Source organism: Orcinus orca, chromosome 8 (assembly GCF_937001465.1).
Source record: "Orcinus orca chromosome 8, mOrcOrc1.1, whole genome shotgun sequence".
Taxonomy (NCBI): domain Eukaryota; kingdom Metazoa; phylum Chordata; class Mammalia; order Artiodactyla; family Delphinidae; genus Orcinus; species Orcinus orca.
Window position 1 is genome coordinate 27,840,624 of NC_064566.1, and position 72,089 is coordinate 27,912,712.

At 40.4% G+C, this 72,089-nt stretch overlaps 2 protein-coding genes across 2 annotated transcripts; both read right to left on the reverse strand.

Annotated features, from left to right (window-relative positions):
- Positions 1-13,891: 13,891 nt before the first annotated feature.
- FSHB (follicle stimulating hormone subunit beta) lies at positions 13,892-16,190 on the reverse strand. The gene is made up of 2 exons (XM_004263951.2): positions 16,003-16,190; positions 13,892-14,370 (listed from the first exon to the last, which is right to left on the reverse strand). The coding sequence occupies exons 1-2, from the start codon at positions 16,159-16,161 to the stop codon at positions 14,140-14,142; spliced, it is 390 nt and encodes a 129-aa protein (XP_004263999.1). The 5' UTR covers positions 16,162-16,190; the 3' UTR covers positions 13,892-14,139.
- A 28,782-nt stretch (positions 16,191-44,972) lies between these two features.
- LOC101284367 (transmembrane protein 168-like) lies at positions 44,973-48,755 on the reverse strand. The gene has a single exon (XM_004263950.3). The coding sequence runs from the start codon at positions 48,523-48,525 to the stop codon at positions 46,432-46,434; it is 2,094 nt and encodes a 697-aa protein (XP_004263998.1). The 5' UTR covers positions 48,526-48,755; the 3' UTR covers positions 44,973-46,431.
- Positions 48,756-72,089: the final 23,334 nt, after the last annotated feature.

Below are 72,089 nucleotides of genomic sequence, written 5' to 3' on the forward strand. Positions count from 1 at the left end.
CTCAGAACTCAAATGGAAGTTAACATGAAATATTTGAAGTGGACATGTATTTCTCCTTTCTTCTGTAGCTTTCATCATCTGTACTGTACAACCTAGCACTTGATTGTATTTTGTTTTCTAGTGTTTATTATCTCCTCTGGTTAAGTATTATTTTACTTGACATTATATACAAGCTGCTTATGAATCAGAATTAAGTCTCATAATTTTTCTGCTTTCTCCTTTATCCCTTCAACTCTTCCTTTTGATAAGATCTTGTATTTCAGACTTTCTGGCCAGCAATAATTTTAAAGGTTCTACCATGCTGTCCCACAAACCATCAACATGTCTCAAAATTCCAACACCCCAGTGTTTAAACTAGATCCAACAAACTGGATCTCATAATTGAAGTAAAACTGCAATTCTTTGGCAAAATGAACTGTATTAATATTTGTGTTTTCTGCTCTGCTTATGGAGCTAACAATAGATAATCATGCTGATATTGAAGGCAATGGCCAGAGTGATGTATTTTATTTATTTTATTTTTATTTTATTTATTTATTTATTTATTTATTTACTTTTTGCAGTATGGGGGCCTCTCACTGTTGTGGCCTCTCCTGTTGCGGAGCACAGGCTCCGGATGCGCAGGCTCAGCGGCCATGGCTCACGGGCCCAGCCGCTCCGCGACATGTGGGATCTTCCCGGACTGGGGCACGAACCTGTGTCCCCTGCATCGGCAGGCGGACTCTCAACCACTGTGCCACCAGGGAAGCCCTATTTTAGATCAATTTTTGATTCAGAAAATACATTCTTCTATCCACAGTTCCTAGTTCAGTACCTGGTTACATTATAGGATGTTAGGGGATGAAATATCATATTTATCACGGTTTCCATTGTTGCTGAAACCTAGGGGAGAGGAAAGAAGGAGATAATTTCACCAATAGTATATTCAAATTTATATTATAATCTTAAAAATAATTTTCTATATCTGTTGACTTTAAGTGTGGGAAATGAATATTTTTAAGAGTGGGTGTGATAAATTCTGTTTTGTTGGTGTGTCTTTGGAGAGATCTCTTAGGTAAGTGGAAATATATTTTAATGCTGTTTTCCCTGGGTGAGTAAGTGACATTCTCTCATGAAACAATAATCTATTAGAACAGAAAGGAATCATCAGGACTATCTAGTTTAAAGATCTGTATTTACAATTTTCAATTTTAGTAATGGAACCATTTTTCAAACAAGGGAGAGGGTCCTGAGGACATAGTGTGAGAATTCTTCTGGACTTAGGTGTATTTGAAGCTGGTACCATGCTAGCCCTTCTTAATTATGTGTATTACAGATCCCCTCATTTGCTTGAGTTTCTGGCTCTTGTAAACAAACAAAACAAAACAAAAAAACAAAAAAATTCTTGACAAATGTAATAAGTTTATTTATAGTAAAATTGAGAGTGAAAAATTATAAAGTATCTTAAGGCTTATTCTATCAAATTTCACCCAAAGTCTGTGATAGTTACTTTATTTAATATTCAGCGAGTAATTTTTGAGTGCCTACCATATGTCAAGCCCTGAAATTTTAGGCTCTGAAGACAAAAGTACAAACAAGTAGTTCCTATCCTCAAGGAGTGCTTAGAGTCTAGAAGATTTAGCATCAAAAACAGACATTAAATTATCTCCTGAAAGCATCCTGAATTTTTTATCATGGAACTGTACAGACAGCCCATAAACTGTCCTGATTCAGGTCCCATGTACCTTGAGTCTAGCCAGTCATGTTTTACATTTCACAAAAGTATTCGTATTTGAGATATGAATCTTGACTGGAAGAGTTGGATCCACTTTTGGGGAAGGAGGATGAGAGCCTTTGACAGGTGTGTTAGTTTTCTATTGCTGCCATAACAAATAATCACAAACTTAGTGGCTTAAAACAACACAAATGTATTGTTTTACAGTTGTGTAGATGTTCAGCACAGGTCTCACTCAGCTAAAATCAAGGTGTCAGCCAGGCTGTGTTTTTTTTTTTTTTTTTTGAAGCTTTAGAGGAGAATCTATTGCCTTGCCTTTTCTAGCTTCTAGAGGCCACCCACCAGCCTTAGTTCATGGCCTCCTTCTTCCCATCTTCAAAGTCAGCAAAGGCAGGTCAGGTCATTCTCACATTGCATCACTCTGACTTTCCATCTCTCTCTGACTCTACTCTTCTGCCTCCTTCTTCCACTTTTTTTTCTTTTTCTTTTTTTTAAGACACACCATGTGGTTGCAGGATCTTAGTTCCCCCAACCAGGGATTGAACCTGGGCCCCCAGCAGTGGAAGCACGGAGTGCTAACAACTGGACCCCCAGGGAATTACACCTCTTTCACTTTTAAGAATCCTTGTAGTTACATTGGGGTCATCTAAGTAATCCAGGGTAATCTCCCCATTTTAAGATCCTTAACATTAATCACATCTGCAAAGTCCCTTTTGCCATGTAACATAATATATTCACAGGTTCCAATGTTTAGGGCATGGATATCTTTGGGGGCCATTGTTCTGCCTACCACAGTAGGTTATGTAAGCTTAAAGATAAAGGGTCCTGATATGGCTTGTGATTCACTATTAGAAATTCAGGACCATGTCACCTTCACATTTAGCCTTTCCAGCTACAGAGGCTGCTAGTCATATCACAACATGGAGTAAAATAATGTTAAGTTGGCTGGTGTTATAATCATTTCTATTATGGACCAAATGTTTTTGTCCCCACTCACCCTCCCTCCCTCCAAATTTATATGTTGAAGTCTCAACCCCCAATGTAACTATATTTGGAGATGGTGCCTTTTTGGAGGTAATTAATTAAATTAGGTCATAAGGGTGAGGTGCTGATCTAATAAGATTAGTGTCCTTATAAGAAGAGACATGAGAGAGTCCTTTATCTCTTTCTCTTTCTCTCTCTCTCTCTTCTCCCTGCTTCTCTCTCTCCCTCCCTCCCTCATTCTCTGTCCTATAAGGACACTGTGAGAAGGTGGCCATCTACAAGCCAGGAAGAGAGCTCTCACCAGGAACTGAATTCGTTGGCACCTGATCTGGGACTTCTAGCCTCCAGAACTGGGAGAAAATAAATTTCTGTAGTTTAACCTACCTACTCTGTGGTATTTTGTTACGGCAGCCCAAGTGACTAAGACAGACTATGGGCCAAGCAAGATGATTGGCCAGAGACAACCCAGAAACTAACCCCATTACCATAAAACCTGAGACTGCGAGCCACGTTGGCAGAGCAGTTCTCCTGGTTCCCTTACCCTGCTGCTCTCCACCTGGGCACCCCTTCCCAGTAAAGTCTTTTGCTTTTTCAGCACGTGTGTCTCCTCAGATAATTCATTTCTGAGTGTTAGACAAGAGCCCACTCTCAGGCCCTGGAAGGGGTCCCCCTTCCTGCAACAAAATCACCCAGTCTGTGGTATTTTGTTATGGCAGCCTGAACTAAAACCGTTTCCCAAACTGCTTTATTTCCTTCTTCCTTTTTCACTCATTGGCCCGTCTCCTTGCAGCTTCTTCCCATTTGTCTTTGTCCCAACTTTTATTTAAGAAAATAGAAAAGGACATAAAACATGTTCAAGGTTAGATGAGAATGTAACATATTGCCCAGAGGAAAATTAAATTGGGAAGCAGCATTCTGCAGGTGCATATTAAGTGAACTGGTGGGGGAAGTATAATTTAGGAGATGGTGAAATTGCATTTGAGTGGAGATGTCATCTCACAGTGCCTGTGTTGATCTAGAGATCATTTTCATTTTAGTTGCTTGCATGTGTCATGCACCAGCACTCCCCACTACATTTCTTTTGGGATCATCAAGAATAGATTACTCAAGAATGATTTGCAGATCAGTGTACAGCTAGGAGAAGGTTCCTGCATTGAACTAAAGACAGGGCAAAAATAAAAATCATGAGCATAATGTTTTTCTTTCATTTTGAATCAGTTGATTTCTCACAATGTATTAGGCAGTAAAACAGGATGTTTAAAATTGGGATTTCAAGACCTCAAAATGTAATAGATTTCAGATATCAAAATGAGCCCTGAGATAGACCATCCTCTTTGAATATCAGAGCAGATGGCCAAAAACTTCATAGAGAACCTCTAACCCTCATTAAGGATTAAAAAAATGCAGACGGTTGTTTTGTCAAGCCCAGGTCTGTGTGCCTGATGCACAGTGAGGCCAAACAAACTGAAATGTTGGAGTGTGGAGCAGAAAAAGGTTTACTGCAGGGCCAAGCAAGGAGAACAGGCAGCCCAGGCTCAAAAGATCCAAACTCCCCAGTGGTTTTCAGGGAAGAGTTTTTAAAGGCAACGTAACAAGTGGTGAAGGCTGCAGGGCACATGACTTTCTTCTGAGTGGTTGGTGGTGAGGTAACAGGGTGGTGTTCCAGAAATCCCAGTCAGCAGCCCTCTGGTTCCAGCCAGTCTGGAGTCTCAGCATGTAGTTAGCATCCTCCACCTGGGTGGGGGCCTTAGTTCCTGCAGAACAGCTCAAGGATTTGCATCAGATTGTTAAGTACATCCCTTGAGGAGGAACTGAGACTCTGTCTTATGGCAAAACAGTTGTTTCTTGACTGATTTTCCTTTGTTTCTGCACTCCTTCACTTCCCTAATTAGCAACTACTTGAATCTGCTGTTTGGAACTCAGGGAAGACCTAGGAAACTAAAGGTTTTTTCTACAAATAGGAAACAGGGGGACATGGAGGGCCTTTTGTACCTGGGAGGGCCCCTCTGGGCCCTGCTCGGTTTTAGTTGGAAATGAGATTTTACAAAGAGGAATACTTTGGAGAAATTCCCACTCTATCAACTCCTGCTGAGGAGGCAAGACAGAGAGGTACCCTCTCATTTCAAGTTCAAGGGTGGGAGGCTTCAATGTAACCATTCAGAGAGCTTGATACACATTCCCTAGAGTTGGTGGATGCAGCGGCTGATTTCTGACTTGTGCCTGAGAAAGCCAGAAGTCAAGAAGCTGGCTAAAGCTTCCTGTGACCTCAAGGTAGAGGGCTGGATCTGATCTTGGGTGGCCTCGGCCTGCAGCGGCTTGAAGAAAGATTTCAGTTCCCCGGCCAGAGATTGAAGTCGGGCCACGGCAGTGAGAGAACTGAATTCTAGGCCACAAGACTACCAGGGACAGTGGCCAGTGACAAGACCCTGACCTGTCAGCTTTGTAGAAATGAATTCCCACAAAGAGATGGAAAGTGGTGAAACAAGTAAAGTGTTTATTAGGAGGAAAAAGGATATGTGTGGACAGATACACAGGCGGGCTCAGAGAAAGAGTCATGCCCTCATGGTAGTTTGAATCACATATGGGGCATTTCTTCCAGGTTTCCTTTGGCCAGTCATCTTGCTTTGCCTGGTTCTGAGTCTGAATTTGGTTTATCTCAGGGTCCTCCCACGTGTGTGCACGCATCCGTTAGCCAAGATGGATTCTAGCGAAGAGGCCTATGGTTAGGTTGACAACACCTACTATAGGGTGACACCCCCCCTCCCATTTTGACCTTCAAGGAGGCTTTCTGTGCACGTGAGGTCGGGAAGGTCTCCTTGACTTGGAGATTGAGGATTATGTGGTCTGTTTGTCTCTTATCTGGGCAGTGCTCAGCTTCTCTTCCCTCCTGTTATTGCCTTCATCTTGGACTATCTGTCCACAGGGGACAAACTCCAGCTGCTCAGCCTGGGGCCCATCTATCTCCTGCCGCAAATCTGGAAAGCAACTGCTCTCGTCTCCAGTATTGGGCCAATGATTCAAGAGTTCTGGGATCTGAATAGGAAACCCACTTCAGGAGTATCTATTTAATAAGGGATCCTGCTTAAGAGGGTTTTTTGCCAGCGGCTGGAGGTGTAATGTTGGGTGAAGGAGCTGAGGGAGGTCAGGAAAGGCCTGCTTATGGAGATGCACTACCCACGTCAAGGGAATTGTGTTGGAGGGTCCGAGCAGAGGAGCCTCTGAAGAACACAGACACATTCTCAGGAAAGAGTCAGCTTCAAATGATTGTCGGGTCCTAAGAGCAGACAATCATCTTTTTTGTCCTTTCTTTTTTCCCCACTATTCTGCATCCTAATCCAGAGGGGCCAGCAACCTTTGGGTGCAAATCCCAGATGGAGAGAGAGAGTTAAGAATCATGCCCCCACTCCTCCAACGATTGGAAAAGTTTAATATCACCTCCCGTTGAAGTTTTTGGTATTAGCTGGAACTGAAGCTTTGGGGTTATTGTCATGTTTGTGGAGTAATAATGAAGATTTTATTACTCAAGAGTGACCAGTGGTATTCTGTAGCCTGATACATTTTCATGCAGTGGCTGAAGAACGACAGCTACTTCTGAGCAAATTCAAAGGGACAGGGGGGAACAAAATAAAGTTGCTTTTAGGATTATACTCCGTGAATCCTGCTTGTTTGGTGTACCGATGACAGAAGCATGTGATATTCATCTTTCCTTTTTTTTTTAATTTCAATTTTGTATTTTTTGGCTATGCCGCATGGCATGTGGGATCTTAGTTCCCTGACCAGGGATCGAACCTGCGCCCCCTAAGGTGGGAGCGTGGAGCCTTAACCACTGGACCACCAGGGAAGTCCAGTAGCATGTAATATTCATCCCTTGGGGCCAATGTACAGAAAATAGACTGAATTCAGATCAATATGCATATCTTCAAAAGGATGAGTCACTTTTTCTTTTCAAATGCAGAACGACAACTTAGAGCTTTTCCATGCCATTGAAATCGTTGGGTCTGACTTCAGATAAATATTTATTTTAGATACAGCAATCAATCTGCCTGCCATGTTCAACTTCCCCTTCTAAACTGCCTTTTCACTTCCCCCTTGCTCAAGAAAACAGCATCAGGCTGTTCTTTGCTGGTAAGAGGCCACTGTAGGAACAAAGGTTGTATCCTTTGTTGTATCCTGCTTCCAGAGGCAGCTTGATACTAGGGTACTCAGAAGTCTACTGTTGGGGTACCTAGTGGCCTTCATCATAGCTTTGTGTGAAGAGCTCTACCAAACAGAGATAGTAACATTTGAGTCCATCAAATCCTTTCTCTTGGAAATTTAAGCTGAGAGACTCTAAAAGAAGTTCTGATGGATATTGGGTGCTGTGTTGAAAGGAGCCCATGATTAACAACACATCCATACTGAGGATATTGGAACTGCTATGCAGAGAGAAAGGCATGCTAGTAATGAACCTTGGGGGCCCCTGACTGCCTTGATCCCTTTGGGTGTTCTCATTTTAGTTCCAATTCCACGAACATCCTTACAATAAAAGCTTCCTTTCCTGTAAAAGAAACTTGATGAGTGTCTGTCCTTTGCCAATATAAAAGCTCTGGCTGGAAGAATATGGTAAACTTCACCCAGCAGCACTGAGTTCACTGCACACTCATTGCAGCCACATCTTCAGTATTTACTTGTATCTCAGCTCCAGTGTGAGGGGCCCTTGTCTTTCTGCTTATTTTAAGGACAACTGACTTCCTAGATGCAACATCTATTATTTCAGTTGGTTCTGAATGTTTATTATTTTCATCATTTAATGTGAGCTGATTGTCTAAATACCTGTGTCTTCACATGGGCCAGCAGACCATATTCTATATACAGGCTTTACCTGTGATCATTACATATATTGCTTCAAAGTGGCTCAGATTTTTTTTTTATTATTGATCTTATTTGCTGATCTTTTCAGCATCTATATTGAAGATTGAGAAAGAAATGCTAATGGGGTAAAGACACTGTGCTCTAGATTTTGAAAAATTATATTAAGCTGGAAATAGATATGTTCCATGTACAGGAGCCTTCGAAGACTTATTGCTTAATAACCCCAATTCTTTTCCTAGCTCCTCTGTGCTTCACCAGTCTCCCTGGTACTAATCTTTAATATTTGGTCTAATCAATATTACCTCTCCCCCAGGATCAACCACTGTTTCCCCAAAGTGGGTTGAGGCCTTGAAGTAATCTCATTTGAAAGGCAGCATTTAATCCTAGTGCCATGTGAGTTCCTGGATTCATTAAAACCTTATCAGTGAACTGAGGGTGAACAACATTTTAAGTTCTAGCCAAAGGTTGCCCAGAGGTCTACCTCTACATGGACCCCACCCCCTAAAATACCCTTGCAGTGAAGCTTGTGGAGAAACAGTGGAGCACAGTAGATAGCACGCAGGCCTTGAAGTCATGAGAACTTCCTGAATTCTGTATTCCCCAGTTAGTAGCTCTGTGATCATACTGCCTCAGGGAAAGGGACTTTCCCCGGGGAACAGGCAGGAGGCACTAGCTTGACTTTTTATGTAGGGTTTTTCACTAGACAGCAGGGCTCTTCAGTGTCATTCCCTGAATCCATTTTCAGACTGAAAGACAAAGGAAGTTCCATTTAGGGAAATTACACACACACAGGCACATATATCTGGGATCAAAGTTAAAGTACTAATTAACAAGTCTTTTTCTTTTTTGACCAGAAGCTGGTGATCTAGGGTGTATATGGGAACAATAGTAGATAACTTGTTTTGTGCTTGGTTCATGTGGCTTGGTGTGAAACATTGTATTTAAGTTCCTGAGATACTGTGGGTATCTGTTAAGGTAGCATTACCTGCTGTAACATAAACCCTCAAGTCTCAGTGACTTAACACAAGAGAAGTTTATTTCTTGCTGACATAAAGCCCTCTCAGAGGGAGCAGGTGAGTGGGTGCGTGTGGGTCCTCTGGTCATTCAGGGATACAGGCTCATGGATGGTCTGCCGTCTTCTATACAGGGCTTCCATGCTTGCTTTAAGCATGAACATTCAGCCATTCAAGAGGGGCAGAGAGTAGATTCACCTGTGGGAAGGGTTTATGAGCCAGACCTAGACATTGCTAGAACTCAGTTACATAATCAAACCTTCCTACAGGTGAGGCTGGGAAAAGTACATTATGTATGTCCCCAGGAAGACTAGAGAAAGGGTTTTGGTGAACATGTAACAATCTCTGTCACAGTCCAAATCTCTGAGAACAAATACAGTTTCATCTTTCTCCCTCAGATGGAACCACCTCCTTCCCTCTCCAAAGATCTCATCCATCTCTAAATACAATTCCCCATTTTCCAGATGAGCCTCCTTATGGGCTGGCAACCCATGAACTAAAAAGACAAGTTATCTTTTTTGTCTCCCTCCATTCAGTATTCAGTGATGAAGTTGGGACACTTCCACACAATAACACTGTTCACAGTAACACTTCCATTCATAAAAAGGAAGACTAGAAAACATAGCTCACTGGATTAAGCAATGATCAAACCCTTCTTGGCAAGCTCTATGGAATCCTGCTTCTTGGCAGTGGAGGAAGTTCCTTAATTAGATGATGATTCTTCTGGAGGAACATTCTTTCCTTGTCCATTATTCTCCATAGCTCCTGGCTCCATCATCTAGAAGGTTCTTCCATATCCATTATCTTCCACAGCCACATTTGAAGTAGGTATTGGAGAGATGCCATCCTTGGGGTTGTATAGATTTAGTAGCCTACTTCCTGCTTGTCAAGTTAGGGGACCCAAAGGTTGTGCAAACAATCAGGCAATTTTAGTCTGGTCTTAGTTTTGTTGGCAATAAACTCCCTTAAAAACAACCTTCATTTGGTTCCTGGTGCCTATAAACACATCTAATGTTCTCTTCTTAAACATAATTATCAATCTTAATATATGTATTTTTTTGCTTCCTCACAATTTAATGGTTCTACCACAAGATAAAAGACCTGGGTGGGAAGGCCACACCCTAAATCTGTCGTACCTCAGGCCTGAATCTTAATGGCTCTTTTTCCTCAGATTTATCTTATCTCTTATTATTTGGGATCTAGAAGCAATAGGCTTTGATATACCACCAAGGCGCCAAATTCCTGAACTTTCTCCATTTCCTTTTACGTCCCATTGTAAACAAGCCATCTCTTTAATAACTAGGAAGTAAAAGTCCAATCCCATTAACATTCAGACTCTCTGTAAACCTTTCCCTTACAGCATGAGTTGTCACACTTTTTCTATTAAAGGTCTAGATGTAAATATTTTAGACTCTGTGGACCATATAGTCTTGTCACAGCTACTGAATCCTGCTGTTGTAGTACAAAAAAAGCCTTAGACAATATGTAAACAAGTGGGTATGGCCGTGTTCCAGTAAATTTATTTTGAGAAGAGGGTCAGATTTTGCCTCTGGGGCATAATTTCCTGACCACCAAGCTAAAGGTTCAGTAGGCATGTGGTTGTTCTTCGTGTTTTCGCAGGGGAAATTTTTACTCTGATTATCACTCTTATTCTGTTGCAGGACCACTAAGCCAGTGCCATATACACTAAGTTTTTTGTTAATGCAGCCCTCCACATCCAGTACCAATTAATGTATTATTAAAATAATGCAATTTTTTCCTAGCATATAAACCCACAAAAATCAGCAACTTAACCGATAGAAGCCAAGTCCATCTGGTTTGCTATAAAGGGTTGTTGATGTTGGGGCACACCATTCCATGTAGACATTCAGGAATCCAGGCTGCTGACGATCCTGTTCTCACCAACACAAAGCTTTCAAGGCCACTGTGGGTGGTGACATTCAGCCAATAGAGGAAGAGAAGGAAAATCCTTATGAGAGGATTTTGTGGGCCAGGTATGGAAATATCTCATTGTACTTCTGCTCACATTTCATTGGCTGGAATATGGATATACCTGATTATGAAGAAAGCTGGGAAATGTAGTCCAGCTTTACAGCCAGGAAGAAATAGGCACAAATCTTGGTGCACACTGAATTCTCTGCCACAGTCCCCAAGTGAATATTAATGCCTGAGCCTTTCCTCACTAGCTGTGTGACTTTAGGCTTAGAGCCCATTTCATTTTTCTTACAGTAGACATAAAATCAGAATTAAAAATATAAGGCACATAAAGATGCCTTGTTAGTTTCAACTCGCAAGCACTTTACATGCCTGCAAGAAATAGTAAACACCTGCATAGCCCTCTCCCAGATTTATGTATATTAACGTTATACCGTATTTGTGACTCGGATTTATCTTAAGATGTAAACATTACAGATATAGTTTGAGGCCCCCTAAGTACTTCCATTCCTCTTTCTCTTTCCTCACTGTCATGAACCCAGGGTTTATTAATCTTATGTACTGGCATCACTTTTTTTTTATCACTTGGAATTCAGTGCAGCTGACTTACTGACTAGTTTAAAATCATAGCCACATCTCTTGTGGGATGAAAGGCATGGTATTATGGCTAAATCATTTCAGGAGTGGAAGACACAAAATGCTCCCTCAACCCTCACAGCTGGTCTCCAGGTCTAGCAACCTCTTGGGGAAGAGGGAGATATGAAGTTAGAGGTAATCACAGGTCAGACCATGACGGGCCTTATGTGCTAGCTAAAGATTAGATGGGACTTCCCTGGTGGTCTAGTGGTTAAGACTCTGCGCTTCTACTGCAGGGGGCGTGGGTTTAATCCCTGGTTGGGGGACTAAGATCCTGCCTGCATGCTGTGTGACACATGGCCAAAAAAAAAAAAAAAAGATTAGAATTTTATCCTCTTGAAAACAATGGGAAATCCCATTCATTATTAAGCATGGTCAAGGTTGTGGTTTAGAAGGATAGTTCTTGTTGCTGTGTGAGGACTGTCCAGAGCTAAGAGAGACCCTTGCCATAGTGCTGGGGAGAGATAGTATGGGCTTCATCTCAAATGGTGGCCTGTGGAGGAGTGCCTTTTCTTCGCATGGCCCTGGAGGGCTCACAGATTTTCTCTCTTGCTGCTTCAGGAAGGGTTGCACTTCAGTGTGGCATGGAGGGGCCTCAAGCAGAAGCTGCTGCTGCTTCCTAGCATTTTGACCTTGACCTTTTTTAGCTAAGTGGTGAAAAAGTCTCTCTTTATCAGGTTTATATCAGGAACTCCCAAGCACCTTACATGCATTATCTTTTTTAACCTTCACAGCAACCTAGTGGGATAGTATTCCACTTAAAAAGGTAAGAAAAGTGAGACCCAGAGTAGTTAAATAGTTTACCTAAGATTACTAGAAAGAGGCTAAGCTGGGTTGTTTTTAAATCTGATTTACCAACTTGCTACATTGTCTCAAGGCATAACAACTAATATTTACTGAGGAATTACTATGTGCCAGACATTATTCTAAACTTTCTATATGTGTTATTCTGTTTAATTATCAGTATAATCCTCTGAGGCAGATAATATTAGTATCTTCACTTTATAGTTAAGAATCTGAGGTCCAGAAAATTCAAGTAATTTGTTCAGGATGACATACATCTGGTCAAGATGATTAAGACAAATTAACTCTGGAGCCATTGCCTTCTAGTACCTCTAAAGCGAAAGCAATTATTTTGATTTTCAAAAGTATAGGGAGAAGGAAAAGGCTGTGTTATAATTTAAAGCATCTTATTAAACATTGTAAATATAGCTCTAATTTCAATATATCAAAATGTTGTAGAGAATATAGCTATAAGCCACACTCAATAGCAGATTTGAATGGACATAGCTGATTATCAGTACCTGCAATTTTGCTTCAATCCTTGCCAAAATGACTTAATATGATAGAGTAGCCATAGGAGAGCTGGGCTAAGAGCTGGGAAGCCAGGATTCTTATCCTGCCTGCCATAAACAGTCTTTGTGATCTTGTCTGGGTCACTTGACATCTTTGGGCTTCAATATCAAAAATCCAAGGAATGAACTAGAGACTCTCCAGTGACCCCATCTACTCTGTGATTCTCTCTTTGCTTTTTCTTTCCCCACTACATTAGAAAGTGACTTCAAATAGTGACAGGAAATTTAAACAAGGAAACAAGGAAATACTTTTAGAAATGCAACAAAATTAATTTTAATATCTCCAAAGGTCAGGACAAGTAAATATTACAGATGCACTAGAAATTTTTTTGTAAGATTCTTTCTACTAATATTATAAACATATAGACATTTTAGTCATCTTTTATGTGGGAAAAAAACTCCAAATCTATGACTCTGGTGGCGAGTATCTTTATTAAAAAAATAAGATTTAAATAAATTAAACAATCTGAAGATGAAACAAGTAAATAACTAAAAGAGGTAACATCTTGAAATCAACTCATGAAATAGTTTCAATATTTACCCTGTTGAAAGAAACAGATTTGAGAGAACATTGATAGACAAAAGACTGATATAGAGAGGATTATAGAAAACAGCAGTTTTTTTTTTTTCTCATGGCTAATTCTTCCTAAAAGAGTTATTTCTTTACACAAATGTATTTGTAGGTAAGATAAGTGTACTTATAAAGTTGCCAAAATTGCTTTCAAACCTGCTTTCAAATCCACCTCTCTCCAAAGGTGTGGATCCCAGCCTGGAGGGCAGGGCGATGTAGTTTTTTTCCTACTTCCCAAAGGGAGTTTTGCAGGAGCCTGACAGCATTTGTTCAATTTATTTAAATGATGGAGTAGATATGGGCTAATTTCCACAAGCCCACATTAACATTTCTTGCTTTTGCCCTTAACTAAAGGGGTTGGCAGTAATAGCTTGTAAATCCTGAGCTCGTTAACCACCACCTGCCTGAGCAATTCAGAGAGATGCATCCTGTCTCCATCCACCCTCCATGTGCCAGAGAAGAAGAGGTGAAGCGGAACTGGAATGGATGCCCCGCTTCCGTGGACTGACCAGCATTGCTGAGTACAGCCTCATCAGATAGCCTCAGACATCCTCTTTCAGTGTTGTCCTACCCGCTACCTTTCTGCTCTTACTTTCCTTAAGGAAGCCATTATTGAGTTTCTTACTAAAGGCTAGTCACGAAGTTAGGCATTGAGGCTACAATCACGAAGAAGAGACTGGGACTGCTCTTGAGGGCTCAGGAGTCTGGCAGGAGAATGCTACATTTAGTACTTTCACCCACTCTTAGCTCATTTCCTTCCTCTGGTCCCATATCCCTATGTCTAAGAGGAAGGGATTGCCTGAGAGGATTTCTAAGATTATTAAACAGGAAAGCAACCCCATGTCTGTAAGTTAAGTAAGACCGAATAAAACTTATGGAACCAGACCTAGAATACAGGGTTGGGTGGTGACAGGCCCCAGGCCCCAGCACTCTCCATTCCAGGAGCTCCCTTATGCAGGAGAGCAGGGATCAGTGGGGTCTCCCACAATGGTTTGCAGCCTGGGCACATGTACACACAGACGTCTTGAATGTCTTGGTCCTTCAGGTCAAGGGTGGGCAGCTCAAAGTGTCCACTGCTCTTTATTCTTTCATTTCACTGAACGAGCAGTAGCTGGGTCCCAGGCCTCGCACGGTGCAGTCAGTGCTGTCGCTGTCACACTTGCCACAGTGACATTCAGAGGCTACTGGGTACGTATACAGGGAGTCTGCATGGTGAGCACAGCCAGGCACTTTGACCGTCTCATACATCAGCTCCTTGAAGGTACACGTTTTCTGGATGTTGGGCCTGGCTGGATCCTTGTACACTAGATCCTGAGTGGTTTAGGAGAGAGAGAGAGTTAAGTTACAGTATTCTGGAACTTCCTGTTTAGCTTAATCAAAATGAGACAGGGATTGAATACCGCTTGCTCTAACGTTTACCCACTAAAGCTCACTTATGGAATTCCTAACCAAGGAAACATGATCTCAGCAGTGACCTATATGCTATACCAATGTTTCCTGATTGTTTTGGAAATCTTACAGAAAATATAAGTTGTTCCTTTTCCTATTCCTTATGTCTATGTCAAAATATTAATTATTTCACCAACTATAGAGATTGAATTTTAATATAGAAAAATGATGAAAAGGGAAATATGACAAATTTTAATGGCTTTTTATACTTAGTTGAAAGCTATAATAATGACAACTTGAACCATAAAACAATGGAGTTTAATTTCTCAGAAAATTTTTCCAAATACATTGTCCCTGAGGATTTATAAAATATAAAACACTGAAGTTTAATTTCTCAGAAAAATTTTCCAAATACATTGTCCCTGAGGATTTATAAAAAGTCAAAAAAATATATAATGTGGAATGTTAATGCTTAGCTTAGCATGACTATGAAAGCTTTCATGAAAGCTCATGAAAATCATGAAGATTTTAAATATTCCACAGTCCTGTAGACATCTTTCCCCCTTAAATGCTGTGTATTTTGCAGAGCTCTCAGTTTCAAAGGCTACATGGTTTGCATATAAAAACTTTAATCCTGGTAGTATAGGTTTATTCTAACACTTTCTAGTGAAAAAAAAAAATTCACTGAGGGAAGAAGTTGGCACTTCTGTTTATTTCAATATCATGCCACCAAGTCTGTATCCCAGGAGGGTATGATAAGTGGAGTTTGGTCGAACTCATTTACCACCCCATAAAGTAGATTTCATTAAAAATTGCTGTTTTCAATGTCAGTTTATAGAATGAAATGCTGCATAGATAGCCAGGTGCTATAGGGGAAAAAAAAGAAAAAGGAGAAACTGCTTCTTTACTTGGATTAATTCAAAGAAGCTGCGTGAACACAAACTAGTGGTTTTATGCCTCTGTGCCTTGGTTTTCTCAACGGTATAAAGAAGTGAGTGGGTTTGCTGATTCATTTTGGTTCTAATAGTCTGCAAGGACTGATTGTGTTCTCAGGATGCTTGTTGACATTTGTATTCAGGTGGGCCAATAAGACAGTTTTTATAACATGGCTGTGTTTTTATATGGTTTGCAAACATATTTTGGTACTATCTCTATTGTAGAGATATGGCTTCAGTTACAGAAATTGGCTTTTGGGGAATATTGTAGCTCTTCTATTATTAAATGTGTGTATGTTTATCTCTATGTAAAATCTAGTATAGAACAATTTTTAAAAATTGTTTTAAATTTTAAATAAAATTTAAAAAATAGATTTGACATATTACTAAATTGATCAGATCAAATCTGAGGCTTTCTTGCATTTACCCTAATCAAATATAAGTCCAAATGTTTAACTGATATCATGGTAAATAACCCCAATCATAATACAGACAGTACTAGCTAAGGGACTCATGGCTATTCCTTGGGAAACTTAGAATATTGATAAAGTGGGAGTTAATGAAGCCCGCCTCGTCCAGACCCTCAGCACCCTCACTTCCAGCAAAGCAAAGTACCTACCCGGGTGTAGCAGTAGCCCGCACACCATGTGGTGTTCATGCTTATGCAGAAGCCACATTCCTCTTTCTCCACTGTGATGGTGATGTTGGTCAGCTCACAGCAGTTGCAGCAGATTGCTGTCCAGCAACAGAAGAGAAAGCAAAACTGGACCAACTTCATCCTGGGCTAGGAAGCAAACAATTAAGGCCCATGAGAAACCAAGACCAAAGCATTATAATTGTTATGTAAGTTGACCAAACCAAAAATCATTGGTCTACCCATCCTCTCCAGTCACATTTTGCTCCAGCAATGTTTTCTCCTTTTCTTTACGTCTTCGTTTCTTGAACAACGATTTCTTCTTATTCTCCTCCTCAATTTCTTTTTTGTCAAAGTAGGAACATATTATAGATCAAAACTCTAATATAATGATTTAAGCAATGTTTAAGGATTAGGGTGGTACTGCTGACTGTCTTAAAGTGAATACGCTGAAGCAAGTAATTTTAATCATCATATTTGTCCCTTGATTATCATTTTAAAGACTAGTTTTATTTAAAAAGAAAAAGAAACTTCTATATTACAAAATTAGTTCTTCATTTTTAGCAGCTCGTAAGTATTATCATTTGCTTTTGCCCCAAGCTCCCCCCCACCCCCGCCATTGTTTAAAACAAGACTCTTTCAGAGGCCAGGTGAATGGTCTATGTAAAGTCAATTACTTGCTAGCAGTGATTACAATTATTAACCATATTTAAGAAGCCAGGTTGACAAGCAAAAATTCCCTATACAACAGAAGTCGGAAAGCTCTAGATTTGTTCTCCAGATCCTGAAAAATCTGTAGATTTCAGAAATAACTGTCACTGCTTGATAACTATAGATGCTGAGACTCACCTGTGGTTGGCTGCCTTGTCTGGGGAACGTTGTAGGCTGAGTCTAGTCTCAGTTCACCTTTTATACAAAATCGTCTGAAACTAACACCTTGTGGATTTGTTGGGTATTAGTAAGAGCAATGTTAGCCTGAAGCTTACTGTAAGTGAATCAGTGTTTAGATAGACAGGGAGATCAAGCCTTACTAAAGAAGTCTAAACGCAGTAGATCAAGAAAAATGTTACCAGAGATGATTATTTTATACAGATTAAATTTGATGTAGTAGAACACCCACTCCTTTACCTTGTCAAATTAAATCTGACTCTGGGTTTTTCTTTTGTATCTTTAACTCAGGGAATTCAGAATCCTTTCCAGGTGTTGCTTTGGCCCTGTTGAGTTTCATCAAAAAGATATGGTTAATAAGTTACTCCCAGAGTAGACTGAAAGCTGTAAGGGAAGAAACAAATAGAAAGTCTTTCATGATCTGATTCCTATCTAAAGTATAGACTGTATTTCTGTTTACTTCCCACATCCAGATCCTCTAATCTCAAATGTTATTCTTTGATGCTTTACTTGTAATTCTTCAAATGTTCTGCTGATTCATTTCTCTAGGTCTTTGCATGTGCCATGTTCATCCTGCCTGAAATGTCCTTGCTTCCTCCCTAGGTCTCCTACACCACTCACCCCTGGCCAATTTCTCAACCTTCAACACTCACTTGCCAGCGTTTAGGATGGGAGATAGAGGAGAGCTTTAATTACCACCTTCTTTTTGTAATCCTTTATATATCTCTGTTTCTCCCAGTAGACCAAGAGCTCCATGGAGACTGGGATTGATTTGTTTAACAAATATTTATTAATTAAGCAGTGTGGCTGGAGCAAAGGAACAATGGTGGAAATACTAGGATATGATGTCAGAGATGTAACGGAAGTCACATCATGTAGGACCTTTTAGGCCGATATAAAGACTTTGGTTTTAACTGTCCCTGACTGGGTACCAATTGCAGGGTTTTTTGTAGAGGAGTAACACAATCGATCTGATTTAGGTCTGAAGGGATCCCTCTAGCTGCTGTGTTGCTAATGCAGGGGGAAAAAGGTAGAAACAGAAAGTCCTGTTAGATGCTATTGCAGCAATCTGGGTAAGAAATATTTGTTCAGACTAGTATGGTAGCAATGAAGGTAATGAGACAATCGGATTCTGGATATATTTTGAAAGTAGAACTGACAGAATTTTTTGAGGGATGAATGTTGGATGTGAGAGAAAAAGTCAAGGATGACTCTAAGGATTCTGGTCTGAGCAACTTGAAGGATAATTTTGCTACCACCTGAAATGGATGGCTGTAGACATAGTAAACTTTGGGAAAAGATAAGGAGTTCAGTATGCACATGTTGAGCTTGAGGTATCTTTAAGACATCTAAGTAGAATGCTGAATCTGGATTTTGGGAGGAATATATTGGCTGAAGGTAGACATTTGGGAGTTGTTGACATGAGCCTGGAAGAGAGTACCATGGGAGTGGGGGTGAATAGAGAAGATAAAAGGACCAAGAGTGGAGCCTGGTGTATTCCAACATTAAGAGGTCAAGGACAAGATTAAGTTTTTTTCTTCCTTTATCCAAAGGAAACAGAAGGGTCATTGAGGAAAGAAGGGAATGGAGAGGATGTGGTGTACCAGAAGTCAAGTAAAGCGAGTGTATCAGGAGGAGTGAGTGACAAGTGTACCAAATGCTGCTGACAGGTTAAATAAGAGGAAATTGCACACTGCGTGTGGCAATGGAAGGTTGCTAGTGTCCTTGGCTAGAGAAGTTCCTTTGGAGTGAGGGGAACAAAATCCTGATTGGTATGTGTTTAAGTGATTGGCAAGAGATGAATTGAAAAAAACAGTTGAATATAGATAACTTTTTTTTCCAGGAATTTTGATCCAAAGATGAGGAAAGAGCTAGGTGATTTGGTAAAGCGGAAGTGGGGTAAAGATAATTTTCTTCTGATTTTTATGTTTTAAGATGGGAGAAATAACTGCTTGTTTTTATGGTGATGCAAATGATTTAATGGAGAGTGAAAAATGATGATGTTGGAGGAAGAGAGGAGAAGTCCTGCAGTGTTCTTGAGTAGGTGAGAAGAGATGAATCTTAGAGCATAGGTGGAGGGACTGGCTTTAGACAGGAGAATGGAGAGCTCATCCTGTATCAGGCAGGAGGCCGTCTTGTGGGTGCAGATGCTACTGGATGGGGAGGTATGGTGAGTGCAGAAGATGGTGATTGGTAGGTGTGGTGATAGTCTCTGTGCAAGCTCTCCTGAGATTAATTTCATTTTCTCAGTAAAGTAGGAAGTAAGGTCATCATTTCAGAATTAGGATGGTGGATGAATTGCTGAGGATTGAGGGATGAAAAGATCTGAATAGTTTTCTGAGACTGGGAGAGGGGTTGAGTTATCAGTGAGTTAGGCAGAGTAAAACTTCCTATCAGCATTAAGGGCCCACTTGAGGTTTATGGTAAAAAAGTTAACATGAGGCCACTAAGCATGGATGTGCATTTTTCTTTTGACCAGTTCAGTGGCAGGGGTTCAGGCTTATAGGTGACAACTAGTTGGATTTACCCAGGTTTATGATTTTATCAAACATGCATGACAAAGATAAAACTTAGCAAAGTAGTGGGCACTGTAAATAATAATTCAGCATTTATGTAAGTGATATCTGGAATGGAGAAATACTTTTGAAATCTGTTAGTAATAGGTAAATAAGCATATTATCAAAGTTATAGAATGGATAATTAAATTTCATATAATGCATATTAAATGACATATACTCATGATTCCTGGAAAATTATAAATCCTTTCAATTTCTATAAAAGAGTACTAACAATGTAATGACTATTAGTTACACCCTGTGTTTGAAATTAGCTCTTTTTATGTTATCTATGTGTGTTCACAAAGTATATTTATATGAATATATGTTAACCTATGTGTTTTAATGACTAATGTGTATACAGTGTTATTAGCTCTTTACATATTCAGTTTGAAATATTAACAATTTCTTTTTATTGAGCACCTACTGTGCCCAAGGCACTTAACTAAACACTTTAAATATATGATCACATATTATCTTTACAACAACTTTTTAAAGGGGTTACTATTATTGCTCTTTGAAAGATGGGAAAACTGAGGATAAATGACTTTCTCAAGACCATGGGACCTGTAAGTAGCAAGGCTGGAGTTCATATCTAAGTCTGTTTGGCTCCAACACAGAGAGCTACTCTTCAAACCATATTGACCTCAGTAGTTTATAATTCTCACCAATCCCATTAGTGGGATTGGGGCCAAGACAGAAGCCATTCAGAATTTGGACAGATATTCCTAATGTCCATGTTTATACATCCATCCACATTTAGGTCAGAGGTCCCCCCAAATAACTCTATTTTCCTTGGCCTGTCAAGAGGTCCCCCAGACCTTTCTCCTAACATCAAGCCTCCTATAGCCTAGTTTATCTGACTAGTGTATTTCCTAATTAGGTGTTATTGTTTTCACAAAGCTTGTCAAAATATTTTATTGGTGAAAATTTAGAGATCTTTTTTATTTACCTTTGTATTCCCAATAGGAAAAGAGTTTCTAGTCCACAGTAGGCACTAATACACTTTTGTTGAACAAATTGAAACACAAATCACTCATAGTTTTCCTTATGCTCTGCTGGTCCATAGTCTGTTTGCTAGCTGATGCATTCCTTGTTCTTGCTCTGTTCTGCTCTTGGGAGAAAGGACCTCTGCAGGCTACCTTGCCCAAGCTGCAGTGTCAGCAGGCTTTTGCCTCTGGGAAGGAAGACTGGAGAGTGAAAGGAGGGGGAAGTCAGAGCATCTGTCTCCTTTAAATATTTTTGGCTGCACAGCGTGGCATGCAGGATTTTAGTTCCCCGACCAGGGATTGAATCCAGGCCCTTGCCAGTGAGAGTGCGGAGTCCTAACCACTGGACCACCAGGGAATTTCCACATCTGTCTCCTTTACATTTTTTTTTGCTGGTGAGTAGCTGCATCTTTTCCCTGGGTCCAGGCCACAACAGGTAGCTCTTCTCTTAGTTTTCCCAGCTTTTGTGAGGAAACCCCTTTTGTGGTTTGAGCTTCTGCTGTGTGGTCTCAGGTTTTGTTTCTGGAAACCCCACTTGTATCCCTCCAATCCTGAAGGTAAATGGGGCTTCTGATCTTTGGGTTATGTCCTTTCTTCTGTCTGGCTTCTCAGCGGTTCTAACACTTGCATAATTAATTCCCTGGATTAAATTCCCTGTTTTACATATTAGAAGTGGTTTCAGATTTCCTGGTTGGAAACTGACTGATAACACCCATCTTTATTTCTAGCCCTTTATTACTGGGTTTTAGTATAGTAATATTAAATCAATATTTAAAAAAAATAGATTATTTAAGGAGACCCTATGTCAAATTCTTACTTTATTGGCTTGAAACACCTCCCCACTTCCCATATTCACATGTATTTTTTTGTTGTTGTTGCTGTTTTTTTTGCGGTACGCGGGCCTCCAACTGTTGTGGCCTCTCCCGTTGCAGAGCACAGGCTCCGGACGCGCAGGCTCAGCGGCCATGGCTCACGGGCCCAGCCGCTCCGCGGCATGTGGAATCCTCCTGGACCGGGGCACGAACCCGCGTCCCCTGCATCGGCAGGTGGACTCTCAAGCACTGCGCCACCAGGGAAGCCTGATGTATTTATTCTCTCTTACTTGAGAGAAAAAAGGTTCTATTCCTTAGGTCTGAGATACGTTTCTCCTACAAGTACTCCTACAAGATTTCCATTTAGATGTAGCTTCTTCTAGGAGTCATTCACTCATTCCACCTTACACAGTAGTCAACATTCAATACTCATTCCAGTACTTTCTGTTTCATTTCCTTAGTTCTTAGTACCTATTTCAATGTTAACATTCATCACATTATATTTTAAATGAACAGCAGACTTCTCTTGTAAATTCTGGTGAACCAATGTCCACAACTGTGTGAGCATCCTTAGAATTTCTACCTGTGCATACGCTCAATGACCTACATCGTTTTTTCACTTGTAAAGATTTTTTTTTTTCAAACGATTTCTTTATGTTTGTGTTTAAAAATAGGAAATTAAGGACCTGTGCTCATATCTTTATTTGCTCCTTCTATGGTCTGGTATCCTTTTCCTCCTTCTCTTTTGTCCATGAGCTATATGTGTTGTAATGTAAAATTTTAAAAAAAGTTTAATATATTAAATTTTCTAATTTAAATTTATTTTAGTCATTTAAATTTATTTCCTTTATTTAAATTACAAAGTAATATATAACATATATGATGTGATAGTTCCATATAAATTTTTATTAAGTTTTTACCCTACCAGATTACCGAACAATAGTTGAGTTGCACTGTCCAGTATGGCAGCCACCAGCCACATGTGGCTATTAAGCGCTTGAAATGCATCTAGTCCAAATTAACATGTACTGTAAGTGGAAGATACCCATTGGATTTCAAAGACAAAATAAGAGTGCATGTAAGCTATCTCAATGATTTTTGTATTGATTACATTGAAATGACATTATTTTAAACAAAATTTATCATTAAGTCAATCTCACCTACTTCTTTTTCTTTAAAAGTACTTTATTTTAAAATGTGTTACTAGAAAATTTTAAATCACGTAAGTGGATCACATATTTCTATTGCACAGCACTAGTATAGAACTTGTCAGCTAATGTAAATTTTCAGAGGTCATAAGACTTACTCACTGGTCTAATGTCTGGTCCTTGTTCATTACACATTGCCAGCCTAGGTCAATTGGTAAAACCCTGAAAAAATAATAAACTGAAAAGCCCACTGGTTGTCAATATTTATAAATATGAAGATACAGTAATGTACTTTATATTTTTCAGGGAAGGGATCAGGAAGGTCAGTCTCCATATTAGCAGGTAAACTTCTTGTTCTCATCCACGGGGGCAGTCAGATGGGCCTCTAATTCATTTCATCATAACAGTTTATGATGTTTCGCAGCTTCCTTAAGCTCATGCATGTCCTTTAAGTATTATTGCCCTCATTTTACAGAGCATAGACATTTATCGAGCAATTACTCTGTACCAATCACTGTGCTAAATGTGTACATCAACAGCCTAATGAATTACATATTACTATTATCTGTACATTATAAATAAAGAAATGAGGGTCAGAGCAGTGTATTAACCCAATGTCACAGTAAATAAGTGGCAGAGCTTCAAGTCCAGACCAGGCAAGGAGACTCCAGGGTCCCTGTTATTCTTCCTTCAGTCACATAACTATTTGCTAGACAGACTGGACTAGTGGAGGAGAAGCACCCAGGAACTAAAAGGCATTGCCACTTCTCTGCATTAACATTGTGTGTGTGTGTGTGTGTGTGTGTGTGTGTGTGAATTTTAGAGAAGCCCCATTTGATTCCAGACAAGAGAGAACCAGCAACTAGGGAGATTAGAAAAGCAGAGACTTAGAAAGAAGAGAGAGGAGAAGGGTGTGGAAACTATACAATGAATCATTAATCCAAGGAGACGTGTTAGAAAACTGGAGTCTGAAACTGAATCAATGGGGTAAAAAGACGGGACACTAAACAATGAGTTAACTTTCATTGAACATGTAAGTGCTAAGCTTAGTGCTAAATATTTTACATGCACAATTTTAATTTAATCCTTACAGGAACCATAAAATAAGTATTATAATCATCTTCATTTTAAATATGAGGAAACTGTGACATAGAGAGTTCAAATATCTTTACCAAGTTCATGCAGCTGGTAAATGGGGGAACTGAAATTCAAACCCAGGCTGTCTGGTTCTAGGGCCTGTGCTTTTACCTATTACACTGTTCTATCAGCCACTCTCATCAGAACACAATTCAGACTATTTTAGAATAAATACACGTATACTTCCATGCCCTTTAGAATAAATTTTTATTCTTTCACTATGTGTGCAAAGAGGGAGTCATACTGGAAGACCAAGATATTGTCTTACCTTCTACAAAAGAAGAAAGTTCTTCAAAATAAAACCTGTCATTTATAGAAAGCATGAAGAAAAAATGAGGCAGGAAGCATTTCTTAGATAATTCAACCATCACTATGGCATAGAAAAATCGCCAAATATTCCATGTACTTGCCCACATCGTCTAGCTTCTTTGCATTTAGATTGGGGCCATGTGACTAGTTCTGGCCAATGGGCTGTGAGCAGAAGTGACGTGTTTTATTTGTGGGCTATATTTTATTTGTGGGTAAAAATCTCTTGCATGACTCTCCAGTGCTCTCTCTCCTTTCTGTGGGTACAGCAGAGGCTTTGTCTTCCTGGTGATGCACCTAGAAGTTGATAGAGCCTGACAGCCTGTGTCCTTGGACGGATGTGTAGAGCACAGTCTCCTCTGGCTTAGGTATGTAGCCTGGGAAAGAAATTAACCTTTATTGTGTTACATCATTGAGAATTTGAGGTTCTTTTGTTAGTGTACCATAACCCAGCCTATTCTGACTTAAGTCTTTACCAGGTTACCTAGAGGGCATGACAGCCTGCTTGACTTTGTATGTTGCCAAACCACAGGAAGAGGATAAAAACATACAACTGAAGCCAGAAATCTGCTCTAATATGATTTTCAGAATTGTCCTTTGCTTTTCCAAAACTTTCAATCCCCCCACTCTGTGCTCTCTCTGTTCCTCCTGCAGAGCAGGGCAAAACCACAGCATCTATGCAAGTTATCTTTAACAAGACTCCTTTGCCCGGATTTGTTTCCTTCCTTGAAGCAGTTTAGAATGCTTAGGTGCTTTCTAGACATTCCATCTCTCCATTGCTTTTCAACAAACAACAACAGAAACATCAATAATGGCAGCAAAACTAAACCCTCCAGAAAATTATTAAAAAACACCAGCTGATTTTATAGCTGCTTTACTTGTTCGAAATGGCTAGGGCAGCTTCCTTTGCAAAACAGATTGCTAGAACCTAAAATTTGTCCGAGGGATAATAACTTCTGGTATGAAGATCTAATCTCATATCTAATAATAACAATTAAATATAGGTGGAAGGTTGAGAAACCAGGTTGATGGTGTGAGTCTTCATAAATATTGGCAAATTCTAGAGAATTTCCTTTTCTTTCTCAATATACAAATGACCCTATCTGAATCGATATCAGACCACACACCTTTGTTTCTGACCCTTTGCTCTCTTGACATCTATCTGCCACATTTCACTAAGAAACCTAAAAGGGGAATGGAGATGCTTTGAAAGAGAGACATATATGTTTAAAGAAGACAAAAGATAATTTATTGCTTTAATTCCACTTTGCCTCAAGAGTTATTTATATCACATTTAAAAAATTACTTTCACCTTTATTATCTCAGTTTATTCCCAATCAATCCTCAGAACAATCTTTTAAGGTGGCAGGACAGACATCCCTATTACAATAAGGCAAAGAATTAAACCACTGAGTGACTTGCCAGTGGTTACACTGAGTGGCAGAATTTTGACTTGTAGCTCAGCTTTTTATAAAAAACAGGGAATTTAAAGCATTCTATTTTAGGTGACTCCAGGGTTTATTTTTAGCACAGAGAAAGAGAGTGATTTCAGGAGCACAATATGACAGAGACTTCTATTTGTCCCCTGATATCCATTCTCTTTCTAGTCTCCCACACGAATAGACTTTGTAGGTGGGTATATGTCTGCCTAGAACAAAGAGTAAAACACCCCTACCTCCCTTTCAGCCAAGAATGGCCACGTTTTGAACAAAAAGATACGTAAGTAGAATGTTTTTTGGCAGTTTTTGGAACTTCAGGGGACAGGTGGCAAGCAGCTTTTGCCCCTTTTTCTTCCTTCTTGTCCTATCCTTCCTCCATCCTGCCCCTTGTAAGGTGGGTGTGTCATTTTAGACTAAGAGGGCAAGGGCTACACTCTATAGTCGGTGGTACAGTGACCTAGAAGCACATGAGTTGCTGAGGACTTTTCACAGTAGTCTAGCCCTAGACTACTGAACTTCAAAATTTTACAGGAAAGGGAAAACAATCTCTATCTTGCTTAGGCCACTATTATTTTGGGTCTCCATTACTTCAAGCTGAATGACTCGCACTAATACATGTGGTCAAAGTCATTATCTCAGGGCAGAGTTCCCATTCTTAGGGAACTCTTAGGGGATGCCTCTGGTACCATGAGATGAACCTGAGATTGAGTCTTGGCCATAAGATATTGGAAACCTCAAAACTGCGGAAGTTGCCATTTTAAAACTACAGGTTATCGTCTTCTAAGATGGAGATTTTTTTTTTAACATCTTTATTGGAGTATAATTACTTTACAGTGTTAGTTTCTGCTGTATAACAAAGTGAATCAGCTATATGTATACATTCATCCCCATATCTTCTCCCTCTTGCGTCTCCCTCCCACCCTCTATCCTACCCCTCTAGGTGGTCACAAAGCACTGAGCTGATCTCCCTGTGCTATGCAGCTGCTTCCCACTAGCTATCTATTTTATGTTTGGTAGTGTATATATGTCCATGCCACTCTCTCACTTTGTCACAGCTTACCCTTCTCCCTCTCCATATCCTCAAGTCCATTCTCTAGTAGGTCTGTGTCTTTTTTCCCGTCTTACCCCTAGGTTCTTCATGACCTTTTTTTTTTCTTTCTTAGATTCCATATATATGTGTTAGCATACGGTATTTGTTTTTCTCTTTCTGACTTCCTTCACTCTGTATGACAGACTCTAGGTCCATCCACCTCACTAAAATAACTCAATTTCGTTTCATTTTATGGCTGAGTAATATTCCATTGTATATATGTGCCACATCTTCTTTATCCACTCATCCAATGATGGACACTTAGGTTGCTTCCATCTCCTGGCTATTGTAAATAGAGCTGCAATGAACATTGTGGTACATGACTATTTTGAATTACGGTTTTCTCAGGGTAGATGCCCAGTAATGGGATTGCTGGGTCGTATGGTAGTTCTGTTTTTAGTTTTTTTAAGGAACCTCCATTCTGTTCTCCATAAGTGGCTGTATCAATTTACATTCCCACCAACAGTGCAAGAGGATTCCCTTTTCTCCGCACCCTCTCCAGAATTTATTGTTTGTAGATTTTTTGATGATGGCCATTCTGACCTGTGTGAGGTGATACCTTGTATCACACATTGTAGTTTTGATTTGCATTTCTCTAATGATTAGTGATGTTGAGCATCCTTTCATGTGTTTGTTGGCAATCTGTATATATTCTTGGAGAAATGTCTATTTAGCTCTTCTGCCCATTTTTGGATTGGGTTGTTTGTTTTTTTGTTATTGAGCTGCATGAGCTGCTTGTAAATTTTGGAGATTAATCCTTTGTCAGTTGCTTCGTTTGCAAATATTTTCGCCCGTTCTGAGGGTTGTCTTTTCGTCTTGTTTATGTTTTCCTTTGCAGTGCAAAAGCTTTTAAGTTTCTTTAAGTCCCATTTGTGTATATTTGTTTTTATTTCCATATCTCTAGGAGGTGGGTCAAAAAGGATCTTGCTGTGATTGATGTCACAGAGTGTTCTGCCTATGTTTTCCTCTAAGAGTTTTATAGTGTCTGACCTTACATTTAGGTCTTTAATCCATTTTGAGTTTATTTTTGTGTGTGGTGTTAGGGAGTGTTCTAATTTCATTCTTTTACATGTAGCTGTCTAGTTTTCCCAGCACCACTTATTGAAGAGGCTGTCTTTTCTCCACTGTATATTCTTCCCTACCTTATCAAAGATAAGGTGACCATATGTGCATGGGTTTATCTCTGGGCTTTCTATCCTGTTCCACTGATCTATATTTCTGTTTTGGGGCCAGTACAATACTGTCTTGATTACTGTAGCTTTGTAGTATAGTCTGAAGTCCGGGAGCCTGATTCCTCCAGCTCCATTTTTCTTTCTCAAGATTGCTTTGGCTATTCAGGGTCTTTTTTGTTTCCCTACAAATTGTGAAATTCTTTGTTCTAGTTCTGTGAAAAATGCCATTGGTAGTTTGACAGGGATTGCATTAAATCTGTAGATTGCTTTGGGTAGTATAGTCATTTTCACAATGTTGATTCTTCCTGTCCAAGAACATGGTATATTTCTCCATCTGTTTGTATCATGTTTAATTTCGTTCATCAGTGTCTTATAATTTTCTGCATACTGGTCTTTTGTCTCCTTAGGTAGGTTTATTCCTAGGTATTTTATTCTTTTTGTTGCAATAGTAAATGGGAGTGTTTCCTTAATTTCTCTTTCAGATTCTTCATCATTAGTATATAGGAATGCAAGAGGTTTCTGAGTATTAATTTTGTATCCTGCTTCTTTACGAAATTCGTTGATTAGCTCTAGTAGTTTTCTGGTAGCATCGTTAGGATTCTCTATGTATAGTATCATGTCATCTGCAAACAGTGACAACTTTACTTCTTCTTTTCTGATTTGGATTCCTTTTAGTTCTTTTTCTTCTCTGATTTCTGTGGCTAAAACTTCCAAAACTATGTTGAATAATAGTGGTGAGAGTGGGCAGCCTTGTCTTGTTCCTGATCTTAGTGGAAATGGTATCAGTTTTTCACCATTGAGAATGATGTTGGCTGTGGGTTTGTCATATATGGCCTTTATTATGTTGAGGTAAGTTCCCTCTATGCCTACTTTCTTGAATGTTTTTACCATAAATGCTGGTTGAATTTTTTCGAAAGCTTTTTCTGCATCTATTGAGATGATTATATGGTTTTCTTCCTTCAATTTGTTAATATGGTTTATCACATTGATTTATTTGCATATATTGAAGAATCCTTGCATCCTGGTATAAACCCCACTTGGTCATGGTGTATGATCCTTTTAATGTGCTGCTGGATTCTCTTTGCTAGTATTTTGTTGAGGATTTTTGCATCTGTATTCATCAGTGATATTGGCCTGTAGTTTTCTTTTTTTGTGACATCTTTGTCTGGCTTTGGTATCAGGGTGATGGTGGCCTCGTAGAATGAGTTTGGGAGTGTTCCTCCCTTTGCTATATTTTGGAAGGGTTTGAGAAGGATAGGTGTTAGCTCTTCTCTAAATGTTTGATAGAATTCACCTGTGAGTCATCTGGTCCTGGGCTTTTGTTTTTTGGAAGATTTTTAATCACAGTTTCAATTTCAATGCTTGTGATTGGTCTGTTTATATTTTCTATTTCTTTCTGGTTCAGTCTTGGAAGGTTGTGCTTTTCTGAGAATTTGTCTATTTCTTCCAGATTGTCCATTTTATTGGCATATAGTTGCTTGTAGTAATCTCTCATGATCCTTTGTATTTCTTCAATGTCAGTTGTTACTTTTCCTTTTTCATTTCTAATTCTGTTGATTTGCATCTTCTCCCTTTTTTTATTGATGAGTCTGGCTAATGGTTTATCAATTTTGTTTATCTTCTCAAAGAACCAGCTTTTGGTTTTATTGATCTTTGCTATTGTTTTCTTCTATTCTTTTTCATTTATTTCTGATCTGATCTTTATGATTTCTTTTCTTCTGCTAATTTTGGGGGGTTTTTTTTTTCTGCTTTTTCTAATTGCTTTATGTGTAAGGTTAGATTGTTTATTTGAGATTTTTCTTGTTTCTTGAGGTAGGATTGTATTGGTATAAACTTCCCTCCTAGAACTGCTTTTGCTGCATCCCATAGGTTTTGGGTCATCGTGTTTTCATTGTCATTTGTTTCTAGGTAGTTTTTGATTTCCTCTTTGATTTCTTCAGTGAGCTCTTGATTATTTAGTAGCGTATTGTTTAGCCTCCATGTGTTCGTAATTTTTACAGTTTTTTTCTTGTAATTGATATCTAGTCTCATAGCATTGTGGTCAGAAAAGATACTTGATACGATTTCAATTTTCTTAAATTTACCAAGGATTAATTTGTGATCCAAGATATGATCTATCCTGGAGAATGTTCCATGAGCACTTGAGAAGAAAGTGTATTCTGTTGTTTTTGAATGGAATGTCCTACAAATATCAGTTAAGTCCATCTTGTTTAATGTATCATTTAAAACTTGTATTTCCTTATTCATTTTCATGTTGGATGATCTGTCCATTGGTGAAAGTGAGATGTAAAAGTCCCCTACCATGACTGTGTTACTGTCGATTTCCCCTTTTATGGCTGTTATCTTTTGCCTTATGTATTGAGGTGCTCCTATGTTGGGTGCATAACTATTTATAGTTGTTACATCTTCTTCATTGATTGATCCCTGGATCATTATGTAGTGTCCTTCTTTGTCTCTTGTAATAGTCTTTATTTTAACGTCTATTTTGTCTGATATGAGAATTGCTACTCCAGCTTTCTTTTGATTTCCATTTGCATGGAAAATCTTTTTCCATTCCCTCACTTTCAGTCTGTATGTGTCCCTAGGTCTGAAGTGGGTCTCTTGTAGACAGCATATATATGGGTCTTGTTTTTGTATCCATTCAGCCAGTCTGTGTCTTTTGGTGGAACGTTTAATCCATTTACCTTTAAGGTAGTTATCGATATGTATGTTCCTATTACCATTTTCTCAATTGTTTTGTGTTTGTTATTGTAAGTCTTATCCTCCTCTTGTGTTTCCTGCCTAGAGAAGCTCCTTTAGCATTTGTTGTAAAGCTGCTGTGGTGGTGCTGAATTCTCTTAGCTTTTGCTTGTCTGTAGAGGTTTTAATTTCTCTGTTGAATCTGAATGAAATCCTTGCTGGGTAATCTTGGTTGTAGGTTTTTCCCTTTCATCACTTTCAATATGTCCTGCCACTCTCTTCTGGTTTGCAGAGTTTCTGCTGAAAGATCAGCTGTTAACCTTATGGGGATTCCTTTGTATGTTATTTGCTTCTCTTCCCTTGCTGCTTTTAACGTTTTTCCATTCTATTTAATTTTTGATAGTTTGATTATCATGTGTCTTGGCGTGTTTCTCCTTAGATTTATCCTTTATGGCACTCTCTGCGCTTCCTGGACTTGACTGACTATTTCCTTTTCCATATTAGGGAAGCTTTAAACTATAATCTCTTCAGATATTTTCTCAGACCCTTTATCTCTTCTTCTTCTGGGACCCCTATAATTCGAATGTTGGTTCATTTAATGTTGTCCCAGAGGTATCTGAGACTGTCCTCAATTCTTTCCATTCTTTTTTCTTTATTCTGCTCTGCGGTAGTTATTTCCACTATTTTATCTTCCACATCACTTATCCATTATTCTGCCTCAGTTATTCTGCTATTGATTCCTTGTAGAGAATTTTAAATTTCATTTATTGCATTGTTCATCATTGTTTGTTTGTTCTTTATTTCTTCTAGGTCCTTTTTAAATGTTTCTTGTATTTTCTCTATTTTATTTCCATGATTTTGGATCATCTTTACTATTACTCTGAAGTCTTTTTCAGGTAGACTACCTATATCCCCTTCATTTGTTTGGTCTGGTGGGTCTTTACCTTGCTCCTTCATCTGCTGTGCGTTTCTCTGTCTGCTCATTTTACTTAACTTACTGTGCTGGAGCCCTCCTTTTCGCAGGCTGCAGATTCATAGTTCCCATTGTTTTTGGTATCTGCCCCCAGTGGGTAGGGTTGGTTCTGTGGGTTGTGTAGGCTTCCTGGTGGAGGGGACTGGTGCCTGTGTTCTGGTGGATGAGGCTGGATCTCGTCTTTCTGGTGGGCAGGATCGTGTCTGGTTGTGTGTTTTGGTGTGTCTGTGAACTTATTATAATTTTAGGCAGCCTCTGTGCTAATGGATAGGGTTGTGTTCCTGTCTTGCTAGTTATTTGGCATAGGGTGTCCAGCATTGCAGCTTGCTGGTTGTTGAGTGGAGCTGGGTCTTAGCATTAAGATGGAGATCTCTGGGAGAGCTTTCGCTATTTGATATTACATAGGGCCGGGGAGTCTCTGGTGGAGCAATATCCTGAGCTTGGCTCTCCCACCTCAGAGACACAGGCCTGACATCCGGCCGGAGCATCAAGGCCCTGTCAGCCACATGGCTCAGCAGAAAAGGGAGAAGAAAACAGAAAGAAAGAAAAAATAATAAAATGAAATAAAAGAAAGTTATTAAAAATATTATTAAAAATAAAAAATAAAAAAGTAATTAAAAGAGAAAAGAGAAAGAAAGAAGAGAGCAACCAAACCAAACAACAAATCCACCAATGATAACAAGCTCTAAAAACTGTACAAAAAAAAAAAATAATAGGACAGACAGAACCCTAGGACAAATGGTAAAAGCCACGCTATACAGACAAAATCACACAAAGAAGCATATACATACACACTCACAAAAAGAAAAAGGAAAGAAAATATATATATATATAAAAAAAAACAAGGAAGAGAGCAACCAAATCAATAAACAAACCTACCAATGATAATAAGCTCTAAATGCTAAAGTAAGATAAACATAAAACCAGAAACACATTAGATGCAGAAAGCAAACCCCAAGTTTACAGTTGCTCCCAAAGTCCACTGCCTCAGTTTTGATTTGGTCATTGTCTATTCAGGTATCCTACAGATGCAGAGTACATCAAGTTGATTGTGGAGATTTAATCCGCTGTTCCTGAGGCTGCTGGGAAAAATTTCCCTTTCTCTTCTTTGTTCACACAGCTCCTGCGGTTCAGGTTTGGATTTGGTCCTGCCTGTGAATGTAGGTCACCTGAGGGCATCTGTTCCTGCCCAGACAGGATGGGGTTAAAGTAGCAGATGTTTACGGGGCTCTGGGTCCCTCAGGCTGGTGGGAGGGAGGGGTACGAATGCAGGGCGAGCTTGCGGCAGCAGAGGCTGGCATGAAGTTGCAACAGCCTGAGGCGCGCCGTGTGTTCTCCCGGGGAAGTTGTTCCTGGCTCACGGGACCCTGGCAGTGGTTGGCTGCACAGGCTCCCAGGAGGGGAGGTGTGGATAGTGACCTGTGCTTGCACACAGGCTTCTTGGTGGCTGCAGCAGTAGCCTTAGCGTTTCATGCCCATCTCTCGGGTCTGCGCTGATAGCCGCAGCTCGTGCCCATCTCTGGAGCTTGTTTAGGGTGTGCTCTGAATCTCCTCTCCTTTTGCATCCGGAAACAATGGTTTCTTGCCTCTTAGGCAGTTGCAGACTTTTTCCCAGACTCCCTCCCAGCTAATTGTGGTGCACTAGCCCCCTTCAGGCTGTGTTCACGCAGCCAACCCCAGTCCTCTCCCTGGGATCTGACCTCTGAAGCCCGAGCCTCAGCTCCCAGCCCCTACCCACCCCGGCCAGCAGGTGAGCAGACAGGCCTCTCAGGCTGGTGAGTGCTGGTCAGCACAGATCCTCTGTGCGGGAATCTCTCCGCTTTGCCCTCTGCACCTCTGTTGCTGTTCTCTCTTCCGTGGCTCCAAAGCTTCCCCCCCGCCCACCCCCTGTCTCTGCTAGTGAAGGGGCTTCCTAGTGTGTGGAAACTTTCCTCCTTCACAGCTCCCTCCCAGAGGTGCAGTTCCCATCCCTATTCTTTTGTCTCTGTTTTTCCTTTTTTCTTTTGCCCTACCCAGGTACGTGGGGAGTTTCTTGCCTTTTGGGAAGTCTGAGGTCTTCTGCCAGCGTTCAGTAGGTGTTCTGTAGCAGTTTTTCCACATGTAGATGTATTTTTGATGTATTTGTGGGGAGGAAGGTGATCTCCACCTCTTACTCCTCTGCCATCTTGAAGGTCCCCTCCAAAGATGGAGATTTTAATCCATCTTTGGTGCAAAACGTTTTAGTTAGACAAACATACATGTGACATGAGCGATTTTCTTTTTCCATTTCCTTCATTTTCCTTCCTGGCACTGGTAGGAAAAGGGTCTTTGGGCATAATGCATCAATGTGATGCTATTAGAGACAAGAAAGGAATGTTTGGCTTATAGATGCTCAGCTGTGAAAAATTTGAAAAACCCAATATACGGCTATGAAGGAGCCGTGAAAAAAGGATATGTATGGCCTTGATCTGGGAGAGAGTGGGGAAACCAGCAGGCCAGGAACAGAAGGGTAGAAAAGGTAAGCTGGGAAGGAGGGAGGGAGATCAGGGAGAGAAGTTTCTCAGATACTCTTCTGAGTCTGATTCAGTGTGGATCAGAAGTGATCAAGAAAAGTAAAGAGATGTTTGGATGACTCTGAGTATTCCTGAGAGATGTTTATTTCTAATAATCCATCTTTATGCCTGCCCAATGCTGTGGCTTATGTAACCCAATGCTATGGGTTACATAAAGCCAAACCTTTCTTATAAAATGGACATTTTTGTGGATGTGTGACTGGGGGACTAATTGGAAGGAAAATACCATGTCAGTAAAATGAGAACTTGAGGGTATATATTTTTAAATGACTAGATTTAGACTGTCCTGAGGAGGAAGAACTGTTGCATATTGTTGGAGAAAGATGTGTGAGTTCTGGTTAGGGACTTGCCCCAGGAAGATGACAAATGTTTTCTTTGGGGCCCAAGTGACAAAGTGTGGTATAGAGTTAGAGGAACAATTTCCTACCCAGAAGGGAAGCCAGCATCCCTCTCTTTCCCAGCTTAGCAGTTTCAGCAACAATATCTTTGGCCAGAACTTTGGCATTCATACGACGGGCATCATCTGCAGTGGATACTGCTCTCAGGGCCCTAGACACAGGGAGCCAGAGTCTGAGAAAACATGGCAGACACTAGGTAAAGGACGAAACTGGATGCCTGGTCTATGGGCATGTGAGGCACCCCTTTGTGGACCTCTTAAAAAGTTGAGGACACTTTGGGGGAGGTAGGGTCAGGATTCTTCCTGAGGTGGTGGGTAAGGGAGGAGGCTATGGTGAGTCATAAGGTAGTAGAATGAGGATTAATCAAAACAGTGGACTTAAGGTTTTGCAGATAAAGGGAAGAGTCTATGCATACCCCAGAAAAAAGTGAGGGCACAGTGCCTACTAAGAGCTCTGGTGTGAGTAGCTCTAAAGGAGTATGAGGGGGATTGACATAGTTGACAACTGTGTAGTGGAGACTGACTTTACACAGAGACTAGTATATGTGCCAGCTGACCAACTTAATGGATTAGCCCTAAGTTCCATTCGCCCTAAGTTCCATTTTGATCCCTAAGTTCCATTTAGGGATCAGAATTCTGGGGAGGCTCTGAAAGGGTTTTTTTAAAAAAAAACAAAAAAGAAACTGGCTACAGTCAGTAGAGAATCTTCTTATTTAGATTTTAAAATATGAGGTGGGATTTTTTTAATAGCAAAAAAAAAAACCATCTCCCTTTGGCACCATGGTGTTTTTATTCAGTATCAGTCCTTTTTCCATTCTTAGGCCAGCAGATTTCTTCCAATATACTAATAAAAGCAGTTTCAGTTAAGTACTTCTACCTCTGGCAGTTTCTTTTGATGTGACATTTCTGCAGACACCACTATTTTAAAAGGCATAAGCCTGAAAGAATAGTTAAAAAAAAAAGACAGTGCTTTTGTGTGTGTGTGGGTTGGCACATTTAAGGATTTTTTTTTTAAAAAATGGGTCATAGGGCTTTTGAAGTGGGTGGAAAGAGCATATATTATAGGCTTATGTACCATTCTGGAGGATAACAGGCAGTTTAATTTTAATAAACTAGGTTGACCCTAGAGTGATGAAAGACATAGAGGCCCATTTTGATTTGTAACTCCAGCAGATAGGTCGTGAGGTAATCAAGAGAGTGTTTATAACATTGAAACATGCCTGGTTTTCATTTGTGCAACACCCCTTCTGCCTCAGCACTCTTCTAGATATACTAAAACAACCCAGACTTCACCAACTTTTACAAGCACTTTGAAAATCCTGTTGCTTCCCAAGAATCTTTCCAGTTCCACATTGGGGAGACTTGTACTTGATAACAAATGCTCTTACTAGGGACATCATAGTAATAGTAAATACCAGTTTTCAAATAATTTTCTTGTGGTTGTTGTCAAAGTGAAAATGGCATAGTAGAAGTAGAGAATGATCAACGAATATACTCAAGTAAATCAATGTTCTGTAGTCTCAGGATAATATAAGGAAAACAATTCCACTGTAGTCTATATCAGAGATCCGCAGTCATTTCTGTAAAGGGCCAGGCAGTCAATATTTTAGGTTTTGTGGGTGTCAGTCCATTTGGGCTGCTATATTAAAATATGACAGATTGAGTAGCTTATAAACAACAGAAATTTCTCAGTTTGGGAGGCCAGAAGTCCAAGACCGAGGCATCAGCAGATTTGGTGTCTGGTGAGAACCTGCTCTCTGGTTCACAGACAGCCATCTTTTCGCTGTGTTCTCATATGGCAGAAAGTGAGGGAGCTCTATGGGGTCTCTTTTATAAGGGCACTGATCCCATTCATGAGGGCCCTACCCTCATGACTTGCATCTCCCAAAGGCCCCACCTTCTAATACCATCACTTTGGTGATTAGATCAACATGAGAATTTGTATAGATACTATTATAAGTGCCACCCAACCAATTTAGTGGATTAGCCCTCAGCTAATCCACACTCAGTACATAGCAGCAGGCCATATGGTCTCTATTGCAGTGATTCAACTCTGCCTTTGTAGTGAGGAAGCAGCCATAGATGATAAATAGATATGGCTGTGTTCCAAAGTTCCAATAAACTTTATTCGTGAAAACTGCCAGTGGGTCAGATTTGGCCCATGGGCAATAGTTTGCAGCCTCCTGGTCTATACTGTCAGAATTGAATTATATAGTGATGGAAAGCTTCTAACAGTGAAATTGTAAGCCAGTGGCTCTCAAAATGTCGTCTCAGGGCCAGCAACATCAGCATCATTGGGGAACTTGTTAGAAATGCAAGTTATTGTGCCTCACCCTTGACCTAGTAAATCAGAAACTCTAGGGGGTGGGGCCTGGCAATTTGTTTTAAGCAGCTCTTCAGGTAATTCTGATGCTCACTTGTTTGAGAACTGCTGTTGTGGGCAAAGTTTTGTTTTGTTTTTTTTTTTGCTGTATGCGGGCCTCTCACTGTTGTGGCCTGTCCCGTTGTGGAGCACAGGCTCCGGACGCACAGGCTCAGGGGCCATGGCTCACGGGCCCAGCCACTCCGTGGCATGTGGGATCTTCCTGGACCGGGGCACGAACCCGTGTCCCCTGCATCGGCAGGCGGACCCTCAACCACTGCGCCACCAGGGAAGCCCATGGGCAAAGTTTTGATTGCAAGAGACAAATCTACCCAAGCTAGCTCAAATAAATATCTTACTGAAAACCAGGATAATTAAAAGTAGTTGCTGCGGGCTTCCCTGGTGGTGCCGTGGTTAAGAATCTGCCTGCCAATGCAGGGGACACGGGTTTGATCCCTCGTCCGGGAAGATCCCACATGCCGCAGAGCACCTAAGCCCATGCGCCACAACTACTGAGCCTGAGCTCTAGAGCCTGCAAGCCGCAACTACTGAGCCCATGTGCCACAACAACTGAAACCCGCGCACCTAGAGCCCATGCTCCACAACAAGAGAAGCCACCACAGTGAGAAGCCTGCGCACTGCAACGAAGAGTAGCCCCTGCTCACCACAACTAGAGAAAGCCCGTGCGCAGCAATGAAGACCCAACACAGCCAAAAAAAAAAAAGTAGTTGCCGCAATAGGCAATCCCCCAAATTTTGGTGCCTTAACTTAGAAATTTATCTTTTGCTTATGTTATGTTGTGCTTTGGGTGGCCTCTGTTTTGTAGCTTTGTGACCTGGAACTCTTGGCCTCTGAGGTCACTGCAGTGGAGGAAGAGACAGCTAGAGGATTGGATTTTGTATTTTTAAGTGCCAGGGTTGGAAGTGGCTTGAACCACTTCCAAGTTCTTGAACTTTAATGTGCATCAGAATCACCTGGGATCTCATTGAAATGAGGATTCTGCTTCAGAGGCCTCAGGTGGAGCCTAACAAGCTCCAAGATGATGGTGTTGCTGCTGTCCTGCAGACCACATGTTGAGAAGCAAGGGCTCATCTCCCTTCTGAACACATCCCATTAGCCTAAACCTCTCACTTGGCCCCAGTCTAACTGCAAAGGGGTTGAGGAGCATAGACTTCCTATGTGCCTCGGAAAAGGCGTTATTTCTGCCACATGAGATTACAATAAGCGACCTTACAGAGTCAGGGCTGGAAATAGTCTGAGGCTGCGTGGTCACAATGGTAGGCTAATAACGCTCCCCAGGTGTCATGCAAGATAATATGGCAGGCTAAGGGAATTAGGTTGTAGACAGAAGGGACTTTGGAGATGTGATTAAAGAGCTTGAGATGGGGAGATTGTCTGGATGGGTCCAGTGTAATCATTAGAGTCCTTACAAAAGGGAGGTCTGAGGGTCATAATAGGACATAGTAGGGGAGGCCATGTGACAGCAGAAGTAGGAGAGAAAATGTAATGATGGAAGCAGAAGTTGGAGTGATGATGTAGCTGGAAGGAGGCTACAAATCAAGGAAAGTAGGGGCCTTGAAGAAGCTAGAAAAGGCGAGGGATTTTTGGCTTTTCCTGTAGAGCCTCTGGGAGAAATGCAGTTCTGCCAGCACCTTGATTTAAACACAGTGAGACCCATTTCAGCCTTCTGACCGCCAGAATTATAAGTTTGTGTTGCTTTAAGTCACTGAGCTTGAGAATATTTTTGTAAGGTTAGAATTGCTTTTATTGGGGGTAGGTGCCTCGGGGGGGGGGGGTTACTGTTCTGCCCTCACAGATGCAGCTGGAAGCTCCCGCCTCTACCCACTGCCTGCCTGGGTTAGTGGAACATGCAAAACTCAGAGGGTAGAGGCACGGGTGGAAGCCACCAAGGCCAGGGGCTGTTTGGAACGGGAGGGCTGGGTGGTACCTGGCTGGAGGGCCTGGGTTGGCATAGACAGCCCAGCTAGCATCCATGGGCCAAACTAAGGGGCTGTGGCTTTTCTGGGGGCTGAAGCTTTGTGGGAGAGACAGGCAGACTCCAGGGTGAGGTTTCACCAGTTCAAGGGACCACTAGGCCCACAGGGGAGAATAGCTCTGCAGAAGCCCCCAGCCATGTCCAGCCTGACCCTGGGCTGGCATGCCTGAGAAGCCTGTGATAATTTGTTACAGGAATGTATAAGCACTCTCCTCACTCCTTTTCACGTCTACTACTCCTCTCTTAATGAGCTTTCAATATTATTTATCCTCTATATGACTGTAGCCATCAGCTTCAAGTCTGTATTCTGATGCTTCAGCTCTACTTCCTTCCAGTTACTGGAACTTTCCTCTACTATTCAGAGTTTCAGGTGAGAAGTTCTGATTGAATCAGATTAGTTTATGGATGGGCCTCCTCTAGGGTCAGTTAACCTGGTCCCATTAACTATGGTCAAGGATTAATTTCACCTGGTTAATGTCCAGTTAGAAGCTGAGTGGGACAGGTAATTATAAACATATTTAATATGCAAGAAATGGAAAAGATTATCATCAGTATTTGCTAGTTACTCTGCTAGATAGACTCTTTACAAGTATTATGCTCATTGGACAGATGAAAAAACTGAGGATTAAAGTTTAATTAATGTCTTCAAGGTAATGAGACCTATGAGGGTAATGTGTGGTGAAATCGAGACCTTAAACCCATATTCGACTTCAAGGTCGTGTGCTTTCCTCTACCTTTAGCTCTCAGAGAGCCCAGGAGCTGGTTAGACACTCAGAAAAGCAACTGGCCTTCTTTAAAGATAAAGACAAAGAAAGGCTTTTGCTGAGGATAAATTTGGCCTCCTAAATTGCCAAAGTAATAAGCTATTCAGTTCTTAGACTTTATCTTACATGACTTTTGTTTACCATTTTTCCGGTTGACTACTCTCCTCTTTTTAAAATAATTGTTTTTTCCTGCAGTCTCCCACTTAATACTTTATCATTAGCTTTCATTCATGTCATTAAATATCCTTATAAAGTTTGTTTTCAATTGTTGGATGAACTTGGTTGATCTAACAACCACTTTCCTACATACAATTGGATAAGCTGTTTCCATTTTTTTCACTATTATAAGCAATACTGCCAGCATATCATAATATTATTCATCTGTATCTGATTCTTTTTCCTAAGGTCAGATTTCTAGAGGTAGGATTAGGAGAATAGGAAAAAGAAAATATATGTATATGTTGGACTACACCCCGCAGGCCTGCATTTCTTGTGATCGCCCAGCCTCGAGACCGAAGAAAGAGCCCCGAGACAGTGACAGAGACATCAGTGGCTTAATGGACATGGAATCTTACCAGCCCAAAGCAAGGTCCTGGAGCAGCATCTCCACTGTGTACAGCAGAAGGTGAGCAAGACATGACAGCAGCCTTCGCTACCCCAGGGGAGAAGGAGGCTACCATTTATAGGGCGAATTGCCGTCGGTGGGCTTATCAGTTATCAGGGTCTAATGAAGCCCTATAATTAAGAGGATTGGGTAGTCATGTGAGTGAAGCAGGGACTGATTGAGCAGGGGATGTACAGTGAGCAAGAGAACAGCCATCTTGGATGGCCTGAGTGTGTGTGTATATATATATATAGGGATTGGGGTGAGGGAGGCCTGTAGACTGGCTCAGCTTGACTTGAGCTTTTAAATTTCATTGGTGTAAGCACGTTGCCTAAAGAGGCAGTTCTGTTCCTTCCTGCATTACAGCTCTTAGGGAGCAGGGCCTTGGTTCTTCCTCCTCAGAACACAGGTCTGGGGGAGGTTGGCCTATGGCAGGAACCAATCACAAGTTGTTAGTGCACAGTGGGGAAATGGCTGATGTCACCTGTCAGGTACTGTCCCTTAGGTCTGGGCACAATCATTGGAATATCCAACTGCATCCAGGCCCGAGGCTGCTGACACTTGACACTAGGGCCCCAATTTAGTGCAGAGTGCTCATTTGTCCCTTGAACGAAGAAGCAAGGCCTGGGGTTGGGAACCAATACTGAGGTGCTTGCAGTATCTACTATGTCTTCACTATTCAGAGCTTGTAACTAAAATATTTAAAGAAACTGATTTTAGATGCAAATTAAAGGGCAAATGTTCTCAAACAGGGGAGCTATATATATGTGTGTGTGTGCATGTGTGTATGTGTGTGTGTGTGTATATATATATATACATACATATACATACATATACATATATATATATATATATATACACACACACACACATACCCACCCACATGCACACATATGTAAAAACTGATGAGGTTATGGTAACAAGGACCTTACACTGGTGGCAATTTATATTGAAAATCCTAAAAGAAGGGCTGTGTGTGTGCGTGTGTGTGTGCGTGTGTGTGGCATATTTGGCAGTTTGCGGCTCAGCAACTTGTTTGTATTTTCTTTATTAGTAATGCTGAACTTTTTCTTATTTGTTTATTTGCATTTCTTTGGTGAATTATTGGCTCATCTAATTTGCTCATTTTAAAATGTGAGTAAAAGGATATCTGTTTTAGTAAAGAATCTTTAAATTTTAATCTCTCCAAATAATATTTTCCTCCGTAATTTCCTTCTAAGACTTCAATGCAAATCAGTTACAATTCAGCTAGCTTCCTATGTGCTAGGTTAAGATGAGTAATACTTGGTGCCTGCCCTTAGGGATCTTACAGTCTATCAAGTAGACAAATACATGGATCATAGGCAATACTGCAATATGACTTGGGCCACAGTATGTTGCAATAAGATCACAGCAAGGGGAGTGACTAGTCCCAGCTAGAGTCAGAGCAGCCTTCTCAGATGCTCACAGGTATTTCCCGATAGGTACATGGTAATGTATGTTAGGGGAGAGTTGGAGTATGATAGTCAAGAGCATCATAGGGCGAGAGGGTTGTCAAAAAATGAAGCTGGAGGGCCTTAAAGCCAATTGCCTGATATCAAAATTTGCCCAAGGCCAACCCTGTGTTTCGTTAGGAGTTTCTTAAGAGCTATGACTGTAATCTTCATTTCTCCTGGCACTTGACTATGAAAAGCTCTGTCAAATAAAGAAGACAGACCCCCACCTGTTCAGCCTGCAGAGCTCAGTGCCCTGGAAACAGCTGCTGAGGATGAGTCACAGAGTATTCCCTGGGACTTCATTGCCTGGAAATGAGAACGGTGTCTCTGGCCATGGCTGTGGCCTTTTGGAGGAATCCCATTCCCAGTCCAGTTGGAACTGCCCCAAGGTTCACCTCTGGGTCACTGACTTTCTTGACTTTCAAAGTGAGTTGCAGTCTAAATTCGAAGGTGAGGTGAGGGATGGGAAGCTCAAACCAGGGGCCCTGATGGGTATCTCTGTTGTCACAGGCTTGTGGGAACAAGAATCAGAAGCAGGTGTTGTTAAAGTTGATGATGTTAAGGCAGGTGGGGGTGGTGGTTTAGTAGGAAAGAGTGATGAGTCCATGATTCGGAATCACAGAGAGGACATTAGGACCAACATATAGTGTGTGAAGTGTGTGGTCTTAAACTTGGTAAATCTGCTTCATGAACTTCAAGGATGGAAGACAGCTTTGCTTTGTTATTTCTTACACAGTCAGCAACCATTTATGGAACTGAGAAACCAGCTCCATTCTAGGCACTGTTCATGACCACCAATTATGCTTCACGAAGAAATATTTTTAAAAATTTGAAAACATTTAAAATCCAGAATTCAGGTATCAACATCAGAGGTTGTTTTAGTTTTTTTTTGTTTTTTTTTTCTTTTTTGGCTCTCACTGTTGTGGCCTCTCCCATCGTGGAGCACAGGCTCCAGACGCGCAGGCCCAGCGGCCATGGCTCACGGGTCCAGCCGCTCCGTGGCATGTGGGATCCTCCCGGACCAGGGCATGAACCTGCATCCCCTGCATCGGCAGGCGGACTCCCAACCACTGCGCCACCAGGGAAGCCCTGTTTTAGTTTTTGTGTGCACATAGAGTTCTGAAGTTTAAGACTTTAAAGTTGCAACTGAGACTTTTAGTTTCTTCCTAGGAGATTTACCTCCCTGCAGGTGGCTGCCACCAGGTGAGAGATGGAACTAGGTATTGCCATCAGCTGTTCAGCTTTCCTGCTCTCTGCCAGGTGCAGCTGAACACACACCTGCCGCAGCCCAGATCCTCACTGTGCTTAACCATAAATGAAATACAACGGACAGCAAAAATGAGCTGTAGGGCTTCCCTGGTGGCGCAGTGGTTGAGAGTCCGCCTGCCGATGCAGGGGATGCGGGTGCGTGCCCCGGTCCAGGAAGATCCCACATGCCGTGGAGCGGCTGGGCCCATGAGCCATGGCCGCTGAGCCTGCGCGTCCGGAGCCTGTTGCTCCACAATGGGAGAGGCCACAGCAGTGAGAGGCCCGCGTACCGCAAAAAAAAAAAAAAAAAAAAAAAGAGCTGTATTACTAAATCACAGATTCCCTCCTACTGAAAGCACAGTTGCAAAACAACAAGGAAACATTTAAGTGCTAAAAGATCCATTACCTGTTTGAGCTGATAACTCTGATTTTGTTCCCTGATAGCATTTTACTTTTATCCAAAGTCCCCCTTTTCTAGAAACTTTCCCCATAGTTGTACTCTATCTATATTTTGTTTCCCTTACAAGTGCATCAGCAATTTAGATAAAGCCTTTATTAGAAGTAGCCTAGTTATATTGTTTTTAAAGATTCTGTAAATGCATTTTGGAATAAGTTCGGGGTGTAAGTAATTAGTGTTGCTCTAAGCAGACTGTCATTCTTCTAGATTGATAGTCTGAATGCAAATGAGAAACTCTGGGCCTTAGAAGAGGTTCTGAGAAGGACACACAGAGCCAAAGCTAAGGGTGGGGCCTTGAGCCACTAGTACTGTGTGATTCTGGAAATCCCGAGCCTCTGGACAGTTGGCTGCTTTCCCCTCCCTTAGAAGAGCAGGGTATATATAGCACTGTGTTAGGGGGCAGCAGAGTCCTAGGGCCAGGGCCCTCTTGGCATCCTTGGGGTCTAAAAGAAACTGCTGAAGCAGGAATAAAGAACTGAGTTTGTCAGAGGTGGAGGAGCCTTTGGAGACAATCTATTTAAGCAGGGCAGATTCCTGGCAGGTGGGCTCTCCTCCTTGCTCAAGAGCCATGGCTGAAGTCTTAAGCAGTCATGATGTCTCCACTTGCCTAAGCCCACTGAATTCCAGCACTTCCTCCAAATCCTTCTGAACCAGCACCCCAGACAGTGACTGCTATGGCCAACATGGAAATGCCTGCCCAGGTCTCCTTTCAGGAAAGGACGTGCTGCCCAGCTGCCGACGGTATGGTTCGTTAGTGGCCTTCCGCTCTTCGGTCCTTTGGGGTCTGTCTTAACTTTTTTTTTTTTTTTTGTCTATAGAATTTCATATTTATTAAGAAGAGTGAGATAGAAAGCTATGCAAAGATAAATCCAAATATCCCAAGAGTCTAGTCAGAGCAAATTAAACTTTTGAATGAAATAATAGCATAACTAAAAAATTATGAGAAAAAGAACTTGACTCCTTAATTTATCACGTAACAGTGTATACATTTGAAAAAGATGTTTTTAGAGGGGAGTCTTTTATGGTTTTAGCAAGGTATCATATAAGGAAACAAATTAAGTCAACATTATGTTGAAAAACATCTCCATGTTATCTCTTTTTAGTGGAATGGTAAAATTTTGCCCTAACATAAATTCTATCACTTCAAGTAACTCCTTCCTAAACATGATATATAAAATGGAAGCCATAAGAAAATTAGTCTCATTGTCAGGTCTGTTTTTTAATCTTTAGGTAAAAATAACCAATCAATTTAGCCTTCCTGTAGTATTCCTTCTCCATACTATCATTTATCATACTTGAATGTTTTTAAATAGGCATCTTTAATTTAGGATGCCATCTCCTAAGAGTCATTTATAATGTCTTATTTGTATGGGTAGGAGAATTCATCAAACTTAATAAATAGGTTCAAGTCACATTTTTAGCCCAGACCTTTTTTGGTTGTACTTTATAGAAAATATTTATCAAAATATTAGCTTTGTGGCTGTAAAAATGTCTGCTACCTTTTGAATGTGATTTTTAGTAAAATCTTAGTATCACTTTATAAAGAATGCAGGATATACTTTTATGTTTGGCTTTCTCAGAGTAAAGAGATACACTTTAGTTAAAGCTAGTTGGCTTAATACTGGCTCAGAATTTAAAAGATGATTTTACTTAACGTTAATTAAACTGTTTTTTAGCTGTAAGCTCATAATTTTAACACTTGGCTTGTCTGCTACACTATTTTTGAATAGTAATGAAACACTATATACTATTTCATTTGGATGATGTTTGTATAAATATGTAACCAAATATTGGAAAATTTTAAATCAACCTGCTACTAACCATGAACTCTAATACTTGGACATTTTTTATGACTCTCTCTCTTAATACACTAAAACATTCAATAACTGTTATTTGCACATTATGTGAAAAATTAATTTTTGACAAAATTTTATTCAGAACATTAGGAAAATCATACTCAAAATGCAGAAATAATCAGACTCTATATAACAATGCTGCATAGATAGTGGTATACAAGTTCCCTGACGCTAAGTGACTTCTTCCTAACTAAAACTTCAAGTCACCAGGTAGAAGATGGTAGAGGCATTATTTACTCTCTCTGAGGCTGGAGAAAACGGCTTTAATGGTGAGACGTCACACCATTTAAACAACAAAGATTAGATTATCCCCCAATTTAATTCTATTCCCTTCTTGTTATTTCTCAGAGATGAAAACTTAGAATGTAAGGATTATTGGAAGGGAACAGGAGGTAAATTACCTCTTAGGAGATACCCTGATCCATGCCTGCTTTAATCCGAGAAAACACTGAATTAAGTTTTAAAAATTACAACCACACCATTATGCTTAAGTAAAATTGCCAATATGAATACTTTTTTACATAATACATTATATGTATACATGAAGAAAAATCACCTGTTTCCAATCCTTTGACCTTCAGTAGAAAGAAGTGTTACCACTAATGGGGATCTGAAAAATAGTTTTCATGACAGAGCATTAACTCTATAAAGATCAAAATCATTTCTCAGTACTGAAAATAGCCTAAATCAATGACAAATGGCTAAATTTCTTAAGATTACTTTTTGAAAGGGAAGACAATTTATTTGGAAGGAATTTGCAGCTGGAAACATTGTTCATTAAGAAAACATTGTTACCCTGAGAAAGACCCTTAAAACTGCCAGTGCTTTCATAGGCCCCTAACACTGCATGAAGGAGCAATTTGTAGGCTCTAGCTTCTTACAGTTACCTATATGAAGAATGTCTTGACCTAAACAGTGATTTGGGCTTCTCTGTGATACCGATAACAGGTCATAGCCAAGTAACTAAACGTGATGGACTACAAGCAAATTTTGCATTCATTTTAAGCAGACTTCTTCCTTTTCCCTTTTCTGAGAGAGAGCTTGTAATTCTTCAAATGGCCTTGAACTCAAACCTACTGTTCACAAAAAATAATCTTCTGTAAGCAAATTGGTAGTTTTCTTATAATAGTAAACAATTTGTCTGGTTTACATTCTTTAATCTATGCCTAGAAAATAAGGCATTAGTGATTCTTCATTGGCCACTGCAGAGCAGAGTGTCTTCTTTCTAATCAGAGGCATATGCAAACATTCCTCAAAGTGCATTGTTATTATTTTTAACATCTCTTATGCATTTACAAAGTCAACATTTGTGACTCCCTACATATTTTTAGTATAAAATAGTGCTCATTCCCAACACCTTACATATACCATAATTACTGGAGAAAAGACAAAATGAGAGCAGCTACAGAAGTAACAAGATATTTTTTACAAATAAAAATACAATATGCAAAAAATGGCAAGTTAGTGATAACTGGTAGAATGAACTCCCAACAATATTCCACTTTGGGTTCCAAATTAAGATTTGACAAGTTTGAAGCCTTGTCCTGTGTCCAGCACAGTAGGAAGAAACCAATTCATTTTTAATCTTTTCAAGCACCTAAAACAAGTTTTGCAGATCCAAAAAAGGTTCAGACCACACAACCAATTTGCCAAATGCACTAGTGGATATGTAATACGAGGAAAGTACAACATCCAGTGCTTGGCCACATCGCTTCCCGTTGGCAAATGCAGAGTGCAGTCACTCCACCGTTTTGACACGCCATACACTGCTTTCACTGTGCGTCCCTTTTCAGTCCAGCAGATGTTATTAGTGGAGTTGCAGTTATATTCCACCCAGGCTTTTGTAGAGTCACCCGGCTGCGGTGGGTCAGCTTCTTCAGTATCTGTTGTTTTTGTCATCTCTGCTCCTTGCACTGCAATGTACTGGTCATTGATTTTTCTCACTTCTTTAACCCAGGGGGTTGAATTCTCACTGTCTAATATGATAATAAGTCGGGAACAGAAGGAACCATTCTTTTCTCGCCACCATTCTAAAAGTGTGTCAAGGCGTAGTATGTCTCCACCTGCAAGAGCCCACTCTCCTGTACCATGGGTGTGCCCACTGTAATACAAAACATACGTATCATGTCTAGGTCCATCCACAGTCCGAAGTTCAAGGAAAGCTTTCAGTTTGGAATGTAGAGTATCAAAGGACAGGCCACTTGTAGAATAGTCACATCCATAGGTCTCAATCAGGTGATATGCAAAAAACCTTTGGATAGCATTGAGCATGCCAGCAGACCTCAAATTTAACTCCTGTACATGTTCTGGTGGAAGAAGTGTTGGCTGACCATCAGGACTGCAGAAGTTGGTGGGAATCACAATAGCATATCCAACCGATGTTCCTCCTAAACAGTTACCCAATTCATGGAAGAGGCCATGAGCCATAGATTCCAATGGCAAAACAATCAGAAACATGCTCAAGAAGATTCCATTTGTTGGCTGCCAGGAAACTGCTCCCAAAATTGCTGTTGCAAGAAGACTAAAAAAAACTAACTGCTCTGAAATTAAGCAAAAGTGGCGCATCCCTTTGGATGCCATGATTCGATCTAGGTTATTGTTATCTACCCTGTGAGTAAAATATACTTTATGGCAGTCATTTAATTTGGAATGGAATCCCCAAAGAGTTAAAAGAAAAATAATATGGCAAATCATCCAGAATATTCCAAAAATGGAAAAGCCTGGTATTACAAAATACCAGAGATGAGTGTCTCTAAGTTTAAATGCTGAAAGAATGAAAAATGTAAGCTCAATCATCCCAGTGAAAACAACAGAAAGTCTTCTGCAAATTCTTCCACGGTACAAATAGGGTTTCCACCTTTCAGTCACTGAAAGTCCACTAAAATAAATGTCAAGGAAAGGATCAGTTATCAGGCAAATAAAAAAACATGCAAAAGCAACTGGATTTTGGGGAGTTTCCAATGCGGAGAAAAACAGCAAGACTGCAAAAATAACTAAGTTTGGAATAGCTAGAAAAGACTTCATTCTCAGGTCAATAATCAGCATGGCCAAAGCTACAACAAGTAAAATGACACTCAGAGACTTTTCCACCAACATAGTTGTGCTGGCAATGGCAAATCCAACAAGTTCCAGAAATTCAACTGCGGTTAGTAAGGTGGGTCGATGACGAACATAACCAGAAATTCTCTCCGCCAAAGAGCATAGTATCCTTAATACTATGGAAGTTAGAAGCAAATATTTGGTTGATTCTTCTTTCACATCATTTTTAAAGGATGAATTATCAAGAAAACACAGGAGGCCAAGCAAGAATCCAAACCAAAGATTGGATAGACTTAAACTTGCTGCTTCCATTGAAAAATAATAATAGAGTATGCTGGCAATTCCAAGAACAAAAAGACCAAGAATAAAAATTACCAAAATTAAGGAATTTGCTGTTTTTTCCCATCTTACATAAAGACCTAAGCATATAGCAACCAGTAGATTAATTCTGGCTAAATAGCCAAGATAACGCACTGAAGAATGCATGTTCACTTCTCTGTTTACTTCTTCCAGTCTTGTCATTGCTAAATAGAGACAATGACTAAAGCAATAACGCAGTGATTTACACATTAATCTGTCAATCTGGGCTTTCTCCCCACGTTACAAAAATTAACTGCTTGTATTTCATCCAGCAAATCCAATGTTTCTGTAACTCCTACTTCAGCATTTTCTCTGGTGGAATTTGTTTGTAGTGATCTTAGGGCTTCCCTGGTGGCGCAGTGGTCGAGAGTCCGCCTGCCGATGCAGGGGACACGGGTTCGTGCCCCGGTCTGGGAAGATCCCACATGCCGCGGAGCGGCTGGGCCCGTGAGCCCTGTCTTAACTTTTTTTTTTTTTTTTTGCGGCATGCGGGCCTCTCACTGTTGCGGCCTCTCCCATTGCGGAGCACAGGCTCCGGACGCGCAGGCTCAGCGGCCATGGCTCACGGGCCCAGCCGCTCTGCGGCATGTGGCATCTTCCCAGACCAGGGCACGAACCCGTGTCCCCTGCATCGGCAGGCGGACTCTCAACCACTGCGCCACCAGGGAAGCCCTTAACTTTTGAACTGAGGCTGTACTCTTTCAGTCCTTGAGTGGGGCTGTGGTATAAGTGCCCAGCCATTTGTGCCCACTGTGAGACACCTCTAAGGGGCAGCTTGCTCTAGAGCTCCTAGACGGGCTTGTCAGATAGTTGCCTCTGTCCAATCCCACTTCCTCTCCATTGCCTTTTACAGGTATTACTCCCTAACACACCTTTTGCACTCCTAACTTCACATCACATCTACATCCAAATAACCCCAACCAGCATAAGTACTAATCACTTGGTGAGAAAGACACAGCAATATTTATTGAGCGCCTATCATGTGCCAGGAATTGTTCTAGATAATCAATATGTACTCTCTTTTTAAACCATGCCACAACATTATGTGCTAGGAATTGTTATTATCATTATTTTTAAGATGGAGAAACTGTGGCACAGAGGACATAAATGACTTGCTCAAGGTCAAACAGCTAGTGGAATCAAGATTTGAGTGTCGACAGCCTGACTCCAGTGCTCCTAATTGTTTTTCTCACCTAGCTTATTTGCCATTCTCGGGCTAGTTCAACCACTTTAACCATTCTTTGCTACCACTGCTTTAGCAGTCTGTTGCCCAAGCAGTAGACGGTTAGTATGTACGTGGGAGAAGATGGGACCCTTCATTCTCTTTCTGGTATTTCCAACCCACAGTATGTTGCCTGGCACATAATGGAAGCCCACTAAAGTTTTGATGGTGAATGAACAAAGGAGAGTTGAACATCCCAGCGTCCCAACTCAGATGAAAGAACATGGCACAAAGGAGAGTGAGTGTGGGGAGAACGTAATGACTGTATGTGGGGTCAGTGTGACAAGGAAAGAGAGTATCTATAGACTGTGAAAACGATGTGTGAGCTTTTATAATTTTGAGCTCACTCTAGTTTCAGCATAGCTGTCTCCCCCTTAGTCTAGCTGCTGGCTGGTGTGCTGATGTGGGAAAGGGTATAAAGCAACTAACTCTAATATGTTTGACCTTGTTGTGTGGATCTATACTCTCCCTTAACTGAAACAGAAGTGTCCTTTAAAGTTCAACTGGGATATTGAAAGTTAACAAGTATCTCTGAGAGGGGAGTTGATTTTTTGTTTTAAGCTATAGTTTAGAGTCATTCAGTTACCTTCTTTCTCATTCTTCTTCTCATCCTCATGCTGAAATCCATACTGGGTTGGGAACTGTGGAGGTACTGGTTAAGATTCAGAAACATCTCTGGAGATCAGCCCTGGGTGTTTGCTTAGGGATTGGATCGCTGGGGTCCTGGTAGTGAAATTAAACCTCGATGTGTTCACAGTTTATATACTTGTAAACCTGTATGCTGTATTACGTGCTTCTTTGAAAATGTAACCCTCTTTGAGACCTGTTATGAGAGAGGAGATCTGAATTAGTAGCCCCTCTTTTGCTTCCTTTTTTCACTTCTCTTACTGCCGTCTTAGCACATTTGTTTCTCTCTCGTCCAGGACTATAAATTCACAGTGGGTAGGAACAATGTCTCATCCACCACTCTTTCTCCAGCTGATTCCTAATAAACTTAAAATGATATACTTCCATAAACTTTTGTTGAATAAATAAAAAAGAACAGTCTGAGCTAGCTGAGGGTCTTGGGCTCTGGGACTTGAATCCATTTTTATATTTCACCAGCTATGTGACCACAGGCTACTCACTTCTTTAGGTCTCTGCACAATTTTAGGTTGATAAGGAATAATATTCTTTTGTTATAAGGTTGTGTAAATAAAAATTGATAAAATATATGTATATTTGCCTCATAATAGGGATTTGATATTCATCCCTTCAACCTCTGACAGAAACATTATCTTAAAGCTTTACTTTAATTGTATCCGTAATAGCCAAAGAAATGGTTTTCTCTTTTTAGCACACACAGGAAATCCACTCTATCTTTGACTGTCATGTTTTCCCTTTCACCGGTTTGTCAATTTCCAACACTGATACTGAAGTTTTGTGCTAATGCTCTTCTCCTTAAAATGCAAGTAGTGGGAAATACTGCAGCCGGATCCGATGGGAGTTAACCAAAAAGGAGACTTTCTAATTTGAGATTTTACACCCATTTCAGCTAAGAGTAAGTTTTGGTAAATATTTAACTGGATTAACACTTCTTAAAAGGACTTCTGTTGAATTTCATAAAGAAAGATGAAAGCTTTGAGGTTTAAGTTCTGATTCTATGTATTTTCTACTTATAGTGAAAACCTCTGAAACTTTTTCAGGAAAGTTCTAATAAATCCTTGGTGAACCATTTCCACTAGAGAACTTGTCTTTATTACAGTCAGGAGACTGGGTATTTTAATTCATGGTTGAAATCCAGTTCCAGGGCATCTAAATGCTGTCTTCTACAACATGAATGATCAACTGGCTAACTATATTTCATGACCCTGGTTTGTATAAAATTCATAGAGGGAAGATGTTTAACTAGTTTATTCTTACTATCCTTAGGACATAGTTCTAAAAGTACAAATATATCCTCGAATTTAATAATGATGATAATAATAGCAGCAGCAACATTAATTATAGCATCTAGTGTTTATTGAGTGCTTAATATGTCCTAGGTACTTTGCTAAGGACTTTATAGGTATGATTTCATCGAAGCTTCATAATAATTCAGAAGGCAGGTACTATTATTATCCCCAAATTACAGATGAGAAAAACGAAATTCAGAAAAATTATATAACTTGACTAAAGCAATATTATAATTGGCCTAGGTGGAATATTATGATTCAGATTCACTTCAGATCACTCGCTCTTAACCATTAAGCACTACAGCTAATAAAAAATAAAGGTTGGTATATGAAGGACTATTGAAAGGAATATATTTATCTGTGGACTCATAGAATCTCAGAATTAGAAGAGACCTTAAAGGTCATTTAATCTAATCATGAATTATTTCTGTAATGAGGTTTATATAGTCTTTGGCAAGTACATGGAATTGAGGAAAGGAGAACTGTTTTTGTCACGGGTCTGATAACTTACTACATCTTCTTAATATCTTGTGTCCCTTTTTTTAGTGCGTAAAATGGTGGTGATAACATTAGCCAAACTATCTCAAAGTGTTGTTACATGAGTTGATGGGTTTGGAAAGGTTTTGAATAGCATCATATGTAAGGAATTACAGTAAGTAATGCCTTAACATCCTTAATCCACAATAAAATTCGAATTTGACTTTAATGAAGGTCTTGAAGGAAGCAGTATCCTATCTTATCTGTACATATAATTACAATAAAACATCATAGAAAAAATTTTGTATACAAGTGTACAACCTTATGTATATATTACCCTCAATATTCAGAGACTAAGAACATGTTAAGAATGTTAACATGTTAAGAAGATTAAAATATTAAGAAATAATTATCATATATTAATATATTTGGAAAATATTTACAGTGTCAGAATAAAAAAATAATCACTCCCAATTCTTCAAAAAAATCAGTGTGTACTGGCTCTAATCCTCTTGCTAAGTGATTAGATTGAACACAAATAGAGAGTGAGGATAGTTACGTTTCTACTGGCCCTGAAGTAAATATCAGAGGACAGAACAATATTAATTTTCAGACATAATAATCCAACTGTATGAAAATACCTGAATCATGAGGAACTGTTTCTCCTTGTAATAAGTGACCACAGTAAAGAGGATAACAGCACATCTAGCAGATGTGAAAGTCACTAAGCCTTCAAAGAAAACTCATCCCTTCCCCCAAACAGGTGAGTCAGTAGCATTAACATTTTTAAATGTCAGCTGCTGGATTCTATTTAATTCTGTTTGATACAAAACAACATTAGTTCATTCATGCAAAAAGCCCTTCTTTGAGCACCTGCTATATACTAGGCACCATGGCAGGCTTCAAGGGGTGCCAGGGATAAATAATAGAAAGGATTTTCCCTGAAGAGTCCACAGCCCCAGTGCAGCAGATAGACACACATAGAAATCAAGTTCATATGGAGAAATTGCTAAGGGTGGCATTGTCCTTGAAGGATGGTAGGATGAGGATGAGCAGAATAATGAAAAGATCATTCCTGGGGTGGGAGGTAACATGCACAAAGGGCCAGAGTCCACTGCACTTCGGGCAAGTATGTAGGGACAATTCTGTGTCACTAATGCTGAAGGATTTTGAAGGATGCTAAAGGGAGATAGCATTTAAAAGGGGTTAGAATCATATTGTGGAGACCCTTGGATGGTGGACTGATTGTTTTATTGCCAGTGGGAGCCATGGTGGTGATCTTGAGCCAACAGTAGAGGGGCCCTAGGAGGATTGTTTGTAGGATATGGTTTCAGAACCTAGAGTTTGACACTAATGACCACTCTCCTTCTTGAAACTTGCATGTCCTCAGTCTCTCCTAATTGTCCTCCTACTTCTTGGGTCAGGCCTTCCCTATCTCTTTCGTAGGCTCTTTTCCTTGGTGTCCCTCTGTCATGGACTCTCCTGATGCTACAGGCTCTCCTAGGGTGAGTGCATTTACACAGAAAAGACTCCCAAGTCTTTACCTCCAGGCCAGTGTACTCTGCTCAGCTGCAGAGGCATGTATGTAACATCCTCTGAAAGTCTCCCCCTGGATGGACATGGTTCTGAGCTGAATTTGTCCCCTTCCCCCTACCCCCTAAATTCATATGTTGGAGTCCTAAACCCCAGTATCTCCACATGTGACTATATTTGAAGATAGGTTCTTTATAGAGGTAATTAAGTTAAAATGAGGTTGTTAGGGTGGGCCCTTGTCTAAAAGGTGTGTTATCCTTATAAGAAGAGGTGAAAGACACAGACACACACAGAGGGATCAGCGTGTGAAGACACAAAGAGAAGGATAATCATCTACAAGCCAAGGAGAGACCTCAGAAGGAACCAACCCTGCCAACACCTTGATTTTAGACTTTTAGCCTCCAGAATTGTGAAAAAATTAATTTCTGTTGTTTAAGCCACTCAGTGTGTGGTCCTTTGTTATGGCTGTCCTAACTAATGTAAACATCTCACACTTGACATATTTTAAATGAAACCCCACCATCACCTCCCTCCCAGGCCCCCAAAGCAGGCACTTACAGGGGATGATTCAAAGTTAGCCTGAGGGCCAGTAGAACTCTCTCTAAAACATTTATTAGGACAGCCAGATATGGGAAGGATGTTATGATTCACCAGAAAGAGTACTGGATTACAAGTAAGGTTTAGGGTCTGGGCAATGAAAGAAAAGGAAGAACATATAGATAGAAAATATAATAAAGTCACTTGAAATCCCACCACATTTGAATAAATGTTTCCCAACTTCTGCCATGCAAACAATATGCATTTTGGGGACAAACATATGTTACTATCATAGTGTTCTTTAATATGCTTTTTCCACTTGTCAGTACACTGTAATATATTTCACATGTTTTATATATATATATATATATATATATATATATACACACACCTTGTACCCTTCCTTAAACCCTCTCCCTCAACCCTCCATCCGTTGGCTACCCATTGCACTTCAGATAAAATCTACATTTCTTGGCATGACTACAAAGCCCTCTTGCCTACCTTTCTGACCACGTCTGTCACCACATTGCTTGCTATGACTTAACAAGCCTGGGCCGCTCTTGGTTCTTAGAATGCTGTGAGGCTTGAGGGCCTTTGCATGCTCTGATTGCTCTTCATGAAGTACTCTTTTCCTTATTCTTTGAATGACTTGTTTTTATTATTCACGTGTTAGATCAAATGTCAGCTCCTCAGCCATGTTCCTCTTCCTGTCTACCTCATGAGAATCAACAATTTCTGGGTCCCTGTTTATCACATTCGTCTGTTTTGTTCCTGTAACACACTTAACACTCACTGCAATGGCCTTGTTTGATTCCTGTCTGCCTTGACAAGAATGTCATCTCCATGGAGGCAGTGATTTTGTGGGTCTTGCTTGTAAGCGTCTAGAAGCGTGACTAGCACACAGCTACCACTTAACTCACATATAGTTAATGAATAATGAATAAAACCCACTTGCACTGTGGAGTTAAAATTATCTTTTAATTAAAAAATATTTTTTTAAGTTGGAAGACATTTCATGGATTTAGAGAAAAAAATAGGATACTATAACAAATGCTTTTATACCCATCAGCTAGCTTTATACCTCTTAATATTGTGCCATTGTTTTTATTCAGATTTTTCATATTTCTAAGAGATTAAACATTATGGTTTTAGTTGAAAGTCCCTGTCTGCCTCTTTTGATCCCATTCCCTTTCTTTCCTTTTCAGAGGTAACCGCTATTACGAAATCACTCTTTGGTGCAGGCCAAGGGAATGATTTTTTTTTATAACTAAGACTATAAGCAGCCCTCAATTTCTGAAGAGTTTGAAGTTATGTGAAACTTAATTTCTTGGGACAGAAGAAGAATCATATTCTGATTCAAGCGTTCCAGAGGTGAGGAGGAAAAAATCCCCTGTGCCTCCTGTATGCTTCCCGTCCTTATTCCTCAGAACTGGTCGTGTTCAGTGGCCTCCTAGTAACAACAGTAACAGTTCAGGTGCCCTTCTCGATAGATCTGTGAAGTTTCTAACTACCAGCATTTAATTAGCATCGATTGCTCCTCTTTACTCTTTCAACCAGGGAAAAGCAGAATGAGAATCGACTTTTGCTCACTCGATGAGTTTGGGTACATCACTTAACCTCCTTAAGGCTAAGAGAGAGTTTCCTTATCTCTTAAGTGGGAACGGTGACTTTTGCCTTCTATACCTATTGAAAGTATTAATTCTTATACATAGTTAGTGCACTTTAGCCTCCTCCGTTTGTATGTTGTGTTTCTCTGATTGGGGGCATCTGGTTATATAGGTGTCTTATTTGGATTTTTAGATTTTTTTTAGACATGAATAGTTGTCCCAACACCTGTGAATTTTAAGCTTCTCAGAGTCTGGCAGATGCTAGATTATATCTTTGCCAAAGGTTATTTACCTCCCTATACCCGTCTTCACTGCATCCTTACCAGCGGGTTTCAGGGCAGCAATATTCCCAGCTCCAAGCAATGAATCACGACTCGGCTGATCTAGTCCTGATAATGCTGTTACTCTTTGCCAGATGTTAGATTTCTCACCTTCCCTTGCAACTAGGTATTGCTGTATAACCCAGTTTGGACCAATAAGACATGTAATAAAGTATTATTGGAGGAGTTGTGTGGAGGTTTCTGATAAGAGGGCACCCGAGTCCTTCATGATCTCACTGAGTACCCGAACCACCCTACCATCACTAACTCCAGACTTCTTGTTATCGAGCAGAGATTCTTCCTCAGAGCGTCTATATTAGTTTTCTATTGCTACTATAACAAAAAACTATAAAATCAGAGGCTTAAACAGCACACATTTACTTATTATCTTACTGTTCTGGAGGTCAGAATCTAAAATGGATCTCGTTGGTCTAAAATCAAGGTGTTGGCAAGACTGTGTTCCCCCCTGGAGGCTCTAGGGAAGAATGTTCCCTTGCTTTCTCCTGCTTCCAGAAGCCACCCACATTCTTTGACTAGTGGTCCCCTTCCTCCATCTTCGACAAGCCAATGACCTTCATCTCTCTGTGCCTTTCTTTTGTGTTCACATCTTTCTCTGACACTCTGGCTTTCCTTTTCTACTTTTAAGGACCCTTGTGATTACATTCGACATTCTTGGCGAGTCCAGGATAATCTCCTCATCTCGAGGTCAGCTGATTTGCAATCTTAATTTCAATTGCATCCTAATTCCCCTTTGACATGTAACATAATTTATTCATAGGCTCTACAGATTAAAATGTGGACATCTTTCTGATTATATTTTAATAAAACTTAAAGAAGAAAAGTAAACTACTTTTCCACATTGCTGCTCACCTATACCCATTTGGATATTCCACAGGTGTTTCAAACATCTCAAACTGAATCCATCCATTTCCCGACAGGCCTACTGGTTTACCCGCCGTTTTTCTATCTCATTCAGTGCCATAGTCAAACACTGAAGGCACAGTTGGAAATGTAGGATATTTTCATAATTCCTCCTACTCAGAAAATGTTACCAATTTTTTCCTTAAACACCTTGAAATACTTTTTCCCCTAAGTATTTCTGGAATTCCTTCCCTTCATCCTCACTCCCAGCTTTACCACTTATTTCTTATTACTGTATTGCTCTATTACTTTTAGGAGAGTTATTTAACTACCTTCTATCTCAGCTTCCTCATCTGTAAAATTGGGATAGTAATAGGTCTTACCTTATGGGATTTTTGTGAGCATTAAATGAATTAATATTTATTAATTGCTTAAAAGAGTGCCTGGAACAGAGCAAGTACCACAACATGTTAATGCTATTATTAATTATTATTACTACCAACACAACGATGTTCAGGTTCTGATCAACTCCTATCTGGATTATTTAATCAGCCTCCTAACTTTCCTTCTGCATCTCTTCTTGTTGTCACATTGACTTCAACAGTGCCTTCAGGCTACTCTGTCTAAGTCATAAACTGGATCCTTTGGCCATGCTGCTTAAAATCCTCTGATATCTTACCCAAAGGATCAAGTCCATGTTTCTTATCCCAGCATATACAAGGCCTTTCCAGGAACTGTCCTGTTCTGCTCTACCTCAGACCTCACCATGCTGTGCCTTAACTGTATTTCTTCACTAATTCAGACCTGCTACAATACCCCTGCCCACATACACTGTCTGCCACAGTGCCTTTGCTTATGCTGCATGTGCTCATGGGACGCTCTCTGTCTCCTCGCTTTTTCTCACTTCCTTTGCCTAAATCAGCTACGAAGGTTGATGAGATGACTTAATTCCTCCCACGGGCATTCCCATAATCCTCCCACACAGGTTGGTCTAGGGCTACACCTCTGTCCTTGGACAGGGAACAACTCTTCTAAAAATCTTTGTTTCTCCCACAATAAATCAGATCATATCTCTCTCTTGCTTAAAACACTCCTATAGCTTCTCTTTGTTATTAGAATACAATCTAGATGCAATATCATGTTTCTTAAAGGTCCCCAGTCTTTGCCTGTGAATCTGTTGCCTATGATTCTCTACCAAAGTCACCACGACCTACCCCTAGCTACTCTGATCATCCAGCCACACTTGCCTTCTTTTGTCCCTTAAAGATATAGAGCTTTTCTACCTCAGCGTCTTTGCCATTGCTGTTCTCTCTGCTTGGATACTCATTCCTCAAATAGTCACATGGCTGCTTTCTTCTCATTCAGATCTCAGTTTAAATGTTACATCCCCTAAGTGACCTCCACTGACCCTGGCTACAGTGCTCTTCATGTCCTCTGGGTTTTTTTACGTAGTTACACTGTGTCCCATCACTACTTTTTAAAACTTTGCACTATTTGAAACTCTTACATAATCACTTAATGACATGTTTACTGTCTGTCTTTCCCACTAGGATGTAAGCTCCATTGAGGGCCGGGATTTTATGAGTCTTGTTCACTTCTTAATCCATCATTTCTAGAAGTAGTAGGTTCCTAATAAACAGCTGCTGAAAAGATTCAGTGAATGTACAGATAAATAAAATTGTCTCAAGATATCTGTGTAGCAGAGTTTAAATAAATGGGGTTTGAATTATGAATAAGTGAATGAAATTTCTTAAAATGTGGACATCTTTGGTGGAGGCATTATTCTGCCTACCACAGTGCCCAGCAGGGTGCTCTGCTATTAAACAACCACCACCACCACAACGGGAGCAGTAGCAATGGAGCTGCTGCCTTGGGTGGTGTTGCTGTGTAGGGGAAGGAGAGGTGATCTGCACTGAGTCCTGTTCTTGTCCCTGCCACTAATTTGGGCCATCTACTTTCCATCTCTAGGTTTCATTGTCCTCATCTCTTACAGGAGAAGATGGGCCTAGACCAATAATTTTTTGGAGCAAATCCCCTTTAAATAAAATAGAAAAATATAAAGACTTCATAGTTGCAGTAATGATGCAGTTTATGCAAAAAGGACCCAATTGCTCATTCTCCCCTCTACTCACATACTGTCATTATACTGGGTTGAATAGTGTCTCCTCCAAATTCATGTCCACCCAAAAGCTCCGAATGTGACCTTGTTTGGAAATAGGGTCTTTGCAGATGCAGTTAGTTAAAATGAGGTCAAACTGTATTAGAGTGGACCCTAATCCAATGACTGGTGTTCTTCTAGTAAGAGGAAACAGAGACACAGACACACGGGGAGAACACACTAGAGATGGAGGCAGGGATTGGAGTGATGTGTCCACAAGGTGAGGCACATCGGGGCTTGCCAGAAACCGTTGTGAGCTAGGAGAGAGGCATGGAACAGATTCTTCTTCAAAGTACCCAGAAGAAACCAGCCCTACTGACACCTTCATTTTAGACATTTAGCCTCCATGACTGTGAGAGAATGCATTTCTGTTGTTTTAAGGCCCCCAGTTTGTGGTACTTATTACAGTTCATAATCGCACATTTTTAAACTGCCCGTCCAGCTCCATTTAGACAAAGCCTGGGAGCTTTCTGCTATATGGTTTGCCTCTTCTAGATTTTCAAATGAAAGATAATTTCAAGGTGCTAACCAGTGGATGTCTTTGAAATAAAGCTAAAGATATGGTATTTTACTCTGTCTTTCTTGATCTGGAGAATTTCATCTCCTTTAAGTCTGGGCAGTCGGGACTGTTGAAGGTGGAGGAAGAAGAGAGTGCTTTTGAAAGATGGCCACTAGGTGGCAGTGGCGCTCACCCACAGCCCAGGTAACCTGAGCTGGGAGCCAGCCACTTGGCTCGAGGTGATGCATAACCTTGTGTACCATCCTGCCTCTCATCAGCATCAAATCACACTGAAAGACCAAGGCTCTGGTGTTCTGATGCAGAACATCAGTGGATAGGAAACCTGAGAACTGAAAATGCCACCTAAGCCTCAAGCCCCAGGCATGAGACAGACTCACTGATTCCAAGGCTCCTATCACTGTATGAACCACCAAGATTAACTGTTCTGGGCCACTGGGATCACTTTCCCACTCTGGCTTGTGGATCCTTTTTATTTTGAAATAAAAAGAAGCCATGCAGAAAAACAAGGGTTTTTACTGCTTGGAAATAGAGTCTCCCTTTGAGCAGGTGTCTCCCTGTTTTCCCATCCTTCCTTTCCTTGAATGCATTCAGACCGGTCATTCTTTGCCAGGGACACCTGTGTGCCTGTTAGTACAGCTGAAGCTGGGCCTGCACACTTTATGCAAACTACACACGCACGGGGTCTTATCAAATACCTTTCCCTTCCCCCTCTCATTACTTCATAGGGACTGATTTCCTGTAGGAACCTCTGAGGGGAGGTGCTAAGGCTAACTGAGCCTTCCAAGCACAACCTGACTACTTTGTGCTTCTCATTTAAGGCCGCCCCTCCTGAGTATAATGCTTTAGCAACAAAATAAGACTCTCTTCCAATTGGCCAGTGTTTGGGATTGTTTGATTTGGTGAATTTAACCCAGTGTTTCAGACTATTCTACAAGCTGTAGTTTTGGGGGGGGATGTTTTGTGTATGATGACAAAAGGAGTCCATTGTTAAATATATTTGGGGAATACTGTGTTGACAGTGCTAGGTGCCTTGGGTTGTTGCTTCTGGAGTTCTTTTTTGTTTTTAATTAATTGATGCAATCGTCATTTATTTCAGATACCTCTAAGTGACATTATGTACCATAATTTGTTTATTTATTTGTTTAATGCTTATTGCTCCTGATTAGAATCTAAACTCTATAGAGATAGCCTTTTACTGTCATGGTCTCTTCTGTATCTCAAGACCTGATGTTCTGAAGTTCTTAAAACCATTAGTTTTATGCAATGGAAATTTTTAAAAAGGAGATACAGTGTGAGTGACCACAGAACTACCGCTCTCTCCCCCACCTTTATTTTTTATTTTTGGCCAAGGCTTGCAGGATCTTAGTTCCCCAACCAGGGATTGAACCCGTGCTCTCGGCAGTGAAAGCACAGAGTCCTAACCACTGGACCGCCAGGGAATTCCCTCCCGCACCTTTATTTTTTCTCAGAAAACTTGGTGATACCTCCCAGGGCACCAGTGTTTCTCTTAGAGCAGTACAAGAAAGGTTGCCCTACCTTATTGCTTATTGTATCCGTTTTCTTACTGCATAATAAACCACACCATATTTACTGGCATAAAAGAACAGCCATTATATTATACTCAAGCTTCTGTGGACCAGGAATTTGTAAAGGGCACAGTAGGGATGGGCTGTTTCTGTTCTATAAATGTCAGTGGGAAAGACTCCAAGGCTCAGGGTAACTTGAAGGCTGATATCGCGTGCAGCCTCTTTAACAAGTCTGGAGTGGCTGGAACCTCAGCTGTAGCTGTTGGCAGGAACACTTACACATGGTGGCTCCGTGTCGATGTTGGGCTTCCTGCGAGCATGGTGGCTGCTTTCTATCAGTGAGCATCCCCAAAAGTCCCAGGCAGAGATTGTATCACCTGTTATGGTCTTACTTTGAAAGTCATGTAGTAGCACTTCTTTCAAAGTCACAAGCCCACCCAGATTCAAGGGGAAGGAACATGTCTCACCTCTCAATGGGCAGAGAGTCACGTCCATTGCAAGAAGACCATGAAGGATGGGAGATACTGTTGTGGCAATTTTTAGAATATGCCATCTGGTACACATCAATACCTTATCTTCAGACAGCCGTTGATGAATGACTGGAGGGATGACTGGGATTCATATCTGTATAATATCAAGCATGCCCTGTATATAGTTAGGTCTTGAAAGCTATTATGTTATAGAATGTTGGAACTGGAAGGGAGGTTATGTATTCCCACTTTCCATGGAGTAAAACTTTTATTGCTGAAAGGAGGCTGTACAGTCGGGACCTGAAGATATCAAAATATGTAAAGTTTTAGGCTTGTTTTTATGGAGCTCACTGTCTATTAGGGGATGGAAATTTGTAAAGAAAATAAATACAAATACAGAGCTAGGACTTTGGAGTTGGATAAAGAAGTCTTCAAAGACACAGTGAAGTGTGAACTGGGATTTGAAGGAGTAAAGGAGTTCAAGAGCCAGCATGGAGCAGGGGAGGGCAGGCCAGCCTGCAGATGCTGTGTGCAGGCAGGGGGCGGGGAACGAACTGGTGTGCTGTGTTTCAGGACATCAAAGTGATTCATAAAGAAAGTGCAAAAAGGTGGAGAGTAAACGGAGTAGCTGAAGAGTGCTTGTCCATCATCATACGAGGGAATTTGAATTTTATTCTGTCATCCACAGAAAATCATGCAAGAATTTTGAACAGAGAAGTGACAAGATCAGGTTTCAGAATTAGAAAGGCTCTTTGTCCCAATGTGGAGGAGAGACCAGAGGGCTGAGGTGGCCAGAGTGAGGGACATCAATTAGGAAGCAGTGTGGTCCAAAGGAGAAATGACAAGCCCTGAATTAGGAAGCTGGCAGTAGAAATGGAGTGGAAGGAAAGGATTTGAGTAATATTTAAGGGCATTCATGAATTAATATATGTAAAGCACTTGGAATGAGGACCAGCACATAGAAACACTCAAAAAGTGTAAGCTGGGCTTCCCTGGTGGCGCAGTGGTTGAGAGTCCACCTGCCGATGCAGGGGACACGGGTTCGTGCCCCGGTCCGGGAAGATCCCACATGCCACGGAGCAGGGTCCGGACGTGCAGACTCAGTGGCCATGGCTCACGGGCCCAGCCGCTCCGCAGCATGTGGGATCCTCCCGGACCAGGGCACGAACCTGTATCCCCTGCATCGGCAGGCGGACTCTCAACCACTGCGCCACCAGAGAAGCCCCGGAACTGGATTTTATGAGTTGCCAGTTGTACGGATGAGGAGAAGAGAGTCTAAGATGACACCGCATAGCTGATTTGGTGACCGGGGGCTGTTAGTGCCATTTCCTAGCATAGGTAACAAAGGAGAAGAAGCCGGTTTGAGGACATATATAATGAGTACAGTTTTGGACCTGTGAATTTTTAGGTGTTTTTTGTAATTCTGAAGAGATAAGTTTTAGTAGTTGGTTGGAAATTTTGGTCTGGAGCACAGCAGCAAGGTCTTGGCTTGACATAAGAATGTGGTGATCATTACTGAATGCCAGTGGAAGTTGTAATGAAGCACATTTCAATATTCAAATGTTTTAGGACACTTGTCTTATCTCCCCTCGTTCTTTCCACAATTCCTCAGTGCTACAAAGGCACTTTATTTTCCGAATAATCTTTTTAAAACACACTTTTAATATACCTCTTAAAATATGATAATATTATTTAGAAGGGGCTTTGGCATCATTGTAACCTTAATAGACTTGAATATGAAGAACAATAAACTCTGTTTTAATAGAATCCCACTGTCCTTTGCAAAAGGGAAATATAAAATACTTCCTGGATTTCCTGTTTTCATAATTTGTTTTGATTACCGGTTTTGATGACTTTGATTATATTGCTTTGATTTTAAAGCAATTTTATTAAACTATTGCTTTTGCTTTGTTAATATAAATTGTGCTTTGCTAAAGAAATTCTATCATAGCTAATCAATGAAACTCTGTGCGGGGCTAGTGCTAGGGATTGAATAGATTAGGTGGCTGCAAGCCTAAGAGGTTCCAGAATTATCTTTGACCCCAGATGTATGCAAGGCCTGCCACTGGATCAGGCAGAAGGAAGAATATTAGTCTCGGCTTTAGGATAAGGCCAAATTTGCAGATATGTGACATATACTGCAACTGTTTCCTTCTGAATCTATGGTAAATACATGGGTCCCAGAGGTGGCCCAAACCTATCTTAAAGCATGCCCCCTTCAGCCACCAATTGACTAGCAGTTACTTGTAATAAAACCAGTTTTTCATTTCATCAAAGGTGATGTCTTCAGCCAGGCTCCTATCAAAATACTTGGAAGAATATTTTATTTTAATATTTGTTACCACCAACACATTAGTGAGAATTATTTTCAGGGTTGTTAGATATCACTGACCCAGACAATTTGAAAACAATCCCGAGCAGACTGGCACTATTCTTGAGCCTACGCTCCTTGATATTTTTGCCAAATGCCTGGAAGAAGACAAAATACATCAAGCTGATAAATTTTCTGGGAGACAAGCCGGAATGCATACTTAATCATAAGATTCTCCCCAAATCTTGGTAAGCTAAAAGACAGGAGCTGACTAGATAAGGTAGAACTGATTAGAAAGAATGTAAAGTTCTGCCAAAAGTTTAAATAAATCAATAGTACAAGCACAAGATGGGGGTGAGGGGAGGAAGCTTAACACATGTCTCTGAGGGAAAGTACAGCTAATGGTTCCTTTCACAAACTGATGTCTTTAAAGAGACTATGCTAATTGGGAGACTGGGATTGACATATATACATTAATATTTATAAAATAGATAACTAACGAGAACCTGCTGTATAGCACAGGGAACTCCACTTCGCTGTACAGCAGAAACTAACACGACATTGTAAAACAACTATACTCCAATAAAATAAATAAATAAATAAAGACACTGTGCAAATAGGAGGGCAGCATTGCCCAAAGCCTGTTCTCAAGGAGGGGCTATTCAATGAAAAATGTCTGCATCAAATAATTTTGGAAAATGCATAGTTAAATTAAAGTCAACAGGTTTCTTTGTTGTAGGACTTCTCAGAACCCCGGATTTGCTAATGTGTATTCTAACTCTAGGAGAGGAGCAACATTTTCCAAACTGATTTAATCAAAACCCATTCTCCCTACAGAGGAAATGTGCCACCCATGTGGGACACTCTGGGAGTTGCTGATTTAGGTATTTTAGTTGACTCAGGTTCAATTTTAGCCAATGATTTGGTGGACTGAACTTGCTGCTCTCTCATCCCACCAGAAGCACAGTGTACGGGTAAAGGTAGATAAAGGTATCAGACACTTACATAATGCTTAATATGTGCCAGACATGTAAGAACATGCTATTCATTATCACATTTCATGGATGAGGTAACTGAAGCAAGAAAGACTTCTTAACATGGGAAAGTCACCCAGCTAACAAGTGGCAGAGCGAGGATCCAGAGCCGGGCAGTCTGTCTCTAGAGTCTTTCTTTACAATCTCCTGCCACAGCTGGAAAAGTGCTTCCAGTGCCTTCCATGTTGGGAGATACCCTTAGCCACCCTAGTGAAACCAAAGTGGTAACAGTATCACATATGATGTGGCAGGAGATGCCAAGCAGAGAAGGAGGACATGCCAATGGCAAAACACACCGTGGTTAGCCTTAAGTTAACTATCCAGTTCCCAGCCAGAAAGGTTCCAAGCATCTCTATGAGAACAACTTGATTCTCACTGTGTTTAAAGGAACACTAGAAATATTCCTGGGGTGTGAATAAAAAAGAGCAGCGGCTTCCAGGAGGCATGTTCGTGTGACTGCAATCAGCAAACTCCCAGGAATCCTTAATATATTAACAAACAGCTCACATTTTGGCCCTTTTGCTTTTCTAGCGGCTTTCTGTAAAGAAGTAAAGTCATTCTAAATTATTCTCCACTTCTCTCAGACAAGTAGGGGGGCTGGACGTGTTCCAAGCCAGGGTCCCCTTTCTATTGATACCTGATGATAACTGTTAGCAATGTGAAAAGTGTGTGTGCCATTTGACTCTGTAAGTCATTGCAGGAGCTTAAGACAGTTTGAAGGTATTCAAGAATATTCAGTACATCATTGGCTGTAATGAAGGAAGTTTGGAAGAGTCTGTATCCAACAGCTGGATAAAGAAATTAGAGTAAAGAAATCAATACAGAAAAATACTTTGCAGAGCCACCAGAAATGATATTATGGAAGGGTGGAATATGAATATATATGTACATTTATATACATATAAATATATATATTTAATATAGAAGGCCATATTAAATCCCAAATTTTTTCTAGAGCAGTCTATCCAATAGACTTTCCTATGATGATGGAAATGTTCTCTATCTTTGTTGCCTGATACAGTAGCCGCTAGTCACATGTAGCTATCAGACACTTGGAATGTGGCTAGTATGACTATGAAACTGGATTTTTAATATAAGTTAATTATAATTAATTTAAATAGCCATGTAGGGCAAGTGTCTACCTTATTGGAGTGCACACTTCTAGAGGGTGGAAGAATAAGTAATGTTAATATTCTTCCTTTTTTGTGCATTTGTATTTTTAAAAATTTTGTAATAATACTTTAAAGATAAAGATGCTGGCTGTCTATAAATATGAATTCTCAATCTGTTGGCCATAGGAAGAGAGAAACAAAAATTTACAAGGTCAGAGGGATAGAGTTAGGAAACCCAAAGGAATGACATTTGGGAAATATTTGGGGGTGTTCAAGCAAATAACAGCCTTCCACATCTGAGTTCTGAACCAAATGAGAAACCAGAGAACAGATTAAGCAAATAGAGCCAAAATATTACCTTTATTATGGATAAAGCTGATATTGCAGGATGTGGCTTTTATCTGTGGGCTAGTGGGCTTCCTAATAATAAATGCCTGGGTAGAGAGACTTACCATCCAGTCACAGGCAGTGCTGGCCCCCCGCTCCCTTCAACCCCATTCCCAGTGGTGGGACCTTTACACCAAGATTACTGCATGGTTGAGGGCAAGTGGGAACACATTCTCTGCATATGCACCATCTCCCAAGGAGGAAACAAGGGGCAGGGTTACAAATGTACAACTAGATACCTCTCTTTTCTTCCCTGGGGGATAAGTGATGGAGCAGAAGGAGTTCAAGGTGTTAAGCTAGTGGATCTCCCATCACATGAAAGGAACTATTAGGAGTAAGAAGAACATTCCCTACCCCCTGCCCTCACTCCCAACATCAAGAAGATTTAGGGTGGAGGGTGTGAAGAAGTTTCAAGATGCATTTAATAGAGTAAATGAGTCCATGACTGGGAATACACAGTTTTGGCCAAGATATAATGATTGAAAAATAGATAGATCCCTCCTTTTCCAAAGATTACCTATTACTTGTTTGACTTATAAAATAAATTTTAACCTACTGAATTTAAACTCCTTAAAATAAGCAGAGATGACCCTCAAATGTGATCTGGCAGTACATAAAATTCTGCTGAAGAAATGGATAGTGGACCCAAATGTCATACTATAACTATAAAATTTCTAGAAGAAAATATAGAGGAAAATTTTCTTGATTTTTTTTGTTAGGCAAAGATTTCTTACATAGGACACAAAAGCAAGCTATACAAAAAATAAGAAAATTGGATTTCACCAAAGTTAGAAATGTTTTCTCTTCAAATGATTCCATTAAGAAAATAAAAAAAGGCAAGCCACAGACTGGGAGAGAATATTTTCAAAGCATATATTTGACAAAGAGCATATATCCAGAATATATAAAGAGTTCTTGTAACTTAATAATAAAAAATAGGCAAAAGATTCAAGTAGCTATTTCTCCAAATAAGCACATTAAAGCAAATAGGATCTACGTCATTAGTTAATAGGAAAATGCAGTTTATAGCCGCAGTGAAATACCACAGTACACCTACTTGGAATGGCCAAAATGAAAAAGACAGCACTAAGTGTTGATGAGAATGTGAAGAAACCGGAGCTGTTAGTCACTGCTGCCAGGAATGTAAAATGGTACAGTAACTTTGGAAAACAGTTTGACAGTTTCTCAAAAAGTTAAAAACATACCCTTCCATAAGCATATACTTACCTAGGTATTTACACAGGAGAAATGCAAGCATGTGTCTACACAATGACTTATATGCAGATATTTGTAGTAGAATTATCCGTATTAGCCCCAAGTGGGAAATATACCAAATGCCCACCAGCTGGTGAATGGATAAACAAAACGTGACATATGCATATACTGGAATCCATCTAGGCATAAGAGGAAGAAACTGGTGATACACACCGTAGTATGCATGAATCTCAAAAACATTATGAGTGAAGGAAGTCAGACTCACAAGACTGTATTTTGTATGATTGCCTTTATATAAAATTTCTAGGAAAGAAAAAGCCATAGTTATACACAGCAACCAGAATGATATTTTAAAAACGTGAATCAGTTTGTATCATTTTTTGCTTAAAAATCTCCAGTGGTTTTCCACCGGCTTAAAAGTAAATCTGAACTCCTTACTATGGCTTACGAGTCCTTCCAGGATCTAGTCCCTCCCTCTGTCTCTGATTCAACTTTCCTCATTACATTGCAGTGATATCAGGTTTCTAATTTTTTCTCAAGCACACCAAGCTTATTCTTGCCCCAGGGCTTTGTACTTGCTATGTCTTCTGCCTGAAATGCTCTGCCACCAGAGAGTCTCACAGCTGGTTCCTTCTTTGCACTCAGCTCAAACAACAACTTCTCATAAGTCCATTTCTGACCATCAGTCTAAATGATCTTCCCCACAAAACCTGTCTCTGTTTGAGGATCTACTTCTATGTAACCAACTGCCCCAAAATATCGTGTCTTAAAACAACACTTTATTATTGTGGGTTTACTGGGCTCAGCTGGGTGATTCTACTAATTCTGATCATGTAAGCAGCTGCCTTTGGTGGGGAGCTGCTAAGAGCAGGAATGTCCAACATGGCCTCTTGTTTGGCAGGGCTCCCCTCCACGTGGCCTCTCTCACTCTAGAGTTTGGCCTGAGCTTCTTCACAGCACGGCAGCTAGATTCCAAGAGGGAGAGACGGTTCTCTTAAGACCTGGTTGGAAAAATCTCAGAATGCCACTTTTGCTGCATTCTATTGGTCAGAGTGAGTCACAAGCCCTGCCCAGATTCAAGGGGGAAGAGAATAGATCCACTTCTTCTTCTCGGGAGTGATATGTATGTACTTGGATGTGAGGAATTATTAGCCACCATATTTTTAATCAACCCAGCAGAGTTTCTATCACAATGTTTTCCCCATAATATCTGATACTACACTGCATGTTTGTGTTTGTTTTATTATCATTTTCTCCCACTGCAGTTGGTGGCGATGTATAAATTACCTTATTGCTCACAAGTATTTAACGATCACCAAGGTGAGTGTTGTATTGTGTAGTTTGGTGATCCACACAATCTGTTGGAGAAGGAGAGAACGAACTCAATACATTTTCTTTCTTTCTGTTCCTTGGGTTAACTCCTATAATACTGCATGAAAACCAAAAGTTAAAAGATAAACCAATGTGCTATCCTCCTGTGTGTTCAGAACTCGGGCAACTTGGCTCATTCACACTGGTTAGCTTAATATTGTCCCCTAAGTCTCACAAAGCTTACTAAGTCTTCTTTACGTGACTCATAAGGCTTTAGTATTGTAATTATGAAAACCAGTCACTTTTATTTATGAGTGGATATGCTGAAAACTGTTTCTCTCATCAATTTCATTAACCAATCCTTGTTGAGTATTTCTCCCCATAAAGGAAAAAAAAAAAAAGTAATGACTCTGGCTGATTGGATCCTCGGCAAATAGGAGTTTACAGTAGGTTTTAATTTGATTATTACCATTTTGTGGTGTACTTTTCTTTTACTCTTCAATGAATAAATTACCTCAGGCATACATAGTTAAAGTCCTTAATTCATATTACAGATACTTCTTTTCTAAATGCCAATCCATGAATGTGCAAATAAGGAGTACACACTTGCCTCCTTTACCTTAGAATGTTAATGATGGTAAGGTGTACCTTATGTGGTCACCGAAGCTCAAAGGTGGCAATTTTCTTCTGTGGAGAAAAAAAGGTAGAATAACATTGATCTCTTTGGAGCTGCTTTGAACTTCTTTGATTTGGTTTAGGAGTGGGATTGGCCAGACTTTTTCTATAAAGGGACAGATGGTAAATATTTTAGTCTTTGTGGGCAACCTGGTCTCTGTGGAGACTACTCAACTCAGTCATTGTTGCAGGAAAGCACGTGCAGACAAAACATAAACAAATGAGCCTGACTGTGTTCCAGTAAAACTTCATTTCCAAAAACAGGCAGCAGGGCAAATTTGATCTTTGGGCTGTAGTCTTCTCACCCCTGGTTTAGAATTTAGGGGTGAGAGGGAAGGTGCTGTCTAGTGTAATGGAAAGAACACCAGCAAACAGAATCAGGTGACTTGGTTTTCAGTCCTGGGTCTGCCAATTTGGTTTAACACAACGAACATTTATAGAGCATTTACTGTAGGGATGGAAATACTGAGCACTGTGCTGCCACTGTCCTCTCCCTTACATGTCAGCAGGCGGCACTGTTCAATCACAGCCCTTGTTCAGAGTCCAGATGCACTCCCAGAATCCTTCTCAACACAGTGTTGCAGGTGGCCAGTATCAGTGGATTGGAGCAGCTGTGTAAGATGCAATGACTTGTCACTCCCGAAACACTATGTGTCATTTACTGTGCAGCGTGATTAGCATATTAGGATTAGTTAGACTTAATACTTACCCTAAGTAAGTATTAAGAGCCTCAGAATCCAGTGCCATTTCACTAGGTCATATCATTCAACACTGCTGAAATCTCTAAAATGGGGATACAGGATCTTTCTCACTGGACTGTTGTGAGGGTCAAATGAGGTACTGTGAGAGAAAATATTCTATAAATGGCAAAACATACTTATTTAATAAGTGAAAGCACTAAACAGGTATCTATCAAACTTCATTTCATTCCTTAAAATTTGGACAGCACCTGGGATGAGGATCAAATTCCTGTAAACTTTCAAAGTTTACATGAAACCGTTTAGCACCTGGGACATGAGAAATTTCACCACCCCAAAAATGACTTTATTTTGAGAAATTAGGCCAAACATTTCACTTCTGCAGAAGTGATGTGTGAGTTGTGTTGCCTAAGGTGTCCTCTGTTCTCTAATCTTATAGATGCCAGGTACCAAATTCTTCTGAAGTAGTTCCTGAAGGACAAGCATCCCAATGCAATAATAGTAGGAAACACTTTCAGCGGAGACGGCAGTGAGTGGGAGCCTTCAGGGAAAGCTCTTTGAGAGCTCGCAGGGGACTGTAATGCTTTTTTAGTTTCAAATGACAGAAGTCAACTTGGTCTCACCTAAGGAAAGACAGAAAATTTATTTAAAGAAACAGAGTTGTCTTTTGGAACTCAAGGCAATAATGCAGCCAAATCAAAGAAGTGGCTGGAAGCAGAACGTAAAAGCTGTGAGGCTTCTCTGGATATCACTTTAGTTTCTCTGTGTGTCATTTTTCCTTGCCTTGCTTGCTCTCTCTTTGTGTGGAGTGGTTCTCTCTACCCCAGTCTATGATGGAGAAAAATTATAATTCTTCATCTTCCAGATTTCTATGTTAGAGGCCTCAACCCACTCAACTCTTGGTTTTAATTCCAAATGTCTAGGGATGGAAGTGTATGCAGCAAGTGCCTACTGGCTCAATCAACTGGAGTCAATGATTGCAAAGTCAATGATTGCAAAGGTGTTTTAATGAGTTACAGGGAGATGTATTTCCCAGAGAAAGGATGTAGGAATATGGGGCAGATACTCCAAAAGGTGTCCACTTTAGGGTTCCAGTGAAAAGATGCCCTTCTGGCTTAATAGTTTATGGCTGTGGTGATGGGTATAAATTTTGGTTTAGGGGAATAAGGTGGTTCTGGCCATGTCCCCTCCAAGAGTTTAATCTCAGAGATATTGACCTTTCTCAGGCCCTTCATCCTGGGCCTGGGTTTTCACAGCCTGTGTCCTCTCTAGTGCAGATTATTAAGTTCATATGTGGACATGGTGACTAATAGGTGTTCTGTCAAGTGTCAGTAAATTGATGATAATAATACACAGTTCTGTAAAATTCTTCTGCAAAAAATGTGTGTATCTCCAATGTTTTCCCCTAGATCTAATGAAAATCTTTCTAATAAAGTGAGTGTTCAGAATATTGCACCTTCTGTAAATTCTTGTGCTTTCCCAAGTATATCAGAAATCTTTGAAATAGAGAATATTTGTCCTTGTGTGTTTACTTCTTCCCTTTGTCCCTGGCACACTGCTGGGCTTATGACAGCTGTCCCTCAAATATTTGCTAAAGTGGCTTCTCTGGTAGGAGGCCAAGAAAATGGAATCATAAGAAAGAAGATGGCATCCTAAGAAAGTGATCTGAGAGAGAATCCTTAAATACAAAAGCTGGAAAGGAACTAAGCCTCTAAACTAATGTGGTAGACTGGATATTTACCCCCCGCATATGTCCATATCTTAATTTTTTGGAAACCGTGAATGTTACCTTATATGGCAAAAGGGAATTTTCAGATGTGCTTAAATTAAGGATCTTGAGGTGGGGAGATTATCCTGGATTATGTG

What these genes read in the sequence shown, in the direction of transcription:
- FSHB (XM_004263951.2), bottom strand. Translation starts at nt 16,161, where the DNA reads ATGAAGTTGGTCCAGTTTTGCTTTCTCTTCTGTTGCTGGACAGCAATC. An exon ending in CGGGCTACTGCTACACCCGG is followed by an intron (nt 14,371 to 16,002) that starts GTAGGTACTTTG and finishes TAAACCACTCAG; the next exon opens with GATCTAGTGTACAAGGATCC.
- LOC101284367 (XM_004263950.3), bottom strand. Translation starts at nt 48,525, where the DNA reads ATGTGTAAATCACTGCGTTATTGCTTTAGTCATTGTCTCTATTTAGCA.